Source organism: Phaseolus vulgaris, chromosome 4 (genome assembly GCF_051622355.1).
Source record: "Phaseolus vulgaris cultivar YP4 chromosome 4, ASM5162235v1, whole genome shotgun sequence".
NCBI lineage: Eukaryota > Viridiplantae > Streptophyta > Magnoliopsida > Fabales > Fabaceae > Phaseolus > Phaseolus vulgaris.
In genome coordinates, this window is record NC_143501.1 from 16922869 (window position 1) to 16994957 (window position 72089).

Here is a 72089-nt window from a genome sequence, read left to right on the forward strand (position 1 = left end):
TTGAAGTTGTGCGGGATTTTATGTGATGAAAGCCTCTGAAATAGAAAGAGAAGCACCAAGGTTAGTAATTAATTATAAACCATTAAATAAAGTATTAAAATGGATTAGGTATCCATTACCAAATAAAAATATCTAATAAAAAAGAATACACGATTCTACAATATTCTCAAAGTTCGATTTAAAATCAGGATACTATCAAATCTCTATAAAAGAGGAAGATAAATATAAAATTGCTTTTGTGGTACCTTTCGGGCATTACGAAGGGAATGTAATGCCTCAAAGATTAAAAAATGCTTCCAGTAAATTTCAAAATATTATGAATAATATATTTTATCCTTATATGAAATTTTCTATAGTATATTTAGATGATGTTTTAATATTTTCAAAAAATATCAATGAGCATAAAGAACATTTAGAAGAGTTTGTAAAAATAATTAAAGAAAAAGGATTAGTAGTTTCAGAGAAAAAAAATATTTCAAACAAAGATTAGATTTTTAGGATATGAAATATATGAAGGAACTATCACACTTATACAAAGATCATTAGAATTTACAAATAAATATTTAGAAGAATAAAAGAAAAACAACACTTGCAGAGATTTTTAGAATGTGTAAATTATATAGCAGATTTTGTTCCCAGTATTAGAATAATTTACGCTCTATTATATGCAAGATTGAGAAACTCTCCGGCCTGGAATGATGATATGACCAAAACCATAAAACAAATAAAAGAAATATTTAAAAAACTACCCTGTCTAGGAATATATGACTCCAAAGCCTTTCTTATTGTAGAAACAAATGCCTTTGATTTAGGATATGGGGAAATTTAAAACAGAAGCTTTCAGAAAAATCAAAAGAGCAAATAGTTAGATATCGTTCAAGTATCTGGTGTTCTTCCCTACAAAAGTATTCCACTATTAAAAGAGAAATACTTTCAATAGTTTTGTCTTTACAAAACTTTCATGACGATTTATTTAATAATTTTTTTTTAATTTGTACTGATTGTAAAGCAGTTCCAAGTGTTTTAAATAAAAATGTTCAAAATTTGGTTTCTAAACATATTTTTTTGCAAGATGACAAGCTTTATTATTTTGTTTTGATTTTGAAATAAAACATGTTAAAGGGAAAGATAATTCTTTGTCCGATTTTTTAATAAGAGAATTTTTACAGACTTCAATATGAGTGTCAAGCCAATCGAAGAAGATGATTATGGTGCCCCACTTGGATCAAATAAAGTATCTAGTTTAATAAATAAAACTCAATATGGTTTCCCGCTGAGATCAAATAAAGTTTATTCATCAATATCATTAAGACCATCCTCTTCATTATCTTTAAGACCATCAACACCCACCAAATCAACCTCTACTTTGGTAGAAATCATCAAAATTCCTCCTCAATTATCGAACCCCTAAAAATACCTTCAAATAGATTTACCCCACTATATTACCAAAATGTATTAATAAGCCCAAAGGACTTTACCAACAAAACTCATGTCTCAATAGATTTTCCAAAATCAATACCCTTAGATGAATATTTAGAGAAACTCGAAAGTATGTCAATACTAATATTAGAAAAAGCGTGGATAACTCCAAACCCAAGACAAATAACTGAAAACCTATTTTCCCAAGACTTCCATTACTTGCCAATAGACATATGTAAAACTATAACTTTTTATGAATTTATATTGGTGGATATAGAATCCATAGAAGTATCTCATAATAAGGATGATAAAGGAAATATTGAGTTTTCCAAAATAAAAATTCTACAAGTTCTGAGCCCTTAAGAGTGGAACCAACCTCTTCACAATAAAAAAAACGTTTTCACGAGTGTTTGATCCATAACAATATAGTTATTATGATTACATGGATGCATGGACCAATATTACGAAGTTGACTTTAAGCCTAACTCAACCCCATAAAATCGGCTCATAGGGTTGAGGTTTGCACCCACTTATATACAATGAAAGGCTCTAATCTCTAGTCGATGTGGGATCTCCAACACACCCCTCTCACGCCGAGAGTGACAGCAGCTCGTGCGTGGGATACCATATTATGGATGGTGGCCTGATAAACCCAACAAATACTCGCTAGGATAGACTCGAAAATGGCTCTGATACCATATTACGAAGTGGACTTTAAGCCTAACTCAACCCCATAAAACCGGCTCATGAGGTTGAGGTTTGCACCCACTTATGTACAATGAAAGGCTCTAATCTCTAGTCGATGTGGGATCTCCAACAACCAACATATTATTTGTTAAACCAAAGAAGCATTCTTGGTTTATTTGGTTCAAGAAGGGAATATCTTTGAAATTTCCAAGATAGTTTATAAAATGGTTTGTTGACTTTGGACCATTACCTTCAATATTTCCAACATAAATAAATAAAGTATATTCGTATTTTCGATAAAATTCTACATTTGTACCAGGATATAGGCTTATATCTTTTATAGTCTCTCAAGCTATTACTTGGATATTAGTCTGGGATTATACTTTAGTACAACCATATGAAGGAGTATAAATCAAAATGTTGTCAAGAAAGATACAAATCAAATGGTGGAAGAAGTTCAATAATAATTTAGTATGCAGGAACAGGATTCAAGAATGGTTAAAGAATAATTCAGGGAGTAAAGACAACCCTGCACTCAAACAGGACACATTATTCTTAGCAGAGAAACGAAAACTAATGGAAGTCTTAGCATCAACAACATCAAAAGAAGAGTTTGAAAAAGCTTTTCAAAAAGCTACTTTCTCAAAAGGCTGAGAAAAAGCTAGTAATGATGATGAGTCATCCCAATTCAATCCTTATCTTTGCAATGAAGACATGTATTATTGAAGAATCCATTAACAGTAGTGCGCCAAAACATTGTCTCCCAGCAAGAGAAAGAAAAAGAAAAAAGAATCAAAGAATAGTGAATAAAGCATTTGACAACCATAGACGAGACAAGAGGCAAAGATTTTTTCAAGATAGCAATAATGTAGAATTTGCACAATAATGTAAACTTCTCTAAACAATAATGTGAGCTTATTAGTCGTAAGTATTATGAGATATCTATATAAAACATTAGTATATATATATAATATATATAAATATAAAGAGGATTATATTGTAACCGTTTCTTTTATACAGTTACTTTTTCATTTTATGCTTATACTAATATATTATTTTATTAATTTGGAAATATATAATAAGAGTTTATTTTTTCTCATTTTATTATTATCTTGAACATTTATGTTAATATATAACTTTATGTTAATATATAACTTTAATATGTTATTTTTATAATTTAATTGTTTTAAGTTTTTATATTTTCATTATATTAAAGTACATATAACTTTAATATGTTATTTTTATAATTTAATTGTTTTATGTTTTCACATTTTTATTATATTAAAGTATATATAACTTTAATATATGTTATTTATATTTCTATACCTATATATAAATGGGATTTCCCTCTTAACTAACTGACATTTTATTTTATTTCAATTTTATTCTTATATTTTTATTTTATTTTATTATTTTACAAATATATGACCAGAGATATTTTTGTGAGCAGTTTTAATTTTATATTTTAAAGCAGAACAAATAAAACTATTTTTAAATTTAAAATTAAATGTTGCAAAGCAAGACTTGCTAATGAGCATTGCATAATTGCATCTTTTTCCATTCATCTTCATTTTTATCTCCATTAAACGTTTTCAGAAGTTGTAGATCATTCCAAAACCACGAAATCAACTAGCAAGTATTATTTTTCAATTATAAAATAGGAGATGAATATGCAATGTTTGAATTTACTCTTTTTTTAATTTATTTATGCATGTGGGTGCACTGTCCATTCTTGAATTTTTCAAAAATTGAAAATACAGATCTGAGGAGAATATAGGCGGTGTTTGTATTTTTATTTACGCTATCTATTTTCTGTCACATACTCATTATTTATTTTAATTTTTTATTTCATAAATCAATATTGCTTAGTGCTTCTGATAACTGATTGCTTTCGTTTATCACTCATTGTAAAAAGGTCGATTGTATGTTTGTTTACAAGAGTGTTTTCATAATTTGTTTTGTTTTTAGTTTTGATTTATATTTTAGAACTTTTTATATAATTTTTCTAATGTTTATTATATTTCTACATTTTAATATATTACATAAAAAAATGAAAAATATTGCAAATAGAAGACAAAACCAAACTTGAAGTTAAATATTGCAAATAGAAGACGAAGAAAGACCATTGAACAAAGGACAAATGAACTATCTACAGAAAGCAAAACTTATAGAGAAAGGAGATTGACATCTATTCGACATTTAGCTCGATCCATAAATAATGCAGGTAAAAAAAATTATTATTTTTTAATAATTTTTTTTTATATAGTTTTATTCATTCATTTAACTTGACATTTGAAGGATCTAACATTAACGAAGCAGCACCGCGTAACACACATGTTACTGAACCTGGTTAGTACACTTTTATGCATAAGTTGTCAACTTCCAAAAAATATTTTAAAACACAAATGGAATATCTATACGAAGAAAAATTTATAGAGAAAAGAGAAACAATATTATTCATATTACAAATATTGTTTCAGGAAGGAGATTGACATTTATTCGAAATTTGGCTCGATCGATTAATAATGCAGGTAAAAAAAATGTTATATAACACAATAAATATTTTTTTAATTTTGTTTATATAGTTTTATTCATTCATTCATTTAACTTGATATTTGAAGGCTCTAACGATAACGAAGCAGGACCAAGTAACACACATGTTACTGAACCTGGTTAGTACACTTTTATGCATAAGATGTCAATTTCTAAAAAATATTGTAAAAGATAGATGAAATATCTATACGAAGAAAAACTTATAAACAAAGGAAGCACAACATTATCCATATGATAAATATTGTTTCAGGAAGGAGATTTTCATCTATTCGACATTTGGCTCGATCAATAAATAATGCAGGTACCACATATTAATGCTTTAAATTTTTCTATGTAATTTTATTCATTTATTTAACTTCACAGGTTATACTCCACAAAACTTTCAAGGATCAAATGATAATGAAGCAGGACCAAGTAATACAAATGTCATTGATATTGAACATGGTTAGTATACTTTTATCACAATATTTACATGATGGAAGTTCAATGAAATATTTTACTTTTCTTTTACATGATGGAAGTTCAATGAAATATTTTACTTTTCTGAAAAATTATTATACATGTAGGAATGCAACATAGATTTCGGCGGAAGCATAACTGTGCTCAAAATTTTAGAAAACTAATGCAAGGTAATGTTTCAATTTTCTACTCCAACTACATGTGTACATTGTCATGCATGATTATTTTACCATGAATCACGTGATATGCGTTGCTCAAGTGGAAAAGTCTTACTTCCACATGTTACTGCTCCGGATGAGTTGGTTCAAGTATTTTTTGTTGTTCTTTTGAAAGTAGACATTTTAAACAACATATTAGAAGTTACAACCATGTTCTTTCATTCACTTCACTTGGTGTTCACATGGATGAAAATATACTTGCAATTGGTCGTGGTATATATAGTTTTTGTGCTCAAGGTGCAATGTATCACAGGATTGGAGGCTTTTTTCCAAATGAGGGGTCTAGGCCACGTTTTTTTGCAATTGTACATTTATGACACTGCACATGAATTACAAAATAGGATGTTGGAAACTCCTCATCTTCATCAAAACATTGTTAATAAGTTGCAACAAATACTACATCAGTGCAATCCTTTTGTGCATGTATTTAGACAACTTGCTCAACAACAAAATATTCAAGAATGTACTTTATTCATTAAAGAGTGTCCTGTCAATCAACCACAATACAATCTTCCTACTGCATCTCAAGTAGCAACAATTATTGTTACTGAGGACACAAAATCAATGGCACATGGATGAGACGTTAAAGTTGTAAGTCTTGATGGGAACTTAATAAACATTCAAGAAACTGTGGGCTATTACAACCCTTTACAATATCCACTATTATTTCCTTTTGGAACATATGGATAGATCTCAACACAAAAAATCAAAATGGCCAAAATATCTCATGCCGAGAATATTATAGCTACATGGTTCAGGTAACTTGAAACACAATTATATTGATTTGATAACTGTCATTTTGCTGTCAAATTAATATGATTCTAGCGTAGACTTGTCTAACACTAGAGAGATGATAGTATAATTGTGGATAAATGTCCCCAAGTCGTCTCCCAACGAATCCAATAGTAAAATCAGTTGATCAGGGTTTAAAATCTATCTGCAAGCAATAAAAGTTAGCAATAACAATAAAGATAAAAAGGGGGTTTGAGATAGTTGTGCAGAAAATCTAAAAGAGATTAAAATAGCAAATAAAAAGCGGTTGATCCCAAGTTCTTCCACCATTGAATTCTTCACAGGTTCTCTAAAGATTAATCTTTTCTCAATCCTCCAACAGAGTTAAACCAGATTGAACATGCGCCAATCTAATTCAACTGAAACTCACCAGTAAAACATGCGTCTACTAGTTTAATCAATACCCACTTTGTTCCATGCGTATACTCCATGGGAATGCTTACCTCCTCTCTCTTGAATCATGCACCCAAGAAATTAATTAGAACGATGCGAACTAACTAAGAAACCAAAGTTTAAGACAAGGAAGACTCTCAATCATGCGTTCAAGTACAACCTCTCACAAAAAATAGTTTTCCAGGAGATTAGACAATAAAAACAGCTGCTATAGAGAATTAAAAATCGAAACTTTTATTGAACAAAACCTCAGAACTCAATGGGGAATTACAAAGGAATCAACCAAAAAGGTTTAGCCTTCCATGCGGAGGCAAAACAAAAGAATTACTAAGAAGAAAATAAACTAAGAAAACCCTATGAAGCTCTCTCCCTTTCTACTTGATGCTTGTGTCCTTTTATAAGGCTTTTCTGTTCCAAGGATCTTGGGAAAATATTGCAGTTTAGATTTTGTAAACAGTTTCCACTTTCCATAATTCTTTTTATTTTATAGAAGATTTGCTTCCAATTATGTTTCTGGAATCTTGTAGCTTTTATTTTCTCTTTCTTCTCCTCATAATTTGTTTTGATTCAAAGAAACAACTTGGACTTTTGCATGTTTGGCCCATTCACAAAGGTAGATGCTTAAGATAATTTACCCTAAAAACACTAAATTACCAAAGATAATAGTTAAGGCCCAAATAAACCAAATTATATGAATATTAATTAAAATAACGGATTTATTTATTATTATAGTCCAATAATCCATGATTAAAGCTATTGATTGTGAATAAATATATGCCCATCATATATATATATATATCATTTCCAACAACTTACTCATCAATGTTAAGTCATAAAATTAATACACATACATCATTACTTTAATGTAGATTCGTCCCAATGATCACTGATGAGCATATATTTATTTACACACAATAGCCTTAATCATAGATTATTGGATTATAATAATAAATAAATTCATTGTTTTAATTAATATTCTTATAATTGGGTTTATTTGGGTCTTAACTGTTATTTTTGTTAATTTTGTGTTTTTAGAGTAAATTATCCGAAGGAAGCATCTACCTTTGTGAATGGGCCAAATATGCAAAAGTTCGAGTTGCTTCTTGAACCAAAACAGGAAAAAAAAATCCAAGGAGAAGAAAGAGAAAATAAAATCTTCAATATCTCAGAAACAGAATTGGAAACAAATATTCTGAAAAATACAAGAATTCTGGAAAGTTGGAAACTTGGAAACTGTTAACAAAATATAAACTACAATATTTTCCCAAGATCCTTGGAGCAGAAAAACCTATTAAAGGACACACGCATCAAGGAGAAGGGGGGAGCTTCATAGAGTTTTCTTAGTTTCTTTTCTTCTTTGTAATTCTTTTGTTTTGCCTCTGTATGGAAGGCTAAACCTTTTTGGTTGATTCCTTCGTAATTTCCCATTGAGCTCTAAGGTTTCGGTCAATAAAAATTTCTATTTTTAATTCTCTATAGCAGTTGTTTTAATAGTCTAATCTCCTGGAAAACTAGTTGTTGTGAGAGGTTGTACTTGAACGCATGATTGAGAGTCTTCCTTATCTTAAACTTTGGTTTCTTAGTTAGTTCGCATTGTTCTAATTAATTTCTTGGGCGCATGATTCAAGAGAGAGGAGATAAGCATTCCCATGGAGTATACGCATGGAACAAAGTGGGTACTGATTAAACCAGTAGAGCATGCTTTACTGGTGAGTTTCAATTGAATTAGATTGGCGCATGTTCAATCCTGTTTAGCTCTGTTGGAGGATTGAGAAAAAATTAATCTTTAGAGAACCTGTGAAGAATTCAATGGTGGAAGAACTTTGGGATCAACTGCTTTTTATTTGTTATTTTAATCTCTTTTATATTTTTGGCATAATTATCTCAATCCCCTTATTATTATTATTGTTATTGCTAACTCTTATTATTGTAAATAGATTCTAAACACCAATCTACTAATTTCACTATTGGATTCGTTGGGAGACGACTTGGGGTCATCTGACCACAACTATATTGTCATCTCTCTAGTGTTAGACAAGTCTACGCTAGAATCATATTAATTTGACAACAAAACGACAGCTATCAATCACTCTACAATATTACAAGCTGAACGACTTCTACAACGTAGACTTGAAATGAGGAGCAAAGAACTACTGACCAACATCAACAATTGTACAATCAACCAATTTCAGATAGTATTCCCACTTTGCCTATATAAGTATAATTTCGATTTCACACAGATCAAATTTCTTATTTATATCTCTTGCCCTATTCTATTCAATGTATGCATATGTTTCGTGTCAATTACGTAATATTCCATCATTGTTATTTATTATTATTCATAGTCATATGATTGTTATTAAAAGATTATATTGTCATCATAATCTGAATGACCAAATGATTTAACGGAAAAAAATATATTAAATAAAATATATCCAAATATGCAACTACATTCCTTTTAAGATACATTTAATATTTAATTTTCAAAATATAAATTCGTCGTAAAAATGGGTAATTAATTATATATATATATATATTTTGTTACATTAAAGATTACATACATATATATTGCTTTAAATTTTAGTTATATAATTTTATTCATTGGACAGGTTATATACTTTTTCACCGGAAAACATTAAAAGATTCAATGATAATGAAGCAGAACCAAATAACACACAAGTCAATAACATTGAATTTGGTTAGTACACTTTTATTATCAAACTTTTATTTATGATATTTTACTAATTTACTTTGAATCCTCTTTCAATTTTCCTAACTCTTGTAATGTAAACTTTGTTCAATAATAAAATTTGAAAACATTTTACATTATGATAAGTACAACATTTTACATGATGATAAGTACATGATCAGGTTTCTTAATCTCTTTGTAATTTATGTTATACAAAACAATATTTTTTAATTAATATTATATATATAGTTAACTAATCTTATAATACATAAGATGTCAATTTCCAAAAATATTTGAATTTTAATATATTTTTTATTTATTTAACATGTCAAGTTATAATTTTGAGGCACAAAGATTTCAAGGATCAAATGATAATGAAAAAAGACAAAATAATACACATGTTATTGATATTAAACATGGTTAATATATTTTTATCATAATATTTACATTATGGAAGTTCAGTGAAATACTTTTACTTCTCCTTCAATATGTAATTCTATAAATTACTTAATACATTACTTTTTGGAAAAATGATTAAAAATGTAGAAATGAAACATAGATTTCAACAGACACATAACAATGCTGGAAACTTTACAAAAATGGTTGTGATGATCAATATTCAATTGTCTACTTCGACTACATGTGCACATTGTCATGCACGATTGTTTTACCACAAATCACATGATATGTGTTGCTTGGGTAGAAACCTTTTACGTCCACATGTTAATGCTCTGAATGAGTTGCTTCAAATATTTTCTAGTTATTCATCTGAAAGTAGATATTTTAGACAACATATAAGAAGTTACAACCATGTGCTTTCATTCACTTCACTTGGTGTTCACATGGATGAAAATATAGTTGCAATTGGTTGTGGTATATATAGTTTTCGTGCTCAGGGTGCAATATATCACAAAATAGGAAGCTTGTTTCCAAATGAGGGGTACAGGCCATGTTTTTTGCAATTGTACATTTATGACATTGCACATAAATTACAAAATAGGATGTTAGAAACTCCTCAACTTTATCAAACCATTGTTGATAAATTAGAACAGATATTACATCGGTGCAATCCTTGTGTGCATGTACTTAGACAATTTGCTTAAGAATCAAATATTCATTAATGTACTTTACACATTAAAGAGCATTCTGTCAATCAATCACAATACAATCTTCCAACTACATCTCAAGTAACAACCAATTATTGTTATTGGGCACACATAATCAATGACAAGTGGATGAGACATTAAAGTTGTAAGTCATGATGAGAACTTTATAAAAATTAAGGAAACTGTGGGATATTATGACCCTTTACAATATCCACTTTTGTTTCCTTTTGGAACATATGGTTAGGATCTCAACACAAAAATTCATAATGGCCAAAATATCTCATGCCGAGAATATTATTGCTACATGCTTTAGGAGACTTAACAAAATTATATATATCACTTTCAACAATTTACTTATCAATGTTGGTTCATATAAAATTAATACACATACATGATTACTTTAATGTAGATTCGTCCTAATGATCACTCTACAATATTACAAGCGGGACAACTTTTACAACAATATGTCGTAGACAACTATGTCAAGATTGATCCATGAAGGTTACGATGGATTCAAAATCATCAAAATAATATTTGTTCTGAAGTGTATCAAGGTTTGCAAAATGTTTTGCATGAAGGACAAAATCACACAAGTACATAATGTACGTAACATACTAAATGTATTACATATAAATATATAAAAATTCATATTTATTTTATTCAAGAAAATGTTGGGCAGAGGACAATATTACCATCATCATTTATTGGTAGTCGTTGAGACTTGACACAACATTATGAAGATGGTATGACAATTGCTGCTCGTGATTTCCTTACAATGACATGCAATTCTTTTTGGAGTGAAATTTCATCACAACTTCAAACTTTCCTAACTGCATTAAATCGTCCAAATTTGCTCACAAAAATCTTCCGAGCAAAATTTGAACAATGGAAGCAAAATGTCATTAAAAAAGGAGTCATTGGAAAAAGTTAAGTTGCATGTATGTGACTGAAAAATCATGTTTTTTTAATGTTATGTTTGAATTCGGTGACGAACTATTCAAAAAGAAGTGGAAGAATGAAATTATTATTATTATTGTTTTTAAATTGATTATTTGAGATGATTTATGAAGGTGGAAAAAAGAGGGGATGGGGAGTATTGTCCCTATGTTAAATAAAACATGTAGAAAGACAACTATGAAGAGTACTTTTCCTTATTTATTCTTATACGTTAATTAAAATAAACATAATGAATTATGGTTGAGAACATAATTAATTATAGATTTTTTTTTCAAACAATTATATACTTTATTTTTAAATTTGATTTATATTTTTTATATGATACTTGCTTCGTGGTGTCATATGTAACATGGTAAGATTTAAATTTAAATTTTAAATTCAATTTCACATATTAAAAAGAATTAAATAACTTTTACCTTTTTATATTTGTATGACAAGAAAATTCCAACCTCATTTTATATTCGTTATTTATATAAATTTAAATACATTTATTTCAATATTGTTTTCATTACATAAACAAATCACTTCAAAACTATTCATTATTTGAATTCATTTTATGTAAAATATACAACCAAAAGCAAATTAGTAATTCATTTCATAATATAATATTATATTTAATTTTTTTCAATTACATTAATCACCCTATTACAAATTTTCACTTGCTCTCCTCTCAAATCCATTCACTTTGAGAGTATTTAAAACTATTTATTATTTGAATTCATTATAAGTAAAATATATAACCAAAAGGAAATTAGTTGTTCCTGTTAGGGAGATGGGACATAGAGAACTGTTGAAGGCTTCGTCTTGTTCCTTTCCTCGGGCAGGTTGCTAGGGTTTCGTTGGGATTCTTATTGCCTTCGTGCTACTCCTTCGGCTTTCTGTCTCGGGTGAATGCCAAACGGGGGGTACCTGCAGCAGGCACTCCGATGCTCAAGTCAGTAAAGAGGGTGTTCGGCACTCGGGTATGTGTATAGTAATAATGACGTACCTTATTCCTTGTAATGTGTGTTATTTATACTATTTTAATGGGCTTACCTTATTGGACCTGATTACTGGAATGGATCACACTTATGGTTGCATTACCTAATTCTTAATGGTAATTTAACTTCACTGACCTTGATTTGAGCGTTAATGGTTATATGTGTCGGTTGGTCAGGCCGTCCGTGGGAGTCTCGATCATCTCGATCAGGGAGGTCGAGTCTTGGGCAGCTCGATCTCGTCCTATACCAGTACATTAGTAATCAATCAATCTATAATACAAATGAAAGACACTCCCAGGATAAGTTCTAAAAAAAATAAAAAGGAAAAAAAATCAAATTTTAACCCAAAATAACAATCTGAAATGCATTCTGGGAGTGCAAGTGGCACACTGTAGAGCTTACACGTGTCACAAAAGTCTCATTTTAAAAACCATCACCACGTTTCCCTCTCATTTCAAACTCTCATTTACTTTTTTTTTCATTTCTCTCTCTTCGATTTACTCTTACCTTTGTTTATGTTTTTTCATTTTGTTGCCTTTTTTGGTTTCTCTCTTTCATTTCTTTGATTTTTTCTTCCCTGGGTTTGCTCTATTCTGTCTCTCACATTTCGCCCTCTTTCATTTCATTTGGGATTTCTATACTCTGTGCAGTCACCGGTACTGTAATAGGTTTTCCTTCATATTCATGTTTGGCAAACTGGAATCCATCGTATGTTCAAGCATTGAGGTAAAATATTTTCCTTCTTTTGTTTCATTATAGGTTTTTTGTTGTTTTAATCGTTAATGGAGTAATTTTTTTTTTGGTACTTAGGGTTTGGACTTTTTCTCCATTTGAACCGTATTTCAAATTTTTCCTCTCAAAGACATTTCCTTTTTTATGTTAAACTTTACTTTTAAACTTTTTTTCACCCTTTTTCCAATTTTTTTCATTTTAAAGCCAATGTTGAAGTTGTTTTTGTTAAAGATGTGTGCTTTTCAAGCTTAATGTTTGTTTTTATATGTTTTTAATGGAGTTACTTTTTTACACTTAATGTTATTTCATTCACAGTTTAGCAGTTTCATTCACAGGGTTACAATGTCTTTTTTAAGACAATATACAAACTGGAATCCATCGTATGTTCAAGCATCAAGGTGAAATATTTTCCTTCTTCTGTCCACATGGTTGTTATCATTATGGTTGTTTTTTTAATCGTTAATGGAGTAATTTTTTTTTTGTGTACTTAGGGTTTGGACTTTTTCTCCATTTGAATTGTATTTTTAATTTTTCCTTTCAAAGACATTTCCTTTTTGGTGTTAAACTTTCTTTTTAAAAATTTTCTGACTCATTTTAATTTTTAGGAATTTAGGGTTTCCACCTTTTTCTCTCTATGTTGTGAAATCTGTGTATTCTTGCAATCTGTGTATTATTTCAGAAATTTCCAAGCAAGGGTTCATTTTTTTTGTTAAACAAAAAGGCTCTTTTGCAATTGTGCAAAACAAACCTACCTAAAATTCTCATTTTTTTTCATAGTAGGGTTTTCAGATCATTCTATGAATTTCTAAAATGTTGTACTTTATGTTTCATCCTTGTGACACATTGCTTGGACCTTGAATTGTTTACTGTGGTTTTTTATACATAGATGTATGTTCAAATGTCTTCTTTATGCAACCTGACAATTATATTTCCTGCAGTTTCATCTTTTTAAAGTCAAACAACAATTTCATTAATCGCAATGCTCAAAGTAGACACATGTTCTTTTGAATCTGAAAGCAAATTTGTTTGCATGTTTTAAAGTTTCGATTTTTTATATGCTTAATCTCCTCTGTATACAACCTGGCAATTGTTTATAGTTAAATTTGTGATATTTTTTTTATTTCTATTTGTATATTTGGTATGGGTAATGTTTTTTTTTTACATTTTTTAGTCATTAGGTTTTGTCATTCATTGAGAATTTTAAAACTCAATCTCTTGAGTTAAAGTCTGTATTCTTGGAATCTGCGTATTATTTCAAAATTTTCAACAGGGGTACTTTTTTTGTTAACCTGAAAGGCTCTTTTGCAATTATGCAAAACTAACCTACGTAAAGTTCCCATTTTTTGCATAGTAGGTTTTTCAGATCATGCTATCAATTTTTAAAATCTTGTACTTTTATTGTTTATATATATACATATATGTGTTGAAATCTCTTCTATATAGAAGCTGACAATTATATTTCCCTGTAGTTTTTCTCTTTCTAAAGTCAACAAACAATTTCATTAATCGCAATGCTTAAAGTAGAAACACGTTCTTTGGAATGGAAAAGAAATTTTGTTTGCACGTTTTTAAGTTTTGATTTTTTTATATGGTTAATATTTGCTTTTATACTCTGTCGAACTGTATATGTTATCTCATTCATTCAAAATTGCAAAACTCATTTTTTGTTATGTTTTATCTTCTTTTTGTATATTTTGTATAAATCAGACATAAATTATTTGTCACCCTTTTTAATTTATGAATTTTTTTGTGTTATGGACATTTTTTAACTAAAGTCATGTTTATGCTTAGGTCACACTATTTGCCATTTGAAAATTGAATTTTTTTTTGTCTGACAATACTCTCATTATGTTTTCTTACTATTCCTAGCCCTTTGAATTTGAAATTGTAAAATAATTTTTTGTTAGTTTGAAAATAATTATGTACCACTTCTTTACTATATATAGATATTGGTATGTTTGTGTTTCACATTGAGCATTTGCATTATACATTTTCCTTTTACTCAAAAGTCACCCTTACAATGTCTATGTTAAGACAAAATACAAATTCTGTCAAAGATGTTAATCCAAAAACTGAAAATTGGATCCTGATAGCAAGGGTTATTCATTTGTGGTTTGCTTCTGACTTCAAGAAAACAAAGTTTCCATTCTCCATGGAAATGGTGATACAAGATAAATATGTAAATTATTTTATCATTTTCTTTCTTATTTTTTTCTACCAAAGTTTAATGTAAATTTTATTAATCATGGTTAATGTTTGTTGTTATCTTTCAGGGTGATAGAATTCATGTTTCCGTTAGAAGAAAACTAATTTATAAATTTCAAAACGATATTTTTAAGGATAAAGTTTATTCCTTCAATTTCTTTAATGTGTCTACTAATTCAGGATCTTATAGAATAACCTGTCACCAGTTCAAAATTAATTTCCAGTTTGGAACTAAGGTAACTTGTGTAGGTAATGATCTGGTTTCATGTGCAATACCTCAGTACACCCCGATGTTTGTATTAAGAGCCCCTGGTTTTGATACTGACTAGTTAGTGGGTAAGTATCCTTATTATGGTTTTAGTTGAACAAATTTCTTTGCATATGTGTTTAAATATTTATGTTTTTACAGTTGTTATTGGAATATTGATCGGTGTGGGCACTGAAAGAAAGCTCAATAGAACAGGGTCATCAACTAAGTTAAATGTCATTTCTATTGAAGCTGATGGGTAAGCTAATATTTTGTCCTATAACCAATCCAAAATGTGTGTTCTTACAATTTTAATTTTAATTTACAACAACTTCCGCACGGAGTGTACTTTATTTGGTAACTATGTTGATGAGCTGAATGCATTTCTGTCACGTGGAGAGTTGCAAAATGTTGTCATCAGTGTGCAGTTTGCTAAAGTAAATATTTTTCAGGGTATGTGAAGTGATGAAACTGTAATTTCATTTTTATTTATTGAATTTAGATGATTTTTGTTATAACACAATGCATTATATTTCAATGCAAACAAGGTTTGTCTACAAAATTGCTTGGACTGTAAGAAAATAATATATAACATATAGTCTAAAGAGACAATCGAACTTAAGAAAATGTTAGTTTAATACATACTTTGTTATTCGATAATTATGACCCTTTCTAACCACAATTTTAACATGTGTATTGAAAGTACAAATTCTCCTACTCAGGGACTGAGTCAATTGTGTGATTATGGAAAGCAAAATGTTGAGGATGAATTCATCAACTTGAGTCATAAAAACACTATTCAAGACCTGAAAGATTGCAATGAGGTATTAGTATTGTTTTTTAACAGTTTATTGAAATGGATTGTGCATAGTTTAAGTTGAAAAGAAAGTAAAACATATTGTAGGTGATGATGATTGGTGGTACACAGCTTGCTTATGTAGTAAAGTTGTTTACCCAGATTCCAAAATGTTTTTTTGTGAGAAGTGTAACAAACATGTTATCAAAGTCCAACCGAGGTCATCTTTGTGTTTGTCACAATTTATTTTTCATTACTTATTGTATTATTATATTAAATATTAATTATTATTATATTAATTATATTCATTAAATTAAATTATAGATACTTTTTTGAACCTTTTTTGTATTTTATATTTCAGGTATAAGCTGAAGGTGCGAGTAATTGATGATACAAATTCCACTACTTTTGTTCTATTTGACAAGGATGCCACTACACTGATCAATAAATCTTGCGCAGAATTATTTGAAAGTCATGACAAGGTAAATTTTCCAACCATGCATATGTCTATTCATGCATATAAGAAAAGGTTAGTATATAAATTGATTTTATTTTTTTTAATTTTTAGAACGTTGACTCTGGTGTACTACCTAAAGAATTTGATCTTTTGATAGACAAAGTTGTGTTGTTTAAAGTTGGTTGTGTTAAAGATCAATCTCCTAGGTTTGACCAACCATTCCGCGTCAAAAAAGTGTGTATTGATGATAGTATTATCCAAAGGTTTTCTGATGGTCGTGTTGAAAGTGTGGTATGTTTCCTAATTTCAGTGTAGCCTGACTTACATTTTACTCTGAAATTCCTTATGTATAGTGTTTTAATTTAATTTAATTCTCATGTTGTGAAGGAACTTCATTCTCAGAAGAAAAGACTGTGCAGTGTTAAAGATGTTGAACAGGATGATTCCTCATTCCCCTGTACCACTTTCTCAGGTAATTTTCATTTAAAGTATTATTTTAAATAATTTAATAATTTAATCTTACTAATATGTCTACTTATTATTGTAGGATTTATTTAATAAATTTTCCAATGAAGTTGTTGAGTTGCAATCTGAAATTGTTGACTTAGGGAGTGATAGTCTTTTAACTACTGAAGTGGTTGCTCCACGACTTACAAGAGATTTTGTTTCACCTGCACACACACCCGATTGATAATACTTCTTCTATAGTTTTTTTTTTCTATCCGTTACATTGTAGATTACTTTTTTAAATCTCTTTATATAATATTATTGATGACATATCTTGACATTATGTTTCAGGTACATAATTACATTATAGTTAATTTTAACGTTGTAATATTTTGTTGTTTTTCAATTTTATCTGTTCATTTAGATTCATATAATGACCTATTTGTAACTGTATTTCGTACATTGTTTGTTTCATGAAAGCTCATAATATTAAAGTATTGTATTTCGTACATTGTTTGTTTCATGAAAGCTCATAATATTAAAGTATGTGAATCACCTTTTAATTAATGGTTAATTCATCAATTTACATAGAATAATATAACATTATTTAACTCATAATTTCTGTTATTTTTTTAAGGTTATTTAAATATTGTTTTGCTTTCAGAAGTCCAATTATTACATGTATACATGCCAACTAAAATAATATTTGAACATATGTGATTTTTAGTTACTGTTTTTTCCTCAATTTAATTTTTATACCTTATACCTTATATGTCGTAAACATTTTATTTTCTTTATCTCATCTTATTTTTGTTCTTACGAAAAATATTTTAAAAAATATATATATTGATAGTAATACTGAAACTCTAAAGATTGAAACACATATAGGATTGTATTCACATAAGTATATTTAGGTCGTTTTTCTTTACCTAGTAATGTGTGCATAAAATAGCAATTAAGGCACCACTTGAATTTTTATTTTTTATTTTTCATCAATTGTGTCCTTATGTATCACTTTACACTCTTATCAATGTTTTCATTTTCTCTTCCTAGATTACTTACGATTACGGTAGAAAATAATAATTACAGAACTTAAAAGTATTATATTTTAAATTTAATATTATTTAAGTTTTTAGATATTCATTTCTATTCCTTATTATATATTTCATTATATAATATATATATATATATATATATATATATTTCACAAATTATAATACATTGTTCACTGTTTTAATTTATTATAATATAATACTAATTAATCATATGTGGCATTAATATTATTATTATTTTGTTATAAAAATTAATTGTATTTTTTTATTAATTATTTGTTAATAACTTACTTGAACTGAAAAGACCTTATTGTATAAGGCAATGGAAAATGGAAACGTCATATGATGTAGGAATAATTCATTTTTAATTTATTATTTATTAATTTTTTTAATATTATTATTGGATTTTAATTATGTATTTATTTTTATTATTATTTAATAGTGGAACTGAAAGGAGATGTTGTTATTATAGTAAATGAAGATGAATATTCCTTGTCTGATGTGATGCTTTAATCGTAATCGTAATGAAAAAAAAGAGGTTTTGATGAACCCTAATTGTAGAGAAAAATAAATATAAAAGAAACTTTTATTCACTTGTATATTAGAGAGTAAAATACATGGTGTATATATAAGAAAAAGATTAAGACCTAGCTGAAACAGAAAAAGGAAAGTTGGGTCAAACAAACAAAGCCCAATAATTTAAAATAGAAAATTAAATATATTAACACCCCCTCAAGCTAGGGAGTAGATATTTGTCAGGCCCAGCTTGGATTTGAGAGTAGAGAATTGTGCGGAAGCAAGGGGCTTGGTGAATATGTCAGCAACTTGCATTGCAGAAGTAATGGGTAGTAGTTTGAGGAGACCAGTTTTTCACGAACTAGGTGACAATCAATTTCGATATGCTTGGTTCGTTCATGAAAAACTTGATTGGAAGCTATTTGAAGGGCAGATTTGTTGTCACAGTACAGGGTTGCAGGCTGGGAGAGAGGAAGATGTAAATCCTGAAGGAGGTAAGACAACCATTGTAACTCACATGTGGTGGTGGCAAGGGCTCTATACTCGGCTTCAGAGGAGCTGCGGGAGATAGTTGACTGCTTCTTTGATTTCCATGATATTAGGGAGTCTCCTAAGTAGATGGAATATCCAGTGACAGATTTGCGTGTGGTAGGACATGTTGCCCAGTCAGAGTCACTAAAACCACAAAGGTGAAGTGAACTAGTGTGAGAAAAATATAGTCCTTCACCAGGGGTGCCCTTGAGGTAACGCAAAAGACGTGAGACAGCTTGCTGATGATGAGTTGTGGGTGCAGATATGAATTGGCTTAAATTGTGGACAGCGAAGGCGATGTCTGGTCGCGTGTTGGTTAAGTAAATTAGACGTCCAAGGAGTCTTCTGTATTGAGAAGTGGCATCAGCATCGAGAGGTGAGCCTTGGTCGGGAGAGAGACGGGAGGTGTGATTCATAGGAGTGGCCACAGGTGCAGAGTCAAGCATGCCAGTTTCTTGAAGGAGATCAAGAGTATACTTGCGTTGACTTAAATGAAGACCAGTACTGTTGCGAGCAATTTCCAGTCCCAAAAAGTAAGTGAGATTACCTAAATTTTTTATCTTGAAGTGATGTGAAGGGATGCAGTAATTGTATTGATTTCCTCCGTGTCATCACCAGTTAAGAGCAAGTCATCAACATAAACAAGAATAACAGTGTGTTTATCATTATTATATTTAAGAAAAAGAGAGTGATCAGCAACAGAAATAGAGTAATTATTTGATAAAAGAAAAGTAGAAAGTTTGGCGTACCATTGGCGACCAGCTTGACGAAGGCCATACAAAGACCGTTGAAGCTTGCAAACATGCTGGGGAGAAGGAAGAGAGAGGCCAGGTGGGGGGTCATGTATATCTCTTCATGGAGATCACCATGAAGAAAAGCATTATTGACATCAAGTTGTTTTAAAATCCAATTTTTGGTAGTGGCAATAGCAAGCAGAAGGCGGAGGGTAGTGAGTTTAGCAACAGGTGCAAAAGTGTCTAAGAAATCAAGTCCTTCAAGTTGGGTAAACCCTTTGGCAACAACTCTAGCTTTGTGACGCTCAACAGTGCCATCAGAATGGTATTTGATTTTATATACCCATTTACAACCAATAGTTTTCTTTCCTGGAGGGAGAGGGGTAAGTTGCCAAGTATTGTTAGCAGCAAGAGCTTGAAGCTCATCTTGCATGGCAGATTGCCAAGAAGCATGTTTGGAGGCTTCGTTATATGTCCGAGGTTCAGGATGAGAATTGATAGAGGAAATAACATTTCTAAAATTGGAAGATAAGGAATTGTAAGACAAGTAATTATGAATAGGATATCTACTACTTACAGTGTTGGTTGCAGTGTGGAAATCTGCAAGATAGGCAGGTTGTCGATGAGGACGAGCTGATCTTCTTGGAAATTGGGGTGAGATGCTTCCTAGAGATGCAGGCGGTGATAATTCTGATGGAGGTGCAATGTTGGATGCAGGAGCAGAGGCACTATTTGTTGGAAGATCATAGGATAATGAGGCTGGTGGAGGAACAGTATTGGGTGCAGGAGTAGAGGCACATGGCTCGACAGGAGGTGCAGTATCAGAAAAAAAATCAAAAGCAGAATTATATGCATTAGAAATAGGGAGAGATAAAGTGTTAGGGTCCTTAGGCAAGCCACTGTCCAATTTATATGGAAAGTGGTTTTTATGAAAGATTACATGTCTTGATATCTCAATGCTATGAAACTTTAAATTTAAGATAATATAACCTTTTGTATTTTGCGGGAAACCAAGAAAAATACCTTTGATAGATCTATCATCTAATTTTTTCCTATGTGCAGTAATGGTACTAGCATAACAGAGACAACCAAACACTTTTAGAAAGGAAATGTCATATGGTTTTCCAAACAACTTTTCATGAGGAGTGATGTTATCAAGTAATGGAGTACGAATAGCATTTATTAAGAAAACAGCATGATTTACAGCAAATTCCCAAAAAATAGGAGGAAGAGTTGCTTGAAAAAGTAAAGCCCGGGTTACATTTAGTATGTGTTGATGTTTACGTTCTACAATGCCATTTTGTTGTGGTGTTTCAACACAAGATTTTTGATGTATAATTCCCTTTGAAGCATAAAAATTTGACATAGCAAACTCAACACCATTGTTAGTACGAATCGTTTTGATATTAGTTTTGAAATGATTTTGAACGAAAACAGTGAAGTTAATGATGTGTTGACGCACTTCAAATTTGTTATGCAGTAGAATAACCCATGTATAACGCGAGTAATCATCAACAATAGTCAAGAAATAACGAAAACCTTGCATAGAAGGAAATAAAAATCAGAGAGAAGCGCAGCAGAACTCTTCATTCGAAGAGCTCTGATACCATATTATAGTAAATGAAGATGAATATTCCTTGTCTGATGTGATGCTTTAATGTAGCGTATGTAATCGCACGTAATCGTAATGAAGAAAGAGAGGTTTTGATGAACCCTAATTGTAGAGAAAAATAAATATAAAAGAAACTTTTATTCACTTGTATATTAGAGAGTAAAATACATGGTGTATATATAAGAAAAAGATTAAGACCTAGCTGAAACAGAAAAAGGAAAGTTGGGTCAAACAAACAAAGCCCAATAATTTAAAATAGAAAATTAAATATATTAACAAATTATAGTAAAAATATTTAATTACAGCCCAAATTAGTATTAACAAAAATTAAAATGACAACAAATATACGCTGAAAATATGCATACCAACGAGAACAAGAAAATGTTCCTAAACTTAATCATAATGAAAGATTAATCACATCATAAAGCAAGGTTACGTACGTGACTCGTCCTCCAAAAAACATGTGTATATGTGTATGCAAAGAGTTATGGTACATACAATAGTCCTATATCGTTTAAGCGTAGATGTAAAGACAATTTAAATACACATTTTTCCCTTAATCTTTCAAGACGTTTTTTAAACACAAAATCCTAATGTAGCTTTGAACTCTAAAGTAGACAATACATCAAATGTGGTGATTGACTCTAGTGATGTTATTTCAATAGACTAAAGGTCAAAACATTGATACCATCATGACGATAAAAAAATGGTTCCAAAGGCGAACTTGTGTTCCTTTAGCCCTCAACTAGGGGAATGGAAAAATGATTTCAAAGACGGATCTTCGTTCTCCTTATACCTATAGTAAGACTTTTGTTTTGGTATGTTCAATAGTCTCGCATCGCTTAAAAATCAAGGATAATGGCAGTTTGAATACACTTTCCTCACTTAACCTCCCGAGACGCCTTTTAAGGATACAATTGTGATGGAGTTCCGAGTTCTAAAGCGAACAATATCTTGGATGCAGTGATTGACCCTAACGATGTTGTCTTAACGAATTTGAGATTGGTACATTGGCACTGTTCATGGAGATGAAAAAGTGGTTCCAAAGATGAACCCTCGTTTCCCTAAACCTTAACTGGGGGCTTGTTCTAGTGTGTTCAATAGTCTTACAATACTTAGGAATGGAAAAGTGGTTCCAAAGATGAACTCTTGTTTCCCTTAGACCCTGAATGAGAACTTGTTCTAGTACATGCAATAGTTCTACATCGCTTAGGAGTTAAGGTAAAAAATAATTTAAATACGCCTTTTAAGGACAAAATCAATGGAGCTTTGAGATCCAAATTAGACAATAACTCAAATGTGGTGATTGAATCTCAATAGACTTGAAGTTGGAACATTGTCGTCGTGTGTACTATGCAAAAGTGGTTCTGAAGACAAACCCTCATTTCCCTTAGACATTAACTACGGGCTTGTTCTGGTACATTAAATAGTAAAGTGAGTATCCCATTTAAATACTCTCTAAGTGAATGGATTTGAGATGAGAACAAGTGAATTAATGTAATTGAAAATAAATTAAAAATAATATTATATTGTGAAATGAACTAGTACGTTGACCCGTGCAACGTATGGAAAATATTACAAAATTTCACATATAAATGTTAATATTATAATAAAAAATATATTAAAAATGATTATTGTTGATAAATATAAAAATTTTAAAATTGAGCAAATGAAATTAAATATAGTACATAAAGAATTCAACATAAAATTACGTAACTTTGTTATGTTAATAACCTTCTTGAACCTCCCTTTGCGAACATATTCTGCAAAAGGAGAAGGCAGATCCTTCAAGAAAAAACAAATAATTAGTTAATAAAAGAAATACAATATAAAAACAACCATTTAAAAAGAAAGGGTTGTAAACTAACCAGATAACGTCCATTGATATGTAAAAGAGACAACTTTATGTTAAAATGTTGAAAGAGACCATTGTTCAGCGGTTCCTCCCTTGAACATCATTAAAAAATTATTAACACCATTTTCACATACCTCTCCCATATAAACAACAGTTATAAGGAATGAGTTATGACCCACGTAACGAAACAATATAGGGTGGTGGCCTTTAAACTCATAAAAATCACTCAAACTGGACCATCCATAGACAATTTAGGGAGAAAGTATATCTTTGTTATAATATACTATATGAATGTTCCCTGCACTATTGCTGAGGATCCATTCCTCACCCAATTCTTTTTCAAACTCGATGACGAATGCACGATCAACATGCCAATTCTATCCATTTTAAAACAATAAAAACACTCAAACAACTGAATAAACTGTGAAAAAATAGGAATCTCAGAAAATAAAAATAAAAATACATACCTCACCACGAATGTTAATTGTTGTAAAGAGACCTCGTGTATCAAGTTTAACAATTTCTTCAAGAGTGGGAGCCATGACAGTGAGAAAAAAAAAGTTGAGAAAGAAGGAAGTAGGCAAGAGTAATTTAAAAACGTACAAAGAAGTAAGGAGTAGGATTGTGAGTAATAAAAAACCCTATGTTACTTATTTATAGCAAACATGTATTTTCAATCACGAACCTACGATAAGCTTATTCTGAAACAACATCTGTTAATATATTTAATTTTCTATTTTAAATTATTGGACTTTGTTTGTTTGACCCAACTTTCCTTTTTCTGTTTCAGCTAGGTCTTAATCTTTTTCTTATATATACACCATGTATTTTACTCTCTAATATACAAGTGAATAAAAGTTTCTTTTATATTTATTTTTCTCTACAATTAGGATTCATCAAAACCTCTCTTAAACTTTAAATATTTAATTGTAAAAGTTTTCATAACTTTTGGGTTTTTTTTTTCTTGAGTTGATTTTTTGCTGTAAGGAAAATATCTCCAACTTTGCATCTTATAAATCACTCTTAATTCGAAAAATAACAAGACAAATTATCTTGTTAAAGAATCTACGTTTGCATTATAAATCTCAGACCAAGTATTTTTTTAAAAATTTTGGTCAAATAATGAGTTATTGAGCTTTTAATTAGAGCGTAATATGTTTTCGTGGGTCTAATAATGTATTAGTATAAAACATATATTTGTAGTTTAGAAACAACTTTCATATTCAATTTTTATAGTTTTCAAATTTTGAATTAGAAAATTAGTTGCATTTTCTCTCTCTTTTGTATTTTGTTATTTTGTTCTTCTCTCTTTATGGCCTCTTCTGTTGATTCATAGTTCCAAATATCATGCTTATTATAATTTAGAGTTTCGTTTAATGAGTATTATTAAATTAATTTGGATAATGTTTCGATCTAGTTTGACATCGTTAGACTCTTCTATTGAATGGTATGATTACTCCAATTATTGCTCAATTTTGGATTTAAATTTGAAGTTATGTGATAATTCATTTTGCATGTAAATAAGAATATGTGATACTTTCATTATCTGTTACAAATTTAAACGATAATTTGCGTTTAAACATTACCAAATTTGTATTAATGTCTCTAAGAATCTACATAGATTAACTCTATCACAAAATCTTGGGAAAATTTAGATTAACTCTATCTCTATCAAACATCTCTACTTCAACATGAAACAAGGACAATTGCTTCTGGCACCAAATCACTGCACCCAATTCCAGTGAAAAAGATGAAAATGCTCTTAAAAAAATAGGGTAGATACAAAAATAAATTCTGGATCCCCTTTTCTGGAATATGTTTATGAATTATTTTTTTTTTCAAAACAAATTTTTTGTATTGCAGATTTTCTTATTTGGAATAGGCTTTTGATTTTTGTTTCCGAATTTTTATTTCCAGAACACAAAAAGCTCTTCCAAGTCTACTTTTCCAGAATGTATTATTTTTAATTCTGGATTTTCTTATCTGGAATGGGATTTTTATTTTTATTTCTGAAACACAATAATCTCTTCTGGATTTACATTTTCGAAATGTATTATTTTTAATTCTGGATTTTCATTTCCAAAATAAAGGGTATTTTGGAATTTTAAAATTGTGTTGGGTGCAGGTTAAAAAATATTGGGTGTAGGAAGAATTTGTCTGAAACAAGATGTTGTTATATGTGCTTCAACTCATTTGATATCCCTTTAGGGCTTATGCTACCTTCACCCTATAATTGTTAACTGTACCTCATATTAAGTGAAAAAAAGGCTAAAATCTTCCTTGGTGCACCACAGAGTATTATCATCGTCATTGTCACCATCCTCTATCTGGACTGTGTTTTATGTTGGTTATTAATTCTGATTTTATTATTATTAATTTTGATTTTATTACTCTTAAACTATTATACCGTTATTATTGCATTAATGGTCAGTTTAAAGGGTTGTTAGTATTCCTATTTTATAGTTTCCAGTCATTGTAATTTTATTATATATATTATTAAAGTAAATCAAAATGAATAAGATCAGTTCAGCAGTTTTGCAATTTCGTGCAATTACCTTCAATCAGTTTCTACAACCTTTTGCCTTCTCTTATTTCCTTCAATAGTTCCTACAACTGGTATCAAAAGCTAGTATGTTATCATGAACTCTACCCAATTATCAGTCTCGATTCTTGAAGGAAAAAATTACAATTTGTGGTGTGTGCAAATGAGAGTTTTGTTTGATTATCATGAGTTATGGGATGTCATTGAGAGTGGAGTGTCTGCATCTATGAAGCCCAGACACAGATATGGGTACGGATACGACACGGACACGGACACGGAAATACGGCTAAATTGAAAATTATAGGAAACGGGACACGGCTATGTATAAATTAAAATGTAGTAATATATTTTGTTATATGAAAAAAATCAAGAAAAACATTTATAAAAATGGTATAAAAAAAAGATGTATTTATGTAAACCATAATATTTAACTTTTACATTTATTCATCTTCATTAAAAAATACAATTTCTAATTCTGGTTCATCAAGAGATAAGCTAGCAATATCGAGAATTCCATTGTCATCCAATGAAAAGTCATCTCCTGCAATATCCTATAATTTAGTTTCCTCTTTGTAATGTGAGGAGTTCCTTGAGAGAAGACGAAGATTACTATGGACAAATACTAGATCCTCTGCCCTTTTAGGTGTCATCTTATTTCTTTTTAAAGAATGTATAAAGGAGTAGGTACTTCAATTCCTCTCACAACAAGAAGAAGAACATGGTTGTCCAAGTAGTTTAAGAGCTATCTTCTGAAGTGTTGGTGCATGAACTCCATGAACAATCCACCATGATTTTGCATCCATTTGACCTCTATCCCTTAAAGAGTCAACATCGGAAAAATCTTCTCTTCCATCTGAAAAGTTTGCAAACTCTATATTTACTTGTCTCCTTACATTCGCATCATCAAAGTACCTTATAAAACATTTCTTCCTTTCCTGAGTAAGTTCCTTATCTAGATGTGGGGCAACTCTGTGTGAATCTTCACTTAACCATTCATGACTATAATATCTACATAAAAAATATAAAAACATAAATTAACATAATATTATGTACTCAATAAAATATAATTATAAAATAATATAACTATATTGTATTACCTTGGATTTAAAGAATGAGTCAGACAATGAAGTGATGTGCTACTCTTAGTCCAACGATCAGTTAATATTAACTTGACTACCTCGAAAAATGATGAGTATTCAGCTTTTGTCTTCCTTTCATGATGGTATATGACCTTTTTCACATTTTCAATCATTGAATCCCACATTTCATATACTAAGTGAAGAGTAGCCATATCCGTATCTGTTTTTCGGAGTACATAATAAATAGGAGTAGTAAAAGCAAGTATGTAATCAACCTTCATCCACCAATTATCATTCAACAAAGTTTCTTTCACAAATTGTGCACTATCGACATTATCCTCTTTGTAAGAAGACCATTCATTACTAATAACCATCTCTTGAAGCCCTTTCTTCAAACTTCTAAACCTCTTTAGCATGACTATGGTTCAAGCAAATCTTGTTGAAGCAACAGAAAGCAACTTCAATGAGTTGAAGTTATTGAACATTGATAATCTCATAGAGTGCCCCATAATAAAGGTTTTAATAAAGGTTGCATCATCAGCAATTTGTGAGATCCAAGAACATTGTTGATAAGTATCACTATTTTTTTTGGTATTTTTTGCTGCACATATATTTTTCAATACAAGATTCAAGGTGTGCACTACACAAGGAGTCCAGTAGATTGAAGGAAATTCTAATTCTATGAGAATACCTGTTGCCTTACATACAGATGCATTATCAGTTATAATTTGTACCACATTTTTTGGCTCAACCTCCATAATTGCATCTCTCATGTGTTTAACAATAAAATCTTTGTCCTTTATTTCACCAGATCCATCTACTGACTTCAAAAACATTGGTCCACTCTCAGTGATAGCCATAAAATTTATAAGTGGTCTTCTTTGAGGATCACTCCACCCATCACTAACAATGGTTACACCTTTCTGATTCCATGATTTTCTTATAGGTTGCAGAAGGTTTTCTACGTGTCTTCTTTCCTTTGAAAGTAAAGGACCTCTCAGTTTATTATATGTTGGCGGTACATACCCACTAAGATTAGAAGTATTAGCTGCAAAAGAAAAGGCACTCCTATAATAAGGACTTATTGCTAAATGAAATGGTAGTCCTGAAGAATAAAACATCCTCGCAACTTCACAATCAAGAGTATCCCTTGCTTGAATATTGAAAGCAGCTTGTAAAGAACCTTTCAGTTTTGGGTTAAGATCATTGTTGTTGGTTTGCTTTCCTTCATCAGATACATGTGGCAAAGGAACCTTCTTCTTTTTTGAATATTCTATTTTCAATGATGCTTCATTGTCTAATTTCTTGAACTCAACCAGTTTTGACGGGGTCACATTCACACAAATTCTAACTCCTCCCCCTGTAATTCTTAATAAATGAGCTCTTACTCGAGTGTAAGATCCATTGAATGAAAAATCACAAAAACTACACTTGATCATATTATTTCCACCACCATGAGTTTTTCTTAACTTTGAAACATATCTCCACAAAGATTTTGTTTCATCTTCTTGTTCCGTAGTTTGATTGGATATATTCATCTTAATTTCCTATAACAAAATAAATTAAATATAAAAGATTTACTTACATATAAAAATCAAATAAATTCATTTAATAGAAATCAAATTATAAATATAAAAAATAAAATATGTAAGAAATTAAAGATGAATTATAATATATTTTATTTTTAAAAAATATTCAATTATTATGTTATTTATTTAAGGTTATTTTATATTTTTTGTTTTAATATAATTATTAGAAAATAAATTATCTTCAATATTTAATATTTTTAGATTAAAAGTTTAATTTACCTTTATAAAATATTATTTTTTTAATAAAAATTTAAGTGAATATTTAAAATATAAAAAATTATTTTCATGTTCGTAATTTAAAAATAAAATAAAATATTTAAATTATATAAGAATACATAATATTATATAATTATATTTAAATTATTTGAAAATATTAAAAATTAAATAAAAATAAATAAATTCAAAATTACTGTATCTTTATTCAGAATTACAATGATATATTTATTTAATAAATTATATTTAAATTATTTGAAAATATTAAAAATTAAATTCAAAATTACTGTATTTTTTTCAGATCTACAATGCTGATTAAAATATTGAATAAAAAATAATCCTAATAAATATAATTATATATAAATTATTTGAAAATATTAAAAATTCAATTAAAAAAATTAAATTCAAATTAATATTGTATTGTATGTAAATTATATTAAAGAGTATACTTTCTCTCAAATAATGGTAGTAGGTATGCATTTTAATGGCAAAGAAAAAAATTTAAGAATTTCAACATTGGAATCCGAAGGAATTTATTGAATGGAAAATTGAACCGTGTGAAAGTGATATTATAATATTAAAATTAAGGATAGTTACTTACCTCTCTCCACTCTCCACCAAGTTGTCTTTTTTCTTCCTTTTCTTTCTTTCTTCTTCCTTTCTTCTTCTGGAATGCTCACCACTTTACGCCTTCTACTTGAGTTCATCAATGCTCTGTTACTGGTTCTAACTCATATTTATAGAATTTATTTTTCAAATTATAAATTTTTTTAAGGAAAAAATATATTATTTATTCTTAATTTCCTTTTTTATTTCTGGATTTTCTTAAGATTTTTATATATATTTTTATTTAAATGATTTTTTAAGATTTTATGATTTTATTTGAGATTTTAGTTAAGATTTTTTGTGAAATAAGGGTTTACATAGTGAACTGCGTCCCTCCGGCGTGTCCAAGGAGTGGACCGCGTCTCCTCTGACTGTGTCGTGCACGCACCCGCCGCGTATTCGCGTCGACGGGGTGTCGGAAGCGCAAACAGCTCGATTTTGGCCGTATTCGAGCTTCACAGGTCTGCATTAGCTGTTAATGCAACTGAGGCGCAACAAGTAGCGCATCGTGATCAGAAGAAGAAGGACAATAAAGCTTTGTATCTCATCCATCAAGGGATGAATGACGAGATGTTTGAATAGATAGAAGGAGCAACAACTGCAAGTGAGGCTTGGACCATTTTGTCAACCAATTATAAAGGTGATGACAAGATCAAGAGCATGCGTCTTAAAACCCTAAGACGCCAATATGAACTACTGCAAATGGAAACCACAGAGACTATTGATGTCTATATAAATAAAGTTCTTGCCTTGACAAATTAGATGAAGATCAATGGTGAAACACATTCGGAGCAGGCAAAGGTGGAGAAGATTTTGAGATCTTTAACTCCCATATTTGAACATGTTGATGCCATAATTAAAGAGGCTAATGACATTTCAAAAATGACAGTAATGTTATTGTCTGGTTCCCTACGAGCGCATGAGCAGCGAATGAATGACAATAATATTGAAAAACCAATTAAACAGGCTTTACAAGCACAAGCCTCAATTGGTAGCTCCTATCATAAACACGGTAGTTCATGAGGCAGAGGATGGGGACATGGTTGTAGTTATTCCAGCAAAGGTCATGGTGGCCAAAATCATGGAGGCGCTGAGCAAAACAATACTAGTTCCAATCACATTCCAAGTTCAAATAACTATTGGCGCGGAGAACGTGGTCGCGGAGGACGAGGAGACATTTATAATAAATCAAATGTGGAGTGTTATAACTGCCATAAACGCGGCCATTATGAAAATGAGTGCACATCAAAAGGTGATAATCATGCTTCCAATTGTGCTCAAGAAGATAGTGATCACAAAAAAGATGAAGAGGATCATGTAGTATTAATGACAACCACATCAAATGAAACTCCAAACAACCAGACTTGGTATTTGGATACAGGTTGCACAAATCATATGTGTGGTCAGAAGGAGCTGTTTGCATATTTGGATGACTCATTTCGCACAAAAGTGAAATTCGGTGATGGTGACTAGAAAAGGACGAATTCTTATTACATTGAAGAATGGTGATCACAGGTACATCTATGATGTTTTCTATGTAACTGACATGAAAAGTAATATGTTGAGTGTGGGACAACCGGCCGAAAAGAGTTACGTGATGCACATAGTTGAAAATTAATTCTCAATTTTTGATAAAAAAAGGTAATTTGATTCTTAAAACCTTTTTATCAAAAAAATCGCATGTTTCCAGTAGATATTCATATGGATGATTTCAAGTGCTTGAATGTAATAGTGAATAATGAGTCGTGGTTGTGGCATTTATGCTTTGGGCACTTAAATTTTCAGAGTTTAGAAAATCTCTCCAAACGAAATTTAGTGAATGGTTTACCCCATATTCATCACCCTGATCAATTGTGTGGGGCTTGTATTTTTTGAAAGAATCACAGGATACCATTTGTTAAGGAGCCTTAGCGTGCGAAATTTCCTTTGGAGCTTGTTCATACAGATGTTTGTGGCCCGACGAACATATCATCAATCAGAGGTAATAAGTATTTTTTAACCTTTATTGATGATTTTTCCAGGAAAACTTGGATTTATCTATAGAAAAGCAAGGATGAGGTATTCCACTGCTTTAAAATATTTAAAGCATTTGTTGAAAGACAAAGTGGCAGACAAATTAAGATGGTGTGTAATGATGGAAGAGGTGAGTACAAGTCTAATGAGTTCAAGAGGCACTATGAAGAACTTGGGTTGCAGCATAACATAACTTGTCACTACACACCTCAACACAACGGAGTTGTCGAGAGAAAGAATAGAACAATCATGGGCATGGCGAGGTGCATGCTTAAAGCGAAAGGTATGCCAAATTATTTTTGGGCTGAGGCCGTAACATGTGCGGTATATTTGATAAACAGATCACCCACTCGGAGTGTTCCTAACACAACTCCGATTGAGGCATGAAGTGGATTCAAACCCAATGTGCAGCACTTGAAGGTATTTGGGTCAATTACTATGCTCATGTCCCCAAGGCAACAAGATCAAAGTTGGATGATAAGGCATTGAAGACCATTTTCATTGGATATAAGCATGGAGGATACAAACTGTACAATCCAATGACAAAGAAGGTTATTATCGGTCGTGATGTTACATTTGCCGAAGATGAGGAATGGCAATGGAATGCAGCAACTGAAATGGATTCGAAAAAACGATATATTTACGTCTTGAACGATGATGTGGAAGATGGAGTCACTCTTGAAGCACCTACAGTTCAACCTGAAGTTGTAGTTCAACCTAAAGTTGTAATTCAACCTGAAGGTGCAGCTCCAATTGCAACTACGATGGAGCGACCAAGAAGGCAGCAATGACAACCTGTACACCTTCAAGATTGTGAAGTAAATCTTGATGACAATGAAGATTTGGTTCACTTTGCTTTTCTTACAGAATTAGAACATGTGAGACTTGCAGATGTCATTCAACACCCTAAATGGCAAGAGGCTATGAATGAAGAATTGATGGCGATTGAGAAAAACAATATCATGACTCAAATTGGTTTTAATATAAATGTTTCAATTAAGATTTATGTTCACAATGTCTCTACATTTAATCTTGCAAAGAATATGGTTTTTCATCAAAGAAGTAAACACATTGATATTCGATATCACTTATTGCGAGACCAAGTTGGGAAGAACATTATTAAATTGGAATACTGCAGATCAGAAGATCAGATTGCAGATATTTTCACTAAGTCATTGAAGATCAATCCTTTCATCAAGTTAAAAGATCTGTTGGGCAGGAAGGTTGTTCCAAATCAGAATTAAGGGGAGATGTTGGTTATTAATTCTGATTTTATTATTATTAATTCTGATTTTATTACCCTTAAACTATTATACCGTTATTATTACGTTAATGGTCAATTTATAGGGTTGTTAGTATTCCTATTTTATAGCTTCAAGTAATTATAATTTTATTATATATATTATTGAAGTAAATCAAAATGAATAAGAACAAGCAGTTTTGCAATTTCGTGCAATTACCTTCCGTTTCTACAACCTTTTGTCTTCTCTTTCGTTCCATAGTTCCTACATTTTATGTGTTTCAGAAAACTCATTCTGAAAAACTTATTTTGAAAAGATTATTCTGAAAGGTATCACATATGTTCCACTAAGCTTGTTTTAGAAATTGTGTTTCACAAAAATCATTTTTATAAAAGGATAAAATAGTTATTTTAAAACTTACAGAGGTGCGACGAAAAAAAACCTCCTTTTAGATGTAACTGATATGATAACAAAACCTTTCATCTCAATGGTATCACGAAGATGTTTTGCCATTTAATTGCCTGTATGAATATTTCATATTAAAAGTTGCAACACCCCATAAGTTTCGTGGTACACAACAAATAAAATATGAATCTCTTACATTACCCTCTCCTAAAACTCCTTTTTTTTTTAATTGATGATTTGGATTGCCAAATGCAAATGCATCTTGTACATATTTTGAAAATTGAGTTCTGAAATAATATAAAGTTCATATGAATGAACAAATTCATTAATCCACCCTATGTTTAGAACATTAATAGTCCTTCTAAATGCATTTTTCATATCCTAAAACTGTGATTTTGAAACAACCATTTTTAAATAACTCTGAAATTGGATATATTATTTATATTCCAAAATAGTGTTTTTGAAATCTATTTTTAATATTTTGAAACATTTTTATATTCAGAAGCTTTCATTTTTTAAATATATAGTTTGTATTTTTAAATGTAATTTTTCGTATTTCAAATTTCTCATTTCAATATTTTCTCATTATTTCAAAATTCTTTTTTAAAAAAAATTCAGAATGTCATTCCAAAAATATATACTTTTACCAACTGAATGCTTATTGTTTAAATTCTCGAATGATCATTCAAAGCTACTTTAATATTTCAAAATAACCCCTATGAAATTCAATGCATATTGTTTATATTCCTAAATAATCACCTTGGAACTAAATACATATTATTCTATTTTAAAATGACCATAAATGTATTATATTATGTATAAATACATTATGCAATGGTATAATTGTTATAAGTTTTATGTTACTCATTATACTTGAGTTATTGAATTTTGTTCAATTTACTCGTTGATTCTCCCTCCACCATATCAATTCAGATTTGTACCCAACACACGGATGCGAAATGTCCATTTTGTCCTTAATTATTTAAAAGTTGTCTTCCAGATATTCATATCCGTAAGTCAAATTATAAAGTTCTAGATATACAAATCCGAAACTAATATGTCACTTCCAAATTTTACCATCCAAAAGCTTATCTGAACAACATAAATAACCTTCTGATGTCAAGATTCGTAAGCAAACATATGAGTTCTGGATCTCAATCCTAAGCACTATTTACAACACACCATTCCGAATATGAAAATCCAGAACTTATAACTCACTTCTAGATATGACAAGCTTAAATGAAATATGAAAATGACCTTCCAAATTTTTGAAATCCGGAACGTATAAAAATCACTTCTAGATATTGGCATCCGTAAGCAAATGTGTGAAAAGGGCAAAATGGGATTTTAAAATTTTTTTGTTGGATGCAGGAAGCAATTGCCTTTACTCCGAAAACAGATTGTTAATAACATTAATAATAATAATATTATTGAAATGTCCATATAAGAGTGATTTTGGGATTTTTTTTTTTTCAGTTTAAAAGGGTGGAGAAAGAGATTTGTTGTTTGAAGAAATAATCAGCCATAGTTAACAGTGAATAAAATAGAAGAAATAGAATACAAACATACAAATTATGCAACTTCAACAAATTGCAAAACACAATCTTTATTATGGTCCATTTAAGCAAATAACATATCAACATGAGTTCACTTCCCTTCCAAAATTAACATTTTCTTCTAATTTTGAAGGCTCTATATATATTAGCTAAGGGGAGTTCAGCACTTACATTTCTGGATTACTTGTTACAGTGTTTATTACATTAAAATTTTGCTCCTACGACAGTTCCTTGAGACACTTCATAAGAATATCTGTTTGTTCAGGCTTACCAACACTTACACGAACGTACCCTTTCAGCTCTTTCTTGTCGTAGTGACGAATCATCACACCCATTTGTGAGAGGTCCTCCTATGAACATAAAGATAATGTCTCACGGTTGGGAACAAATTTGTAATAGATGTGTGGAAAAAGTTGAAACAAAAGGTTCTACATTTCTCAATATGACATGCAAACAACAAATGCATTGCACATTCTTCAATATTGGATGAAATTCATGTGGATCTTGTGAAATAACTTGAGTCTCACAACCTATCCTAGTCTCTAGTTGTTTAGACAAGATTCTCTATGAACACTTCTAGAAAAGAATAATTAGAAAGATTAAAATTATTTGAAGCTAACTTAATTTTAGTTTATTAAGACATTTTGTTTTTCTTCTAACTTTCCTTTTCTAAAAGTGGTCATGCAAAAAAGGGTCCAAACAGACAATCAGTTTGTTTAAGATTAAAAAACAGTGATTCTAGTATAAAATAATTTAGTGGTTATTCATGTTTGTTTACAATCAGAAAAACATTCTTAAAAAAATAGCTGATTTTACGAGAAGTTGTTTTCAACTAGCTTTTGATCACAATCAGATTTCTGATTCTTCTGATAAAATAAATGTAGATTTTTAAGGATGATTAATTCTTGGTATGATCTGATGCACCGATCCAGCATATTTCTAAAATTGTTTGGATCACCACTTCTCATGATAGAATGAATAAACACAATAAAAAGCATGCTAATTACACTGTGAAAGTAGGGTTATTTCATCAATCATTAGAAAACCTCAGGTAGCAAAAAGCATTAGTAAAATAACTATTCTTCACAACATATTGTCCACGATTTTTATTATCCTAAGGTGGGGGACAGGAGAGATGTCTGTCAAATCAAATACCAAACTGAAATGAAGTACCAAAATTTGCACCAAACATCTATAAGAAAACATAAATAAAGAAAAAGTTTGTGTGTGTACAGAGATATGGAAAGGAAGATTACCTTTAGCTTCTTAGCGTCCTTTCCAGAAGTAACCTCACAAAGAATGAAATTAGAATGGCTTGGAAATGGGCGAAGGAATGGAACTTCCTTCAAAAGGTCAAAAAGCCTCCCTCTTTCTTTCAGCAAAGCATTTTTTACATTCTGTAAGTTAAGACTGACACATTAGCTTTCACTTGTCTTGACAATAATAAAAGGTAATAACCGAGTAAAACATGCACCCAGTACGCTTATACATGTGACAGTGCTGGACACAATTGTGTTAGTTAAGGACTATTAAACTCCTATAACAACTTTCAATAACCCAAATGAACTAGTGGATAACCAATTAACATAACATTCATGTGTTATATGCAAAGGTACAAAAGAAAAACCTCTAGATAGGTAGGATTTTGCAACGCTGCACATGCAGAAATTTCAGCAGCAACAGATACATTATATGGCTGCTTTGCTCTCCAAAGAAACTCAATTATACTCAAAGGAAAAGCTCCGTATCCTACTCGAAGTCCTGCTAAACCTGAGACAATTTGAAAATTCAGCATTTGAAAGGTTTGCATCATTAGGACAAGGACCCTAAGTTAAAAAGTAACAGGATTTTGTACATAATAATTCGTCAAACATATGAAAAATCAGTATCAAATGCATAAACTGAGAATGTACAAAGAAAATTTGATTTGTAGAATGGTGTTGTTGGCTATTCAGCTTTGGTCCTAAGAATTGAGGTCTACAAAACATTTACTAACGGAAAGTCATTCAGGTCCAACATAAACATTCTGCTTCCCATTCCAATCCTGTATCCAACATAGACTAAGCATAACTCTTTTGGCTCTTGTTCACTCCAACCAGTGTCATAAAGAGCTTCTATCCAACCTTTTTTAATTCAAGATCTTTGACATGTTTTAAGATAATTTCCAGCTGAGTTTCAATCCAGTGGCTTCAAATAGTTTTTGAACACTGTTACCCGTCCCCAACTACCATCTCATCATTCTGACAAGTTCAAACCTCTATTTTGCCATCTGTGACTTTTTTCAACATCTTCTTCCAATCATCCCCTGCCAAATCTAGACTGGTCCTATCAGGCCCAGCCGAAGCAGAGTTCACACATAAACATGACCCAGCTGTTACTATTTGTCACGTGCAGGTGTATATCTTGGCCATGCTTCAGCTGATCTCACCATTGCCAGATTTGTGAAGCCATCCTGTCCCAATCTGAACATGGTTTGTCAATTTCTGGCTTGGGACCACTTTCTCATGTTTTTTTGCCACAGTTTGGTATCTTTTATTCTCTCTCCTTGTTGACTTCATACTCAAATTTGCCCTCTTTGGTTCAAATCATGCAGTGTGGGATTGCAGAGGAATCACCCTAGCCCCATGACCCACAAACCTTATCCGGATAGACTCTGCTACCATCCAAAAAAAGTGGTTTTTAAGCCTAACTCAATTTTGCAAGACTAATTTGCACCTATTTATATACTATAATTTAACTATATCTCTAGTTGATGTAGGACTTCGAATATTTTTCCTAATTATATTAGGATTATGAATAAATCAACACAATATCAATTGTGTTTCATTTATATCTCTTTCTTCCTCTACCTAAAAACTCCTAATTTCAATAATCATCATCAAACACCCCTTATTTGTTGCTACGCCGTGCTTGCTTTGTCAAAATATTTGTGTCAAGTCAATTTACTACTATACACTACCAAAAACAAGTATTCAACTTAAAATTCAGTGGTTGAATAGCGACTACTGGTGGTATATCACACTATAGCAGTCTGGACCCATGCTGATCCACTACCACACAACGGCTTCACAATGCAGCTTCCATGAAAATTGCAATCACAGTCACGATGGGTGTCAGATTTAAGGGAAATTACTATTATGAGTCATTGACCCTGTCCCCCACCATCTCTTCTATAGTAATCTTAGCAAATAAAACTTTCACTTTCACATATACATATTTAGGTTAAGTCAAATTTAACCTAAATCCACAAGGCTCTAACTCTTGTCATAATTCTCCATAACAAAATAAACCGCAGAGATTATACTGCATACCATAAAATAAAGAAAAATATAATAATCTCAAAATTTCAAGTAAAAAATGCATGTATTAGCATGCAGACAAGATGCCTGAAAAAAATAGTTTTATATTTATTAGAGTTTTGATCAGATCACAAAAGGGAACAGGTTTTACAATTAAAAAAACATTATGATAAGGGCATGATATATCAATTCATATTCAAGTTTACTCGTGTAAAATAGGGAAAGAAAAAAAGTAGTAAAATACCAGCTCTTTTGCTAAAAGTCCGAAGAACAATCAAATTCTCATGTTTCTTCACCCAACTCATCTTCGATTCAATTGCTGAAAACTCAATGTATGCTTCATCCAGTATCACCAATATGGGAAGGTCAAGTATTTTTAAGAGAACATCATCGTCAATTACACTGTCATGAAATTGTTAGATTTAGGTCCATGTATACAATACCGTAAGCAGACAAAGGAAACTCAAATTTCAAGCATATTAATGATAACAATCATCTCCAGTCTTACTATATCCTGACCTGACTTCAGATTGTTGATGAAAAAGAAATATACTGCCTTCATTGTGGTACAACTTCTAATAGGACACTATAATATTGCACACTATTTTGTGTTTGGTCAGCCAAAAAATAAGTACATTATATATCCAGACGTACAAGGGGTACCCACAAAATACACTACAAGTGCCTATTATACTATAATAACAGGAAAGAACAAATTAATTGAAAAGGAAAACACTACTACCATACAACTCTAGGCACCTAATTTTCTAACTATTCACTTCGGTGTAAGAAAGGATAATTGACAGTTACCTCCCATCTGGATTATTTGGAGATGTCAAAAATATGCATTTGGGCTTCTCTTGTTTAACAACTTCTGCGATCTGTTCAACATTCAAGCTGAAGTCTGGCTTCCTTGGAACTGCAGTTTAAATAATGCAGATGGTTATGCACATCTGACATGGCATAATAAGAAAATGTTAAACACAGTAAGAAAATCATAGACTGCTGGGAAGACAAGGAATAATAAAAAAAATAAAAGGGATGAATCAACCATAAAACCAAAGATCATTTTAGTAGACAGGTCTAACAAAACAACAATGTAACTATGATCATGGCATATTACCCACCATACGGTAATAAGTTAATTCGTTTACCTCCTTTTATTTACATTGGACAAGTACAAAAGGATTCACATCATGATAGGAACAATGTTATCTGACAAGACTGAAAAGCTAAAGATCTATGATTGATTTCCTGAGGAACCCCTTTACTGTCTAAGGTTCAATCAGTTTTACAGATATCAGTTTCTCATTCTACATGTATTAAATGATCTTTTTTTAAATACATTTTGATAGCTGTCTTTTGGTAATGTTATTCTTACCTTTAATAACAAGTGCTCCATTTACTGCAGCGTCAAATTCATACATTGTGAAGGTCGGAGGACAGTCCACAATCTTGTCCCCAGGATCAAGCACACAGCTGTAGTATACATAGAGAAGCATGTATCATGGTGATTGTCATAGCTATTATGAAAACTAGCATACAGAGAAAATGAATCTGAGGCTTATGTAAAATAGAAAAGGTATTGGTTTTAACCGCATTATCAAGTCAATAAGCTCATCTGCACCACATCCCGCAAGAATATATTCAGCTTCAAGTCCAGAATCTTGGGCAAGGGCAGCACGCAATCTGCGACTCTCTGGATCAGGATAGACATATGGGAATTTTATGGATCCTAGGGCTTCCATGACCTGTCAAACCTCTGATAGTCAACTCAAGCGTAATAAAGTGTGTAAGGTTCAGTAATTTGCTTGCATACACTTGAGCATAGCTTTTAGAAAAATATTTAAAACTTAAAAACTGAGATTATATTACAACCAATCGGCATGACATTGTTAAACATTATATTACCATATAATCATTTGCCACTTTTACACAATAGTATGGAAATTGCAGAAATTAAAATATATAATAAAATCTCACCTCTGGAGGGGGACCATAAGGATTTTCATTAGCATCTAACTTGACAATATCCTCAGGCTTACGTCCAAGACGTGCGGATAAAACCTACAACAGAAAGCCTCTTTTGTAACTAACGTACATAGTAGTGGAACATTTTCACCACCAAAAGTAACCACAGACAAGTGCTGTGGCCAGGGGCCCATGGCAAGTATTATAAAAATTAGTGTCAAATACCAAATGCCCATCTCTTAACAACAAGCAGATACAAAATTAAAGTTAAAAAACTTGCAATTTAAGATCAGAGCGTTTGCAAGCAAGCAACCAATCTCACATAATAGAAACACTATTTTAGACCAAGAATCAATAATGCCACAAGGTACAAGAACTAATAAACATTTATCTTCAATTATAAAGTAACAACTACACAAGTACGTTACAAGAGCTAGGCAAACAGTATATATGAAACAAATGTAAGACCAAATTCTTGACAAGAAAGTTCAAATATTGCCCAGAAAAAATAAGGAAAACTATACATTGTTGGAATAGTCACGAAGAACCAACAAAATCAAAAGGAGTTAACTTTTGAAGAAACAAACCTCAAAGGGCAAAATGGGCTGATAAGGAGACAACTTCCTTAGATGCTCTCTGATGAAGGAGTCACCTGTCACCTGCAGAGGACCATTGTTGACTTGCTCCACAGGAATGGTAGAAGCCATTGCCACAAACTTCCTCTGATTCCCCTCAAATGAACAAATGGGTTTTGGAGGCAATCCCAGTTGCTGCTTCAGATTGGTGTTGGACTTTACCCAGCACAAAGCAGCTGAGTTGTAGAAATCAATCACACCCATTAAAACCTACACACAGATAAGTGAATAGATATAATCAATAAATGAAAAAGATTCAAGATGACCCAATTAGAATATCATATTAGAGAAGGGGAAGAAAAAGAGAACTTGACATGATTGTCCCAGAAACAAAGGAAAAAATAAAAAGAGAGATACCAGGTTAAGGGACATACCCTGCACTACAGGCAAATGGGGAACTTGGCAGAGGTTGCTAGAGACACCAACAATTTAGAATGGAAACAGAGATTTTACTCTGAAGAATAAAAATAAATCATGAAGGCTTAAAGGTAAACCCTACAGATCCACTCAATGCAGAAAGAAAGACAACAAAACAAAATAAAAAACACAATTGGAGAGTGTTTTATGTATTGTTTACTAATAGAGACAAGGATATTGTGTCACATTTTTATTGCCCAATCTTATACTTTTTTTTATAATATATTATATTAGTTTGTATTATTATTTATTTTATGAAATAAGATAATTAAATATATTATGTATTATATATTATATTAAAATTGTGTGATAATAAAAAAAATATAATTACATAGAATTAAACATTTTAAATATGATTGTACCGTAAATTTTTTTAATTGAACTTTTTTATTATTTTGTTTTGTTTTATTATGTTTTTATTTTTATATCAATATTATATTATTTTAAATTTTATATTATAAATTTAAAATATTATTAAAATAAAATACGAAAAGAATATGGGAATATTCATCCTATGTTATTATAGATATATTTTAAATTTTGAAAAAATTAGTGACTTTAAAAAATATTTTCTTCATTTTGTATTCTAATATAATTAATTTTTAATTTTATAAAACATGTAAACTTTAATTTTAATTTTCACAAAACATTTTTATTTAATTTTGGTTCTCTACTATTTCAATAACTATTTTTATTTTTTTTATATTGCTTTTAAAATAAATAAATAAATAATACTTGTTTTACAAATTATATTTTTTTAATATAATATTTATTCACATTATAATTCAGCAACATATTTATCATTAAACATTCTATTATAATAATATATTTGTCATTCATAATGATTTTATTTAATATTTTGTTCAATATATAAAAAAATATTAATCACTCTGTAAATATATTTTTTTAAATAATTATATTTTGAAATTAAAAAAAATAATTATCCAAATACTGAAACTCATGTAATAATTATACTGAAACTGATGATATTTAATACTCGTATAAATGTAATAATTCTAGAAAGGAATACAACTTTGATATAAAAGGTTTACCTATATATTTTTATGGAGTTCAATTTATTATTAATTTAAAACCATTAAAAAAAACATTTTATGTTTGAAATAAAAGTAATATAATATTTATAAAAATAAACTAATGTTAAGTGCTAGAGAGAGAAAAAAAGTTCGGAGAAAATATACAAGTTATGTCTTCTCCATTCTTATTCTAGCATTGATCTACTTATAATGTTTGGAAGAAAAAAATCTTAGAAAAGATGATATATAAGGAATCTGGAGAACCACCCTTAAATAGGTGATTTTTATATCATCATTCTATATAAGAAGGAGAGTAAATAATGGTTATAAGAACTATTGGTAAAGACAATTATTTTTAAGCGGATTATGATATATGCTTTTAACGGTCACAACATTTAATAAGGATTTAAGTTTTATTAACACTTAATGCTAATAACATGCATTGATTTTTATTGGGATTAATTTGACTATTAATTCATTATATAATTTTTTTGTTTTGTGACGTAGTTTGAAGGCGCTTTAAATTTTAAATTTGGTGAGCCGGTGTACATGTATTTTATGAAAGAATTATCAATTAGAATATCAGTTTGAAATTTATCATTGAGATATATGTAAATAATCTCAATTATTTTAGAGAGAAAAGGTGAAGTTATGTATATTAGAGAAAAACTTTATCTTGTTGAACTAAATAAATAATAAAATTAATGTTAATTTATCTAATACTAATTTAAATAAATATAAATATTAAAAAAGTAAGATTAGTATTAATTAAGTATGGACATTTGGTAGAAGGATCGCAGGTTCATTGAATTTGTGCAAGACAAGTGGACTAATTATGATGTGGGTGGAAGATGGATGTTCGTTTTTAAAGGAAAATTGAAAAAGATTAAAACAGGATTTAAAAGTCTAGAATCGAGATGTCTTTGGGAACGTCAATAGTATTGGGGAGGATTTAAAAAAGAAGATTCAGATTTTGGATGCTCGGGACGACGAAGGTGTTCTTGATGTGGTAGGTAGGAAGGAGAGGAGGTTTTTGTTGGTGGAACAAAACAAAAATATGTTCAAGCAAGAAGTAGTGTATTTTCAAAAAGTTCGCCACAATTGGCTTCAACAAGGTGATTTAAATACTAAATACTTTCATTCGGCTGTTGAGTGGAGAAGAGTAAGAAATAACTTTAACGGTATGTACATTAATGGAAACTGGTGTGATGACAAGGATGTGATTAAGGAAAAAGTCAAAGATTTTTTGAAGATTAGATTTAAAGAAGTTAGAGGGGCTCAGGTTAGGTTTGACAATGTTTTATTTAACTCTATCTTTGAATTAGATAATGAGATACTAGTTGGTCCATTTACTGAAGAGGAAATTAAGAATGCGGTTTAGAGTTGCGACAGTTCGAAAAGCCCTGATCTGGAAATTAGAGAAATGGGGTAGTAATTTTGGAGATTGCCTAAAGTGGGAAGTTGGTAATAGGAAGTCTATCAAGTTCTGAGAGGACCGGTGGGTAGGCGCTGAATCTTTGAAGTTTAAGTTCCCAAGGCTTTTTTCTTTGAGCGTCGAGAAAGATGCGTCATTGAATCGTTGTGGGTTTTGGACAAACGATGTTTGGGAGTGGTCTTTGTGTTAGAATATATGGTCTTTAAACAAGAGGGGGAGTGAATTGTTTATAAGAGATTTTCGAAAACTTTTGAAGGAGTTCAGAGAAAGAGAAATGCACACAAGCAATTTATATTGGTTCACTCTAACAACAAGAGCTACATCGAGTTCCCAGAAACCACTAGGTAATCCACTAAGCAATCAAACCAGATTACAAACACCACACACCAAAGTAGTGACCTTGAACCCCTCAAGAAACACACTACCTCTGGCAAACCACACCAAAAGTATTGATCTTGAACACCTCAAGAATACACAACACTCCTTGGCAATACAACAACAGAAATACAAAAGATTGAGAAAGGATTACATTTGATCAAAGTACAGCTGAAAAGAATACAATTGCAATCCTATTCCACTCTCACTTAAAAATCCAAAGCTTGATGTGAATCTTGAAAACTTGAGATCAAATATGTCAAACTGAATTTCTCAAAACTGTTTCTTACACTTCAGAAACATATAAAAAACTATTTATATTTTCCAAAGATTGGTTAAAACATTTAATGAAGGAGCGTATTCAGTTAGAAATCATTTAAGACATATTCACTATTCAAAATTGAATTTTGTTAGGATTTTCAAAGAAACAATCGGTTGAAACCACGAAACAATCGATTGATTTGGTTTGACAGTTAAGTCAACCAAGTCAAACAACTTTCAACCTTTTTCAAAACCTTTAAGAGCAAAACAACCGGTTGATTCGACAAAACAACAGATTGTTTTTCACTTAGTTGGAAAAACATTTAATTTCAAAAGGTTTTAATTCACATCAGCTTTAGATTCAATAAAAGAGTGGATCACACTTTATTCTACCCAGATCCCACCCACACACAGCAACAACACCAACCTTTCATCAAACACCTTGGATTTGGATTCTTAAAAGCTCTTGATCAACACTTTGGTGTGGAGAAGAAGTCTTTTTGATTGGTAGAAGGTCCAGGTTAGACAACTTCTCAAGGTAGTGCATGTCTGGTGCCCTGTTTTGGAGAAAGTTGATAGGTGGGTTTGGAAAGTCGATAAGCTTCAACAGTTCTCAGTTAATTCAGCTTACGAGATTCTAAGAGGTGTGAATGAGGGGGACTGGGCGAGGATGTTTAAATTGTTTTGGAGGATTAAGGCTTTGCCTTCAGCTCAGATTACTACTTGGAGGGTGCTGGAAAATAAGCTCACTACCAAGGCTAATTTACTCAGACGTGGGACTATAATTGGAAGTGTCTTTTGTTGCTTTTGTGGGGTAAGTGAGGAGGACCTAAATCATATGTTTTTTTACTGCAACGTAATTTGGCTGGTGTGAAATCTTTGTCATGCGAGATTAGGTATTTCATCGGTTGCTCCTTTTCACGCTTACTCCCATTTTCTACAGTTTAGGGTGAGTAATGCTCCAGAGTCGATCAATGTAGGGATGAGAAATATTTGGATTGCGGTGGTTAGTGAGATTTGGAGTCATAGGAATAAGATTATTTTTAAAGACGGAGTTTTTGATTCTTCTGAGATCTTTTCTTTGGCTTAATTGAAGGTTTGGTCCTGGATCACTTCTAAATTCCCTTCTGCTTGCTTTTCCTTTTTTGATTGGTGTCTTAATTTGTTGGTTTGTCTTTCTTCGCTTTAGTTTGGTTTCGGTAGGAGTTTTTTGTCAGTTAGAGTAGATGTTTGGAAGGTTTATGTTGTTAGGCTTCTCTCATTCTCCTTGTATATGGGTTGGATCACCCCTTAAGTGGTTCATATATATATATATATTGTTTATTACTGACAAAAAAAAAAAGATTGGCAATAACTTTTTAGTTAGCATCAAACTAATCTAATGTTACAAGTTTGTGACTGAAAAAGGTTGGAAATAAAGAGAAGTGAAAGAGACCAAAATAATTAGTTACTATTTGACTAAATTAGACACTATTTTATAAATTAGAAAAATTATAAAGTAGTTTCTATTATTAATAAAAATTTATAAAATATCTTTTAACCATCAGCTACTAAGGTTTTAACTACTTGCTGCTTCATATTCTAAATTAGTCTCTATTAGTCTTTTAGAGACTAAATTAGAATATAAAATATTAGTAACTAAAATCTTGGTAGCTATTTTAGATACCAATTTAAAATTTTTTTATAAATTTTTATTAATAATAGAAACCACTTTAAATACCAATAATTTTTTAGTCTCTAAAATAATATCTAATTTAGTCAATATAGTGACTAATTATTTTTTATTTCTAAATTTGGTTGTTATTTAATGACTTTCTTGTAGTGTTAGAACCATTACATATTAAATACTCACAAACCATGATTAAGGGGAGATATGTGGACTCTATTAGACCCAATTTAACTCTCCGTACAAGGCCCAACACTATCACTATAAATAGTTGAACAACCTAATGTCAAAGATAATGAAACACTAACTCTAAACTTTTACTCTTAACTCATACCTAAACTAAATCATTCATAAACATCCTAAAATTTATGTACATAAAAATTAATCATAAAAATAAATATTTATATTAGTTTATTTAATTTTATAATTATATGATAGAAATGTTTGTATTTTTTTGTTAAAATAAAAAAATTACAATAAAATATGTATAAAAAATAGTTATAAAATATTTTAGTTTTTATTAACTACTATAACTATACCATAAAAACTATTTCAATCTTTCATCACAACTATTTATTATGAGTAATTTTTTTATCATAAGCAGGAATTTGGGTAAGAAAGACGAGGACAAAAAAAAGATAAAAGAAATAGAAACTCCCAAATAACGGTAGTTACAAAATTCAATCATATTATTAATGTTATAACTAAATAGTGAAAAATGGTGTGAATTCAAAATATCAATAATGAAAACCCTAAATTGTTATTTAATATTGAATAAAATATTATTTAATTATCTTACCAAAATCAATCTTACATTCTTTTAAATATATTCAATTATCAATTAGAACGATTTTATAAGTTTTAACTCTGAGTAAATTTTATGTAGTACTTGTACCTCTTTTTCATATATTATGTAATATATATATATATATGTACTGAAATTGATTCATCAAAGACTTTTTAACTCTTCTTGTCTTAATCATGCGAGTTAATGTCTTTAATTATTGTATACAGAAACTTTTAAATTAAATTGTATGTTTGGATGAAGTTATTATCATTTAACACACTTGTCTTTAAACATTGAAGAGACTACTATATATTTAATAATGCAAATAAAAGAGAACCTAATCTTACATGTTAAACAAAATAATTAGTTATTAGATACTATTTTATAAATTTATAAATTATTAATATTTAAAATAATTTCTATTATTAATAAAAAAAATTATAAATTAATTTTTAAATTAATATCTAAATAATTATCAAAATTTTGATTATGAATCACTTCAAATTCTAAAAGTTAGATATTAATTTATAAACTAGTTTATAATTTTATCTAATTTAATCAATATAATAATTAATTATTTTTTATTTTTAAAATTAATCTTATTTAATAATTTTTTTTAATGATTACAAAAGATAAAAATATTAGTAACATACATACTGAAAATTATTGTTTTTATGACTAATATTGTGCAACATTTATTAAGCATTTACTTTTTAATGACAAATCAAACAACCATTTTAAATACTATTTAGTGTTGTGCTATTGCAACAAGTAACCTTTTTAAATTTCCTTTTTAACGATCTGTAAAATGTGTTATTTTTCTATCCAACAATGGATAATAGCAACACGTTAGTAATTTCGAATTTTAAAAGAATGAAACTAAAGAAAAATATTTTTAGAAAATTAAAATCAAAATTCACAATTATGTAAGACCTGAAAAACAATAATTTCAAATTTTACAAGGATACAATAAATTATTTTACACTCACTCATTTTATGTGAATTAAAGACATTTGAGTTAATGTTTCAATTATATATAAAAATAAAAATGAAATATATTTCCCGAATATATGATTAATATTTGACAGACTAATTTATGTAATTCCATTAGTCCTCCACTAATGATTAATATGTAATTCAATGCTTTCATAGCCAATGATGAATCCATTTATGTTAACATTTATGGACATTCCGCTCTACATATTTGTTTGAGTGAGTAGAAGAAATTACACAAACAAAAAAGTAGTCAAATTTCATCTGAAAAAAATGTCAAATTTCATCAGAAAAAAATAGTCCATTTCTGTACTCAACTTCTTTTCAAAAAATTTATCAATATTTTTACTTTTTATGACATGAATTGAGTCATGAACAACCACAAATCAAATCAAATCAAAATAAAAAAACTAAAAATATCAGAAAAGACTTAGTAATAGCCATAAATAATACAGAAAATCATTTTGAATTGTGTAATAAAAGAGTAAGGAGTTATTGGAAGATGCTTACTTAAATTGAATGACAAGTTTTTAAATAAAGCCTTAAATTAATGATCATAGTTTTATTATAGGAACTTATTGTTTAACATGACTGCTTCTTCTCTCTATTTCATTAGACTGTCAAATTCACACACATGAATAAACTTTTTGAAAGAAAAGCTCTGTTTCAGTTTTACATCATATGAAGAGAAAAGGTTAAAAGCAATAGTTATGATTATTATACATTAGGGATGTACTATTGGATCCTATTAAATAAGCTTTGAAGGTACAGTGTTTAATTTGATAAGTACTAATTTGGTGCTGTGTCACAAATTAGGACAAGAAATGATAGAAACAAAATAAGTGCTGTTTTTTCTCTATGCAGTCACTAACATTGGCTTTATATATTCATCAGTCTGGAGAACTTGATTTGTTTCTCTCAGTGAATCTCCTAATTTTCATAAATTATGAATTTGATTTCACCCATAGTATTATGAATACGAAATTATTGTTAAAAGATGATTATTTGATTATAAAAACTGGTAGTTCCTAAACCTAAAACATGGTTACTTACCAAAAGTTAACATTTATTTCTCATTTTACTATATCAGAAACTAGAGGTTTTCATGTTTTTGGTCCTACATCTAGGCCATTACTTAATCTCATTACTTTGTCGAAATCTCCAAGCTACACCAAAAAAAATATGTATATAACACAATGATTGTAACAATGAATGAAGAAAAAGCAATCTCTATAATTTATATTCACAATTTACATGAAAAAGACATGACAGACTGTAATGAACTGAAAAGAAAGAAGAAGATTTATCAGTTATTCCTAAGTCAATCATATCATACCTAAGAACCCCAATTGCCTTATCAACCACATAATCATCTCACTGCTTTTCTTGATCTACCTTGAGAATTATGAATGGAGAAAAGTTTCTTGATGACCTTCACAATCACCACCATGGCTGGTTTGTTCTTGGAGGGAAGTAGACCATTATGACAGGTCTTGGCAACAGTTAATTCTTGAGCACATCTAAACTCAACAACTTCCCTTGAAGAAGAGGTCGCAGACCCTGTTGTTGTAGAGTACAATTGCTCATTGAAATCCTCCCACAACAAGTCCATTTTGTCCTCTTCCTCTTCAAATCCATTTTTCCCCCTTCTATTCTCCACATAAGAAAAGCTCTTCCTATGGACCTCAGCTACTAGTTTTGCTCCAAAGCAATCATTTTCTCCTCTTCTGCTTCCTTGGTAGGGATTAGGAGAGGCTGCTGGTGACAGATTCCACAGAGGAGGTGAATCAATGTTGTGTGAACAAGTATCACTGATTCTGGGGAAACTGAACTCCTCTGTATCCATGGTTTGGCCAATCACCACTTTGTATACAATATTAGAGAGTGGTGGGAAAATGTGTGTTTTTGGGTAGGTTTGGAGGTGGGCCTGTGAGTTGTTTACAAGAGCCTTTTAGTTCAACTGCTAAAAAATCATGCACTTTCTTATTCACAACAACTTACAAATGATTAAACACATCATAGTATAATATAGAATTTATTCTTTATTTGGATAATATTCCAAACAATCATAAGGGAGTAAAATAAAATAAACCAACTTATTTTCATAAACCAAGTCTTTGTCTAGTGAATTTGGAGAAAAATATTACAACAAAAAAAAACTCAATTTGTTTTTTATTTTCTTATTATACAAAAGTTTATTTCAAAGTCTTAATATATATACTCTTTCCAAGTTCATATTTCAAAAAAAAAATATTACTTTTGAAAAAAAAACATTTTTTCATATGGGTCCATATTTAAAGTAATTTTTTTCCTATTTTTACAATTAAATATATGAAAACTCAATTTTAGATTAAATTTGATAGAAATTTGGACACACACTCATTAAATATGCATATGCTAACTTACATTTTCAAGGAAGATCTTGACCACTCATAGGTAGGGCAGGGCCATGGTGGCTAAACACAATCACATATTGAAGTGCTTAGTTTGTTAAGAAATAATATATAAGAAAGGAGGTTAAAGTGAAAGTGAGAAAATGACAAAGCCAAAAAAGAAAATTTCCATAATTATGTAAGAGGGTACCATGCATAATTGTCCTTCCTTAATGATTAAAGGTTGATGAAATCAATGTAAGAAATGGGTGTGAAGATGTGAGGTAATTTGTAGAATGTACAAAATTAGTAGGCTATACCTTTAAGGGTAGCCAAAGGGATGTTCATTATCGCCGGATTGATAGGAAGAAGAAGATTGAATGCTAGTTATTTTCCAAATTGGTGTTGACCATTTAAGCCATGAAAGGGACATTGAACCACTACCAATCTAACACAACTTCTTCAATCTCTATTGGTTGTGTTGTGTTGTGTTACATCTCTTATGTGCCCCACAGGGCCAGTTGTCACCACATTCCAAAGCTTTTGCTATGCATAAAAAGAAGAAAATGGTTAAAATGAGGGAACTTAGTTTAAGAGTATAAACCAAGGAAAGGGTGTTGCCATGGAACAAAACGTGGTTTTGGCTTCTTTTCTACGCCCAAAATTTGTTTCTTCAAACATGGCTACTCATTTATCTTCCCATAGTTAATGAGGCGTGCCAAATGCACTATGCCATCACCAGAATATAGATAGTTCTCACCAACCAGTTGAATATTTTGGCAGCGTGCAATAAGGTGTTTGCCCTAAAATATTCAAATTTGCCACTATGCTTCCATAACTATGCATTGAGCCTCATCAAGAGTTTAAACCAAGAAAATTCAGAAAATGGAAGCATATCTTCAACCCTTTCATTGCCTTAGGTTTTTGTGTTTCACATTTAAACCATTAGTTGCATCATCAATGAAAAACAAAAACATGGCATTTATAGAATTCTGCATAATAGAAACATTTCAATAATAATAATAATATTAAGATTCTAAGTGTGTGAGTTTGGGTCGATATTAAGTAGAATAGGAATAAATAAGATAAGTAGACTTTGTATAAAATAAAATTAAATTATAAATGTGTTGTTTTAATGTTTTTTTTATCGGAGATGATATTTTAGTTTTTTATATATATTTATAATTTATTGATGTTAAACTATCACAAGAACCTAAAAAATAGATTTTGATTTGGTCTTACTTAAAAACAAGTACTAAATCAAACCGATTACTTATCATACATACATTTTAAAAATTGATGTAAAAGTCTAACGTGGCCTACTACATTTAAAAGTCTCTTTTTGTTGCAAAATCTTTACAAAGTTAGAAGACTTATTAGCCTAAATAGTTTAATAATTGGTATTATAAAAAAAAGTCAGTGTCTAATTTTTTCTTTATATATATATATATATATATATATATATATATATATCAATTTGTGATGTATATTTTTTTAAGTAGTTGGGAAAAAGTGAGACTTACGCATGAGTTTATTCTTGAGAGCATGTTGCACTGCAAATTTTTTCAATTTGCCCCACTTGTGATAGTAGATTTACATTAACTTTTGTTAACTTATATTTGAGATTTCTTAAATTCAAATTATGAATTTAAATTTAATCTAAGAAAATTGTTTTTGAAGATATACGTTTTGTTTACAAAACTGCTAAGCAGATAATGTCAAAAAAAATTATTAAGTCTAGATATATTATCTTAGAATATTAATATTCTAACAATTCATTTGAGGATCTTAAATGGATCTCCCTTGTATATATAACTCATTTCTATTTAAGAAGTTCATAATTCTTCGAATCCAACAACTTAAAAAAAGTGTTATTATATGAATTCCACCTATAACATCTCACATCCTTACATTTTATTTTATTTTATTACAATTGTCTTATTTATAAAATAATTAAGTTTAAAAACAAGAAATGTCTTTTTAGAAAACATAGTTAATTTCCATAAATTAGATTTTTTTTAAATTGATAATATATCGTTAAATTTAACCAAGAATTTAATTACTTTAGATTCATTGGATGAAAATAAATAAAAGAGAAACTTAAACGTCTGGGAGAAAAAAAAACTAGATGAGATAAAACTTTTAAAAGAATACAAAAGAAATTTAATAGAGAACAAATAAGAAAAAATTATGTGAAAAAAATTTCACAAGGTAAAAATCGAATTATAAAACAATGGTGAGCGATTTTATTACTTTTAATTTGTTCCTTTTTTAATTATTTCTTAAAGAAATATCTATGAAATTGTATAAATATATTAGGTTTAAATAAATTATTATTATACTTACATTAACATACACTTCAAAAAATAAATAAATTTATTCACAACTTTTTACCCAAGAATCTAAATAAGTATGTAAATTCAGCATTACTTTGATGGGAAAAACGCACGCGGAAGCAACACACACAATCACGAATCAACTGCAGAAAAATAAACGACACAAGATTTAACGTGGTTCGGTCGCCAATTGCAACCTACATCCACACGGGCAACTATTAAGTTTTCATTCTATCCTGTTGCACACCAATTACAAGTACAATGATCTCTTTAAATAGAGATTATAAAAGGGACACAATGATTAAGCCCACCCACTAAACATGGTGCCTAGTCAGCCCAACCCAATTGGTCCTGACTTCATACCCAACAATCTCCCACTTGAAGTCACTGAACAATGTTCACTTGCGCTTCAATTGTGTACATGGTGTCTTGTCAGCCCAACCCAATTGGTCTTGACTTCATACCCAACAATCTCCCACTTGAAGTCACGGAACAATGTTCACCTGCGCTTCAACTGTGTACATGTACTTCTGTAATCTGTCGACGAAACTCAATGTTCCACCTCTAGTTGCCACCAACCTTCTTAATCATTTTGAAGACTTCATTAAAACTCCCCTGAGTTTCAACACGTCAGACACTGACCCGTTCTCTGTTCCTACCGACTCCCACTTACAGGAACTGCCGGATCATGAAACAACCTGAGAACAAACACTCTCCATATTCAACAAAAAAATTTATGGAGAAGTTTCAACTGCTGGAATACTGGTTCTCCTAACCCACTGTCGTCTAGGAACCTTAGCTGAAGCACAACCCGTGCTCCTACTGCCACAAGTACCTCTAACTGGTCTACCTGAACCTTTCCATGCTCGTTCATCCTGAATCTGACCTGTGACTCTGGGTTTCTCTCTTGTAAAGACAACCCTCTTCTGCCCACGAGATTATGTGAACTAGACTTTGTTTATCTTCTGAACTGGGATGGTCACTCCATCAGACACGATAATCCGACTATATACAACAAACCTCTCTTTCTTCTGCAGGCCATGACAAGATTTCCCTTGACGACCTTCCACTACTGATTTCCGAACTTCACTTCATGTCCCCGTTCGTCCAACTGCCTAACAGAAATCAAACTTTTCGTCAAGCTTGGAACAACTTTGATATCCTTCAAAGTACAGAAACCAACTGGTGTCTTCAACACTATGTCACCCATGCCCGTAACATCAAGAGTTCTGTTGTCCCCTAGTCTTACCTTTCCAAAGTCTTCAATAACTAGATTCTCCAATGTTTCAGAATCCATGACCCAGGAATCCACATTGTTATCCGCACAACAAACTAAAAGGTCCTCGTCCGCGAAGTCTTCTGCAATGTTGACTTATTTATCATTTGGGCATTGATTCCTGAAAGGTCCCATCTCCTTGAAGTTCCAACATGTTACACTTGAGCAATCTCAAGTCTTTGACTGACTCCTTCTTTTGTTCTTGCTCCCACTATCTCTCATATTTTTCTTACCTTTGATGACATATAGCGATTCACTAGATAATTCCCCATAACTCCTTCTTCGGACATCCTCGCCAAGAATGAGATCACGAATCTTTTCAAAAGTGAATCCATCGGATCCCGCTGAACTGGTAACTGTTGTAACCCGTTCCGGACCAACTGTCAGGCTAAGACAATAGCGGTAGTAAAGCTTGAATTTCATCATCGAACTTAATGCCCACTGACATAAGTCGGGCTAAGATCGAATTCGTTTTATTGATGTGCTCAGTAACTGAACTAGCAAATCCTCAATTTGCATTTTCCACCAACTGAAATTTGTACCATCAAATTTTCAATTCGGAACTTCCCTTATTATGCCATCTCAAATGACTGGACGAGATACTCGGTACAACTAATTTCAGATCTTGGCAATCTTTTTTTTTTTAAATCAAGAACACAAAAATTGCACCACCCAAAATCACTCACCAACAAACCTGGTTGAAGTCCCCATGCACTGGCGCTCCGCACCACCACCGCCGCTGGTCACCGCTGTTGTGAAGCAGATATGGGAGACTCCTCCTCGCACCGCTGTGAAACCCTAAGCCTTGGGACGTTGTTGCAGCCCCCACGAAACCCTAGCTTTGGGATGTTGTTGTCGTCTCTGCGAAACCCTAGATTTGGGACGTTGCTGCCGCCCATGCGAAACCCTAGTTTTGGGACGCCACTGCAGCCGCAATTTTCACGTCTCGTCGATTAATTTATGCTGATCGGATCTTTAGTGTGTAAACGAACCAAAGCTCTTGATACCATTTGATGGGAAAAACGCGCGTGGAAGCAACACACACAATCACGAATCAACTGCAGAAAAATAAACGACACAAGATTTAATGTGGTTCGGTCGCCAACTGCAACCTACATCTACACGGGCAACTATTAGATTTTCATTCTATCCTGTTGCACACCAATTACAAGTACAATGATCTCTTTAAATAGAGATTATAAAATGGACACAATGATTAAGCTCACCCACTAAACATGGTGCTTAGTCAGCCCAACCCAATTGGTCCTGACTTCATACCCAACAATCTCCCACTTGAAGCCACGGAACAATGTTCACCTGCGTTTCAATTGTGTACATGGTGTCTTGTTAGCCCAACCCAATTGGTCTTGACTTCATACCCAACATACTTATGAATTATTTGAAAGTAAATTTTGTATTTATTTATGGATTATTACCCACGAATTTGAATTTGTAAGTAAATTCAACATTACTTACAAATTATTATCAATTGATCTTTATCCGTAGGTACATTTTGTATTATCCAAAAATATTACCCATAAACCTATATTATTAGATAAATTCAATATGATTACTAATACTAATATTTTTCTTAATATTTTTAATAATATTAATCGATATTTTAATTTATATTATTATTATTATAATAATTAATATTAAAAATATTAACAATACTAAAAATAAATAATATTAACAATATTAAAATATTAACAATATTAAAAATATTAATAATATTAACAATCTTAATAGTATTAATAATTTTAATAATATTAACCATAAATAATATTAAAATATTTTTACAATATTAACAATTATAAATAATAATCATAAATAATAATTGTAATTTATTTATAAATATTAATCGTAAATAATAATAAAAGATAAAAATGACAATAAAAAAATTAAAAGAAGTGTATGCGGAATTATCAACAGTTTTATCCACGAACTAAAATTAATGAGTATTACCTACCGATTTGAGTAAGTGAGTATTAATTATGATTCGAAGTTGGTGAATAATGACTGAAGTTGATAAATATTACTTATGAATTGAAGTTGGTTAGTATTATCTACAAATTGAAGTTGGTGAATATTCATTTTATTAATATTATAATATTAATAAAATATTATTACTATTAATAATATAAATAATATTAGTAATATTAATAATATTAGATACGATATTAATTTAAAAGATAGTTTATAAATTTTATTAATAATAAAAACCAATTTAGATATTAATAATTTTTGTAGTTTCTAAAAGAATATATAATTTAATTAATTTAATAATTTAATATTTTTATTTTTACAATTGATTTTTATTTAATGAGTTTTGGTAGTGTATACTTTTAAGTAACTCTAATTTGACTAAATAAAATTGTTTTGTAATTTTTTTTAAAGCTTTGAACTATGTTAGATGTTGTGTAAGGATTATTATATTATTGTATGTCTATCCTTAGGTAATTATACTTGGTGTTACAAATTTCTTTTATGGTACTACTTTTATCATTTCTTATATTTGCTAATCAAATATAAATAAATGAATGCTAGTATAAATACCATGTTAGAAAAACATGCCAAGTAGATTAGTTGCTTTATATAAAACCTTACTTCATTTCTTTCATTTATCATTGTCGTAGTGAAACCTTTCTTCATGTTTTGCCAATGCTTCTAGATAACTCTATATTTAATTTAAAACTTGTGATGGATCTAACTCATAAATTATTGAAAAATTTACCCGACCTTCTTTCTTTTAAACAATCAAGTATCTTTAGAAATTCATACAATAAAAAAAGTTATGGATGCAAGTTATCAAAGAAAATAATAATGACACCCCTTAAATTTTGAATAACATTAACTACACAGAAGGGATATGAATGCTGTGCTTGTAAACTTTGAAAATATGTTTGCAAACTTTTGAAGAAATATTTAAAAGATGATCCCAAAAGGATAAAATCATATTAAGTAGAGAAGAGGTGATCATACAAAAGCTTTTTTATTAGTTGCATGTTAACATAAGCTCATGTTTAGTATCAAAGAAATTTTTTCACACCAAAAATCATGATCCTAAAAATCACGGATATTATAGAAATAAAACATTAGCTGTAATTTTTACTAAAGATTTTATTACCATATTAAATTATTTAATAAGAGCAACATAGTATTTATTTCATTGTGATTGCTAAATTATTACATCCTCGTTGTAAGGGTGACAATGACCTAACCTAACCCACTTATGAGTTTGAATTTGAAAATATTTTTTATGTAATTCAAAATACTAAAAGATTATGTTGGTCGTTAAACCAATTTTGTCTTAATATTATCTTGAAAATATAACTTGGTTCATTTAATAAAGTACATTTTGTACAATATGATAATGTATTTATAGTAAATTTGTAAATTTTAAAATATCACTTTATAAATACAAATTAATTTATTTTGTTTATATTTTTCTACAGTTTAACTATACATAATGTAAAATTGACATATTGAACTAGGTTGACTTAGTTTTGTCCCACTCATTTTGAGTCTTAACTAAATCATATCTATATTAAAATAAGACGGATCAATAAAATGTTTTAGGTAGCCTAAGAATAATGACAAATCCAATCTTTACTCACTTATATGTCATGCAAATACTTTTATAGAAACTTAACCAAAAAATCTATTTCTCTGATTTCTGAAAAACAGAAAACTTCCCTTTATAACTTTTTTTAATCTCTTGATCATAAAAAAATTCCACTAACCAAACACAAATTATGACAAGTACTTTTTTTTCAACCATTTTCAGGCCTACAACTATACAAGGTTTGTTTACATAAATTTAACTCACAGAGTGAGTGAGATATGAAAGTTAAGCACAGTTATAAAAACTTTGTTAAGCAAAGGGTATGAAACTTAAAGAGTTTTTTTGTATGATTATAGAGTTAAGATTAAGATCTAGAAAGATTGTTCAAGTAGTCTCAAAATGATCCATTACTACGGCATTTTTGTAAATAGAGATATAAATTTATAAAAGTGAGATTAAAGTTCATAACACTAATTTAATTAACCGACTAGAGTTAGTTCAATTAAAAATTAAAACCTACATGATTAAGAAATTAATCTAGAAATTAGGAAAAACAAAGTAGATAAGTTTGTCTTTGTGAAAAAGGCCCAGTTACTTCCATAGGCCCACCATCCATTAGGGTGGAGCCCTTAAGATTTAGGTCATCCCTTGGCAATTGCTTCCCGCACCACATCACTGCACCCGATTCCAGCGAAAAAGACGAAACTGTAAAAATAGGTGCATATAAAAATACCTTCCAAACTGTCTTTTTCGAAATATGTGTTCTGGATTTTTTTTTTCCTAAACGAAATTTTATATTACGGATTTTTTTATTTGGAATGGGCTTTTCATTTTTTTTTCTGGATTTTCATTTCCAAAACACAATAATCTCTCTTTCAGATTTTTTTTTTCTGGAATGTATTATTTTTATTTCTGAATTTTTTTGTCCGAAATAGAATTTTAATTTTTGTTTCTGGATTTTTATTTCCGAAACTCAATAACCACTTCCAGATTTATTTTTCCGGAATATATTATTTTCAATTCTGGATTTTTATTTCTGAAATAAAGGGTATTTTTGGAAATTAAAAAAATATGTTGGGTGCAGGTTAAAAATGATTGGGTGTAGGAAGCATTTGCCTCATCCCTTCCCCTCCCTATTGTGTGTGCCTAAAAACACTTAGAAGTTTGCTTCCTGCACCCTATTTTTGAACCTGCACCTCTCTTCACGTAAGGAAATGACGGAAATGCACTCAAGGGTTTATAATTTAAAAATAGACTTTTTTTTTTCTTTTCTCCTTCCTTATCTTCCTCGGTTGCACTGTTCCATTTGCATTGTAGTTGGGCTTTTTCTCTCCTTCACTTATGTTTTAGTTATCCTCTTCTTCTATTTGGTTGTTGTTTTTAATTTATTTTCGGTTGGGTTCCGTTGGTGATTAACACCATTGTCATACAAGAACACCGTTGAAGAGTTGCAGGTGCGGTATATTTTTTTAATTTCCAGAAAGGTTGATATGGAAGAGTACCAAATTATGAATTTCAGAATAGGAGGAGGTATGACTTTAGTTGATGACTTTCTAAATAAGCTTTTTAGAGCATATTTTTTCTAGAAACAATTTTTCAGAACAATTTTCTAGAATATGTTTGTGGAAAGCTTATTCTGAAAAAACCATTTCAGAAAGTTGTCTTGGAAAGTTTATTTTAGAAAGTTTTTGTGTATGATTATGTTTAGCTATTAAATATTAATTTTGTTCATATATATATATATGTAGAGAAACATGACGAGAATTAGAGGAGGAGGAGGTTCTCAGACTGCTCTTGTATGTCCCACTGTGTCTGTTAGATGAAGAGACCAGGATGGTGGTAATAAAATTGTTGAAAAGGACGAAGGTGAAAAAAATGTGGTAGTTGAGGAAGCCCTTGTAGTGGAGGATAAAGCCTATCCTAAAGGGCCAATGGATAAGTCATTGCTTACTAGTTATGAAGACCATGTGGCTAGATAAGTATGGAATGGAATGGTAAGTAATAATGTTGGCATACATGGTAAGTAATAATGTTGGCATACATGTAGTGGAATTAATGTGTTATTTCTTAAACTCCAATTCTCAAATGAAATTTATTAGCTATTATAGGATTGTGGTGAGCTGAAATTGGTGTCTCATGGCAGAAAAGTGAATAAGTTAAAATGTTGGTATACATGCATTGAAATTAATGTTTTATTTCTTATACTTCAATTCTCAAATGAAATTCATTAGCTATTGTAGGATTGTGGTGAGTTGAAATTGGTGTCTAATGGCAGAAAAATAAATAAGTTATAATGTTGACATATATATGCATTGAAATTAATGTGTTATTTCTTAGACTCCAATTCTCAAATGAAATTCATTAGCTATTGTAGGATCACGGTGAGTTGAAATTGTTAAACTTGAAGCTTTGATGTCTCCAAATCTATGAAGTTTGCTTGAAGGCTAGGTTGTTGCTTGTGTGCATGGAGTCTGGGTAGATTAGAATTTGTCAATCCACTCTTAACTTGATCCAAAACTAAATTAATCATGTTTTTTAAAAGAAAAAGTGTTTTTCAAAGTAAGTGAAAAACAACTTGTTGATTTGTCATTTCAATCAGTTGTTTTACATTTGGTAGTTTTGGAAAGGATTTGAAAAAGGTGAAATTGACTGACCTCACAGTCAAAGCCATATCAATCGATTGATTCGCACTTTCAATCAATTGATTTTTTGAAAACATAACAGAATTGGTTAAATCCGTTAAAACTGTTTTTGCCCCTGATTGATAGTCTGAAACGACTATTTTTAAGGCTATGTAACTGGTTTTGGAATCCTAATTTGAGAGAGAGATCATATTACAATAGATTAAAGAGATTTTCAAAATATTGCAAGATTGCTAAGAGCTTTGCATTGGTTAAAAGTGGAGTAGGTTCTACTGTATCCATTTTTGTATTAGGTATGATCCTTTATATTCTTTGTTGTTCTATAATTCATTTTTTAAAAGTGTGAGAAATAGGTGTCTACAGTCAGAGGGTGTTCTGACCTGTAGTCGTTGTATTTCAAAGAGGGTGAGTGTTCTTGAAGGGTTCAAGATCACCTCTTTGGTGCTTGTGTTATGCAATCTATATTTGATTGCTTAGTGAAATACCCAGGGGTTTCTGGGGCTGGATGTAGCTTAGGTTAAGAGTGAACCAATATAATCCTTGTGTGTTCAATCTCTCTATCTCTCTATGTTTTTAAAATTGTTTGTTCTTTGTTTTTTTAAAGTACTGATAAAAACAATCGATTGATTCGTATAAACAATCAATTGCTTTTTTGGAATCAAGTTAAAACAGTTTTTTTGATTGGATTATCTAATTGTTTCTTCTGTGATTCTGCATTAATATTCATTCTTGCCCAAAATTTGCGAAAATCTTTCAATAAACAATTCACCCCCTATTATTTAAAGGCCTATAATTCCAACAAAAATTGGTGTCTCATGGTAGAAAAATGAATAAGTTGGGAGTGCCACATGAATGGATAGAAACTACATTTGAGTTATCAGGTTTAATCGGTGTAGTTTGTGCAAACTATGACACTGCATATAAAGGATTGTTGTTTTCCTTTGTAGAGAGGTGACATCCAGATACAAATTGTTTTCATCTACCTATTAGGGAGTTGACCATCATATTAGATGATGTGTCAAATTTGTTGCTCCTGCCTATTGTTGTGAAATTATACATGTACCCTACCTTAGATGAAATTGGGGCTACAAAGTTATTGGTGGTGGTGCTTCGTGTTGACCGTATTGCTACAACTTTAAATACTAGGCAATCCAGGGGTGGTCATGTGCAACTCAATTGGTTGAGAGAGGTATATAAGGACGCATGCGACAACAAATAATGGACAATTGCTTCTCGAGCTTATTTGATGCACCTAGTTACTTGCACAATTTTCACATATAAGAGTGCGACTTCAGTAAGTGTTTTGTACTTGAGGTTATTCGTCGATTCACACCTGACTAGAGGATATGCTTGGGAAACAATTGCTTTGATCCACATGTATGAGCAATTGAGAGATGTCAATTATACAAATACAAAGCAACTAGTTGTCTATGTGATCTTGTTGTCTGTTATATAGTTTGAATGAATGTTATTGTGTTGAACATGATTTTTTGTAGGAATGGATTTATCAACATTTCCCAACTATAGGCTTGAGGCAAGTGTGTCTTGATTTTAAAGATGATGACCGTTGTTCCATGTAGTATGCTGTTAGGAAATTGTCAGCACTTGCAGTTGTCCGTTTGAAGTTAGATAACATTGTGTTAGTTGCGGTTTGATTTACCTTATACGACAAGCTTAGAGAATCTTTCCCCTTCGAATGAATCTGATTTTTTTCAAGATACATTAGATTAAGCACATGAAAACAGTTCAATATGCCTAAATGTGTCTTTTACCAATATGGATATGTGCAGATCATACCCTACCACCCAAATGTTGTCATAGATGAAAATCCATTGACAAAATGAAGTGGACCGATAGTGGTTGCATTTCATTGAATATGTTGTCCAGGATGTTATTGTGGTCTCCCATGTTTGAGCATGTGTTATAGTATATATGAAATGGTTTCATTATGTATCACATCCATAGATGCTTGAGAAGAAGAAAAAGTGAAGAAAAATAAAAAGATATAGAGAAGAGAAGAGAAAAGGAGAAGGAAGAGAACACCGACGGTGAAAAGAGGCGGGACTGGGTAGTGGAACTCACGACGGAGGGTAGTGGGAGGTTGGGAGCAGAGTTAAATTTGAAGAGTGTGAAGTAGAGAGAGAAATTAGGTTTAAGTTCTTAATTTGGGGAAAATGAGGGCACGGAGAGTGAAACTTCGGAATATATCAAAGACTTTGCGTCGGTCATGATAAATGCTTGATGAATTTTTATGGTAAGTGCACCGCGTTTGTCAGAAGTAATAATTGTCTCTAAGGACAAATATCAATCCCACAAGGAACAGTGAATTATCAAGTACAAAATTCACTAAGTATAATAACAAAACAATAAAAGAGTTTTGAAGTGATTGTGTTGCACTAATCAATAAGAAAACAAACAAAGAATTAGTTGCTTCAATTGGAAAAATAGGGATTAGGTTTCATCTCTCTCACTCTTATGTATTTTGATTAGCATGTTAATATTAAGTTCTTTGATTGAATTTGATTCCCGTAGAAAATTCATTTATATCGATCTCTCGCATATAAAATCCTTAAGAAAGTTTCCTAAATATCGATCTCTCGCATACTTATAAAAACAACTTAGAATCACACTCAGACGTTAATGGCAATTAACATTTCAAGTCTATCTCTAGCACTCAAATATGCTAAGTATTGTTGTTTAGGTCTGAACCCTAAAAATACCTCTCAGTCAGATTTAAGATTCTCAATTTGTCATGGAAATTTAAAAGTAAAACATCAATACCAATAATCAATCAAGAACTGAATATTAATATAAGATATCACCTCAATACATAAGAGTTTGAACAGATTACTCTAAATCCCAAATGGTAGAATTAGCCACGCATACTTCTAGCACCTTCCATTCTCCCAATTGGGTTACAATTCACTCTATGGTGTTTTCCTCTTAATCAGGCATACTAGGGTTGAGCCTCTAGCCCCTATTTATCCCAGTTTTCTAGGATTAGGTCATTTCCTGTGTCGTGCTAATGGGCTAAGTGATAAAACATAAAAAATGCCTAATCTTTCTTTGCATCTTTTTCCATTCTAGGACCTTCTAGATTTCTCTTTTTAGCTCAAATTATTCTCCTTTACTCCAAATCTTCAATCCTCCCTAAAAATCTACAATTAACACCAAATTTGGGAATAAAATACTGTTATTCAAATAAAGATCATAAAAAAATATAAAAAGGTATAAATTCATAAATTAGGGATTATTTTATATGTAAATTAGCAATAAATCCTCATAAGTGCTTATATTTTAATATGAAATATTACTGAAATTAGACACTTATCAATGCTAAATTTGGAAGTAGACTTTGCGTCGGCCACAACCGACAAAATGCGACACGTGCGACAAAATTATGTGTGGGTCTAGTCGACACAATATTTTCACTTTTTCTTCACGCGTCCCCCATGCGTTGGATGAACCACGCAACATCTTCTTTGCGTTAGCGTTTCATGGCTTTGGCCTATGCAAATGACATCCACGTTTGGTCAATGCAAATATTGCACAACTAATATCACACTTTCTTGTTGTTCAAACATAATAAATAAGGTTGATAAGAAATTTAAATAGTAAAAAATAAAGATTAAGATTAAGAACATTTCCATGTTCTTTGAAGCCCTCTTTCACTGTAAACCTCTATGTGAATTCCAATAACAAAATAGTCAGTTATACAAAAGAAAAAAAATAATCTAATAGAAATAAGAGAATAATAAACTAAAGGTGATCAACAATAATTAAGAGTAATATTACCATACCATTACATAAACAATTGTTTAGAATAAAAAAATTAAAATTGTGACAAATACAATAAATTGTTCATGAAAGTTACAACACAATAATCATTGCATAATTCACATTATATAACTCCCCTTTCGATTTAAATATTTTTCCTAAATGTAGTCAAAAGGATATTATCATCTGCTAACTGGCTAGATGTAGAAAAATCTCTTTTAAGCCTTGCCATTACAACATCACTGCTTAGCACAATTTCAGTGTCTAAGTCCATGGTTTGGGATTGTAAATCATTTGAAAATTTTGTAAACAAATCCTGAATTTTGTTGAATAGATAACAAAATGTTTATAACTTGACCTTTTCATGACATTCAAAGACTTCAGAAAAAGATTTATTTATCAGGGTTGTAGCATCCCTATCAAAAAGAAAAAAAAGTCGTTGAATTTGTAGCATCAATAACTCGAACCTTTAGTTATACCTAAAATTTAAATTAAACAAACATGAAATTAATATTACAATTTGTAAAATCCATCTGTAATGATTATCTATTATTGAAAAGAAGATCACCTTGGTTGAACCTTTATAACATGTTTGTTACACTTCAAAAAAAAAAAATATTTTGGAATCTAGATACACTACTTTATTGCATAAGCAAGTTGTATCCCACCAATCATCATCATCATGTTTTATGGTTGCCAAAACAACAAAAGTGGTTTCTTACAACAAAACAAAAATATTTATAACCTGAAAATATACAAAATTGATTTCTTTATTACAATGACTAAATTTTAATTATACCTTCTTACAATATTTAAGTCATTGAATTGAATTTTTTGGACTCAAGTGCACAAACTCATCTTCAAGATTATTTTGTCCATCATCGGACAATTGAATCAATCCTTGAGAAGGAAAATCGATAGATTGAATCACCCTACACAGTTTAAACACTTGCTCATATTGCATAAAAAAATTAACTATAATAATAATAATAAAAACCATGTATTCAATAAATCAATATGTTTTTAAATCACCTTTATTTAAATTCTCTTGCCGTTTTGGACTTTGTACATAATTTTGGTGTTGTCCAAAAAGTTTTGCAGACAAACCTTATCTACACTTTAAAAAAGTATATCATGCAGTTATAATCATGTCAAATGTATACCTACCATGTAAAACAAATACCAGGCTTTGAATGACAACTTTACCTACCCTGAAAAACCTTTACTTTTGCAAACTGGATACTAATAACCACGTTTTGAAATTCTACCAAAGATAGAAAGGCATTCAGGTCATCAACATAATTGCCAAATAAGGTACACTCCATTCAAAACATTCAAAAGTTGTTGCAAAAAAGTCAAAGATGGTTAAACAACTTCAGATTGCTATTGAACTTAAAGCTTTGATGTCTCCAAATCCTTGAAGATTGCTTAAAGGTTGGGTTTCTGCTTGCGGGCATGGGTTCTGGGTAGATTAGAATTTGTCAATCCACTCTTAGCTTAATTCAAAACTGGATCAATTAATTTCTTTCAAAAGAAAAGTGTTTTTCAAAGTAGTGAAAAACAACCTGTTGATTTATCGTTTCAATCGGTTGTTTAACACTTAGTGGTTTTGAAAAGGATTTGAAAAAGCTGAAATTAGCTGACCTAACATTCAAGGCCAATTCAATCGGTTGAATTGAGTTTTCAATCAATTTTTTTTTTGAAAAATCTTAATAGAATTTGTTAAGTCTGGTAAATTTGTTTTCCATGATTCTAAACTGTTTTGGTCCTTGATTAAAAGTCTTAAACGAAAATTTTTGAGATTATATAACTGGTGTTTTCATCTCTGAAAAAAAGAAGACCAGATTACCAAAAAGATTAAAGTTTTTCAAGATTGCAAGTTTGCTTAAGCCTTTGCTTTGGTTAAGAGTGGAATAGGAAACTACTATAATCCTTTTGTTTCAGGTGTGATCCTTCCTGTTCTTACTTGTATTCGTTTCATATTTGTAAAACTTGTAAGGTACTGGTCTCTACAGACAGAGGGTGTTTTGACTTGTAGTGAATTGTGTATCAAAGAGGGTGAATGTTCTTGAAGGGCTCAAGATCACCTCTTTGGTGTTTGTGTTTTGTAATCTAGGTTTGATTACATAGTGGAATACCCAATGGTTTTTGGGGACCGGATGTAGCTCTTGATGTAAGAGTGAACCAGTATAAATTTGGTTGTGTGATTCTCTCTTTTCCTAATCTCTATTATATCTGTTTTAAAGTTGTTTTTATAAACTGCTGATAAAAACAATCGGTTGAATCGCAAAAACAGCCAATTGATTTTATGGAAATCAACTAAAATAGTTTTGTAACTTGAGCATTTTCATTCCTTTGGCTTTGATTCTTCATTGGCTTTCTACATCTTCAAAGTTTGCAAAAAACATTTGAAAACAATTCACCCCCTCTTGTTTTAGGTCTACAATTCTAACAATTGAAACATTAAAAAATTTACTTGTGAACATGTAGAGTAATATGTTATCCATTAGCTTCAATGGAGATAACATTCAACTTTGTTGTTTTCGTTGTTCTTTGAAGCTCCCTTTCAATGCCCACACCAATGAGAAGTCCAATAACATATGCATAAACGGATGAATTCAGTAACAAATACAATTATATTGAGCTTAAAGCATAACTATTCAACTTGCCAACTATGTAATCATGTAAACAGATTCATGAATTGTTTTTTCTTGCAAAATACGTGAAACATTAAACACATTAAAATAGTGTACACAAAATAGCAATACTAAATTTGGATTATCTTGGATAAAAATATTTACTTGCTTATCTTGGATTACCAACTCCATGAAAAATGGAAAATTGGGTTTGTTGAAATTAGCCACAAACCATAAACGAACAACCCTTCCTATGAGGATCCGATTTTCTCTTTCAAGACTCACTTCTTGGATGGTATTCACATGTTTATGCGAGTGAGACGTTCTTACGTACACTTTCAAGATAACAAAATGAAATGCCAAAATGTGCAATGATATGAATGAATGAAAAAACAAAAACTAACCACAAATATATATATATATATATATTGAAAAAAATGAATGAATATAAATCTTTGGGATTTCAAAATTCAAATGTACTGCCAAAAGGACCATAACCTAAACGAAATCTTGTTAGAAAAGGATGTGGTTAAAAAAACCTAGAAAACAAAGATCCACCAAACCATAAATTAAACACAAGATTTTCAAAAAACTAAGGCAAAAGGAAAAGGAAAACAATGTGTAAACAATATTGAGCTCAAGAAAACAATGTTGAAACCCAAAAAACATCAAAAGTGAAAAATAAACATGAAAATGGAAAGGGGTTAAAAAACCCTATAAAATTGAGATACACCAAAACCATAACCTAAACATATCATTTTCCAAAAAAAAGGTCTAAATCGTATGAGTAAAATGTAGTTAAAATCCCAGTACAAAACATATTCATCTCAGGAAAACCACTTCGGAACCTAAAAAAAATAAAAAATAAAAAATAGAGATGAAAGCGGAAATAAGTAAAAAAAAACGAGATCCACTAAAATCTTTTCCATACGCAAAGAAAAACCTTAAAAACATCAAATATGACGAAGACATCTTCAAAACAAAAAAAAGGAGAGATATTACCGCGAAAACCTCCACAAAAAGAAGAGACGAAACACACTTCTAGTAAAAACGTAGCACAAAAACCACTTCTACTTTGACAGGAAAAGATCTTTCATCAGCTTGAAGATACTTACGAATCATTTCTAGCAAACGACTTAGCACAGAGGATGGTTCAAACCTAAAATGGCGATTTTGAAACACAGAGGAAAGTGAGAGAGTGAGCTTCAAAGGGAAAAACAAAATCTGGTTTTGGCGACAAAACCGTAGCAGAAGGGTTAGAAGAGAGAAACCATGAAGTTAGAGAGGAGAAAAGTATGAATAGTTGAAGTGAGAGAGGAGAGAGGCATGAAGAATGAAGGAGAAATTGAAAAGCCACATGTCATCTCCACAATGCATTTGGTGAATGCTTTTTTTGGTAAGTTTGTAAGTGTTTGAATTTTCACATCACAGATAGATAGATAAGATGTGGAAAAAATTACCTTAAAAGTAGTTCCTAAATGTATTATAGATAGATAAGATGCTTGATTATGAAGTACACATCTTATTAAGATTGTTAAAGCAATAGGTTACTTAATGTATGAAAACTAATTGTTTATCGACATTTTGTTAAAAGAATAATGTTTTATAATAACATTAAGAATTCATGTTGTAATCTATTCGATAAAGCAACAAAGATTTTTTCTAATTGATAGGTTAATTGGAAATATTTATATAAAATAAACAGAAATAGTGCATTGAAAAATAATACAATAAAGATTGATAAACACTTTTTGGATACTAGTTAATAGCTAAATTAAATATGTAGCAAAGTTTCGTAACGTCACTACTCAATAAGAAAAAAAAATATCATAACAAACAAGTTGATTAATCCAAAGATCGACTAAAGTCATACTTAGAATTTTTTTCTTTATATATTACCTCTATTAAGAGATTGATTAAATGATGAAAATAATCTAACATTTCATCATAACGTTTAAAGTGATTGATCAATAAACTTAAAACTTATGACTTAAAAAATTATCAAGTAGTTTAGATCTATTAAAGTCGATTATGCTAGAGCAAATATTGTTCAAAACGTCAACCAAACAAATAAATTTTGAATTAAAATCCTGACAAGTTCAAAATATGAAAAAAATTATAAGATCTGAACAAAAAACTATAGCTAAAAACAACAATGAAGTATATTTTAGCACTAACTGACGGTCCACAACAACTTTGTAGGAGTCCAAAGGAGAAAGGTATATATTCTTGGATACAAGGCTTGCACTTGCTCCATAGTGCCTTCAAAGCTTATCCCAAATGTAGTGACAATCTCATTCTTCAAAGTTTTCTTAAATCTTTTCAATTTTTCTCCTTGGTTTATAAGGGTTAGGACACTTTAGGAGTGTCCTTATTAATTTATTCTATTCTTTGCCAATAAAAAAAAATGAAAAACACATTTCCATGTCGATACAATCTTTGAGTGTATACAAAGAATGTGAAAGACTTGGATAAAGGCTTGGTTATTTGGATGAAGTTGCACTAGAACAACATTAATCATGATTAAAAGTTCCTTCTCAAAATTATCTAATGGAAGAAACAAAGCCTAGTTTTATGAAAACGATATGATGAAAGAAAGAAAAGCAATCTCCCCACATTGGCCATTTCATCCCTGCAAATACTGTTAGAATGGATGGCTTTAAACTAAAGGGGGAGGGGGGGTGAATTGTTTAAAGAAAATTTTCGTAAAATTTTAAAACAAGAATGAATTTATCTCAGGAAACAATTGATAAGAAATTTAGTTTACCAAAAACAGCAAACAAAATCAGCACAACCAGAAAAACAATCGGTTGTTTCACAGAAACAATCGGTTGTTTATACCAGCAAACAACAAATAAAACTGAATTTAAAGAGTTAGAGATAGAGAGATTGTACACAGTTGTTTATACTGGTTCACTCCAAAACCAGAGCTACATCCAGTCTTCTCAGAAACCCTGAGGAAATCCACTAAGCAATCACACCTTGATCACAACAACTAAGCTAAACCAGCACAGCAACATCAAGCACAACAGAGGCTTCAACATCCTTCAAAGGATTTGGATTCTTCAAAGCTTGAACACCACTTGGTTCAACAAATACCTCTATCACTTCATCTTTTTCTATTATCTTGCTTAGTGGTCCTTAGTTTTTTTATAATGGTATCTTTTGGATAAGTTTATTCAATAACGTTATCTTAGTTAAGGGTATGGCACATCATAAGTAATTTTTTTGTTAAATCACAAAAAAAAACCCATAAATACAAAGAAACATAAAAAAACACAATGAAAATTGTACCTACCCATCATAAAGGCGGGATACCTATTGTTCTTACAAGGTTGGGTTCCTCTTAGAGCGAATCCTTCTGTCTTCTTCTTCTCGTTCTCAGCTTCTGAGCTTAGTGATCTCCGATTTGTACTTCCTTTCTCCGAGATGAGCGAGGTGGGGTACCTGCGAAGGCGCTCCGACGCTCAAATTAGTTCAAGAACAATATGCAGGTAAGTTAAAAGTGAAAAATTACCTTTGACATTAGATCTCCTATAGTATTTATAACTTTGGGATGGGCCCTAGCTGTCATGGGCCTGCTTTTGGATCCAGGTGAAGGTCCAATTTTGTCTTAATCATAGTTTATAATTAAACTGGTTTAATTACAGCTAATCACAGGTTTATTGTCTGTTCTTAGGTTCATTCAGCCTTGTCGACCATTCGGCCTCTCGGTCATCCGGTAGTACATTTGCCCCCTGACTCAAGTGAAATTATTAAAATGTAACGTGGAGTCTATAAAAGAAAAATTGTTTTGTCTTTGGGTGTACATCTATCCCAGGTCACCTATAGCTTGGAGCGACGATGTATATCCTATAATCGAGCTCTCACTATCATAAACGAAAAATATAAATAAAATAGTATTTTCAAAGAGTCTTTATTGTTAAGCGGCTATTTATGAGCCATAAATAACCATCATATGGTCAACCGAAGGACCGTCACCGAGAACGAAACAATCTATAAATATAAACTCTCTAGAAAGTACAATTTATCATATGTTATACTTTTAACTCACATATTTTGCGCACATATTATCATCATTGTGCTCTTACTTACTTAAACATCATAGAGTCTTTTTTCAAGTGGAACTCTCCCTTTGTCTGGAAACCAACTAAAAACATATTTGTTGGTAAATATCCATATTCTCACCAAAGCGTCTCTCCAATCACATTTTCGATATGAACAAAAACCAATAAATTTAAAGAAATCCAAAAAACACAAGTGAAACCTAGAAAATGTATAAAAACAAAAATAAGAAATACAAGATAAACCCAGAAGTTACAAATATTGCTCAACAAATTACCCCTATACAAACACAATCTAGGCAAAGAGCCAAGATTAATTAATAAAGGACACTAATAGAAGGAGAAAGTGTGTGAAAGTTTGGGACATAGGGAGCATAAGATTCATTGCTAATATTACTTTTGTCTTTTAAATGGATTGTTGTTAAAAAGTAATGATACATTGATAATTCCAATTTTTTTATATAATTACATTACAACTCTCGATATTATTATTTTAATATTTTTTATATCTTTTATTTATAAATTTAATTTTTATTATATATTTATTTTTAAACACATCACATAAAAAATTATATACAATTTCAAGAGTTCTCAAAAATATCATTTTCCTTATTCAAATATACTAAAATGATACGATGCTTTCTTTTTTTCGCCCATTACCTTTTGCATGACATGTGGATACTGAATCCCTTTCCTTTCACCACATGTATACAATAAACTAATTTATATTTGATCATTATCAATATTTTATTTCATTTATTTTGTAATTAAAAATTATACAGTTCTTTTTATGAATATTCTAAGATAAATATACTCAATAAAAATTAAATATTATTATATTTCGTAGTAAAAAAGTTTTATTATCAAAATTTAATTTTATTTAAACTTTAATTAACAAATATTTTATCTTTAATATATGTTTATTAAAATAAAATATAATAATATATATTATTTTCTTTTTTATAAATATTTTATTTAATTAACAACTCTATTGGTATAAAAGATAATTAAATAAAGATTAATTTTAAAAATAAAAGATAATTAATCACAATATTAATAAATTAGATACTATTATCAAATAAAAGATATTATTAATATTGAAAATATTTTTTATTGTTAATAAATAATTTTTAAATTGATCCTTAATTAATTATTAAAATTTTAATTACTAACTAGTTACATTTTGAAATTTATAATTAATATTTTAATAGTTAATTAATATTAATTTAAAATTATTTATTAATAACATAAATTATTTTAAATATTAATAATATTTTTAGTCTTTAAAATAATCTATACCTATATATAAGGGAGATTTCCCTCTTAACTGCTCTTAATTTTTTTTCCTATTTTATCCTTATATTAATATTTAATTTTATTATTGTATTATGGTCATTGTGTCATTTCCTATTCTCCTCTTAAGTTCTCTTAATTTTTTTTTCCATTTTATCTTTACTTACTAATTTATTGTATTAATTTATTTGTTATTATTTAACTAGAGAGTAGAGAGAGTGGAGAGATTGATTAGTTACTTTTCTGTTTTAAAGATCTTCTTCTCTATTATTTAAAAAATTAAAGATATTTGTAATATTCTGTGGACCACTTTAACAGGAGAGTAGAGATTTGGTACGTTACTTTTCTGATTTAAACTGATATTCTTTTTTATTAAAATTGTAGAATTTTAAAATTGATTTAAGAAAGAGATTTTATGATTCTCCACTACACATAACCCACTTATCCTACTTCCCACTTTCTCTCTCCTATATAGGTACCTACTTCCCATTTTCTCTCTCCTAGGTACCTACTTTCCATTTTCTCTCTCCACTACACATAACACATTCTTTTTTTTACCATACTTCTCACTTCC

At 30.4% G+C, this 72089-nt stretch overlaps 3 protein-coding genes and 1 pseudogene across 3 annotated transcripts; 1 reads left to right on the forward strand and 3 right to left on the reverse strand.

Annotated features, from left to right (window-relative positions):
- Positions 1-15005: 15005 nt before the first annotated feature.
- LOC150027941 (uncharacterized) lies at positions 15006-17496 on the forward strand. The gene is made up of 7 exons (XM_090300965.1): positions 15006-15146; positions 15259-15439; positions 15600-15696; positions 16595-16715; positions 16802-16981; positions 17078-17162; positions 17489-17496. The coding sequence occupies exons 1-7, from the start codon at positions 15006-15008 to the stop codon at positions 17494-17496; spliced, it is 813 nt and encodes a 270-aa protein (XP_090157091.1).
- Positions 17497-26419: 8923 nt separating this feature from the next.
- LOC137838446 (uncharacterized) lies at positions 26420-28596 on the reverse strand (annotated as a pseudogene).
- A 6119-nt stretch (positions 28597-34715) lies between these two features.
- Positions 34716-41182, reverse strand: LOC137837423 (histidinol-phosphate aminotransferase, chloroplastic). Its single transcript, XM_068646406.2, has 10 exons — positions 40961-41182; positions 40539-40796; positions 39964-40047; positions 39577-39731; positions 39362-39459; positions 38791-38899; positions 38225-38382; positions 36309-36451; positions 35938-36078; positions 34716-35031 (listed from the first exon to the last, which is right to left on the reverse strand). The coding sequence occupies exons 2-10, from the start codon at positions 40788-40790 to the stop codon at positions 34900-34902; spliced, it is 1272 nt and encodes a 423-aa protein (XP_068502507.1). The 5' UTR covers positions 40791-40796; positions 40961-41182; the 3' UTR covers positions 34716-34899.
- Positions 41183-48767: 7585 nt separating this feature from the next.
- Positions 48768-49517, reverse strand: LOC137836464 (uncharacterized). Its single transcript, XM_068645166.2, has one exon. The coding sequence runs from the start codon at positions 49398-49400 to the stop codon at positions 48924-48926; it is 477 nt and encodes a 158-aa protein (XP_068501267.1). The 5' UTR covers positions 49401-49517; the 3' UTR covers positions 48768-48923.
- Between the last annotated feature and the right edge of the window lie 22572 nt (positions 49518-72089).

Bases quoted from the DNA above. Each gene is read 5' to 3' on its own strand.
- LOC137836464 (XM_068645166.2), bottom strand. From the start codon at position 49,400: ATGGATACAGAGGAGTTCAGTTTCCCCAGAATCAGTGATACTTGTTCA.
- LOC137837423 (XM_068646406.2), bottom strand. From the start codon at position 40,790: ATGGGTGTGATTGATTTCTACAACTCAGCTGCTTTGTGCTGGGTAAAG. The intron at 38,383-38,790 runs GTAACTGTCAAT...ATTTCATGACAG, and splicing joins CCAAATAATCCAGATGGGAG to TGTAATTGACGATGATGTTC. The intron at 35,032-35,937 runs GTAATCTTCCTT...TTATGTTCATAG, and splicing joins AGGACGCTAAGAAGCTAAAG to GAGGACCTCTCACAAATGGG.
- LOC150027941 (XM_090300965.1), top strand. From the start codon at position 15,006: ATGTCTATGTTAAGACAAAATACAAATTCTGTCAAAGATGTTAATCCA. The intron at 15,440-15,599 runs GTAATGATCTGG...ATGTTTTTACAG, and splicing joins AACTAAGGTAACTTGTGTAG to TTGTTATTGGAATATTGATC. The intron at 16,716-16,801 runs GTAAATTTTCCA...TTTAATTTTTAG, and splicing joins TATTTGAAAGTCATGACAAG to AACGTTGACTCTGGTGTACT.